This window comes from Magnolia sinica, chromosome 4 (genome assembly GCF_029962835.1).
Source record: "Magnolia sinica isolate HGM2019 chromosome 4, MsV1, whole genome shotgun sequence".
In the NCBI taxonomy this organism is placed as follows: Eukaryota; Viridiplantae; Streptophyta; class Magnoliopsida; order Magnoliales; family Magnoliaceae; genus Magnolia; species Magnolia sinica.
The window spans coordinates 7,050,165-7,122,253 of NC_080576.1; the positions used below are offsets into that span (position 1 = coordinate 7,050,165).

The window sequence follows — 72,089 nt, forward strand, 5'->3', positions numbered from 1 at the left end:
CTGCGCAACAGCCGTCTCTCTGCAAGCGTGGCTTCGGCCAGGCTTGAGACTTCAGTCTTATGTGTCGAGCCAGGCAGCTGCCTAACTTAGCCTGGCTGATTGCCACCCTACTCCCGGATGTTACAGTGGAGCCGATAGAATGGGAGCATGGTACACTAAAATTCATCGAAGGAAATTAGAGAAATATATTGATGGACAGGATTGTCGAATTGGTCTATCATAGAATATGAGGCCATTTAAGAACCAGCTATATGGATGGTCCCGGTTTCACTTCATGACTCTGTTAGATTTGTATTGCGCTTTGTATTGTGGAGTTGACAGATTGTTTATGTATTAATAATAAAGATTTAATATCATAATGTAAAAGTGTGCCTAATTGGAAAGATATTCTCAATGCTTTAATGTCATCGACGAGAATCTTGATCTTACATATCACACACCCTTTTGGAGAACCTCTCAATGGAGTTAAATTTTTTTTTTATATATATTGGTGGATGGATTAAAACATCTATTTATAGAAAAGGAGGGATATATGCTTACCAATCATACTTCTTCCATATAAGGTCTCATAGGTTTTCATATTTAACTTGATGACCGTGTGTAAGGACTATGGTTCAAGTGTCCTGCCTCAAACCTATTTATAATGATTATAATTGTAATGAGGTCACTGGATTGTTCAATCTGAAAAATCCAACGATCTAAACTAAACAGATGATCATATATGGCTCACCTGATGGAATCGTATTTCAATTCTTTAGCACTATTATATTTATATTACCCTCCTCTGTGTACACCCCGGACCCTTCTCTCACCACGTGTGTTGCATTGCATGTGTCATGGCTTTCTCTACCTAAACACGGGATGTTAATTCTGGGGCCCACCGTTTGTTAACCAAAACCATTGGTATGCTGATTTCCACGGTGGTTGGAGCATGTTCCAGAATCACCTAGATTGGAAGATCCCAATGTGGGCCCCCATCATACTTCTAATCTCAACCGTCCATCTCCACCGGCCACATCGAAAGTTTAAAATCATCACATAAAGGGAAGAATGTGACACGAAGTGGTCTGTATCACATAAAAATAGGCTCTGCTGAAAAAATATGGCTTCGTCGAATTACAAAACGCGTTTACAACTCGTATATTAGCTCAGCACCATTAAGAGCAGTGGAGACTGACGTCTAAAAATCCTGACCTAACTGTGGGAATGGAGCATAAACCACAAAATAAAACTAATAATCTCATTCTGCCCTTCGAACTTGCCCCCACTAACTATTTTACTTTTACCTTCCATTTTATAGCTATCAATTGGATGGATAGGATGACTTGATCAGTGTTATTTTATAAATATGCTCCATCCAGAATGTGACCGTGAATATGGATGGTCTGGATATCTGGAAAACGTCCCAAATGCCAGGAAGATGGCTCACCACCATTTAAAAAATGGTGGTGAACTATCACAAGAGCGTGGCCGAGCCAACGAGCCATGGTCATTGTCCAAGGCCCGGGCATCAGCATCAGCGTCGCAGCAGCAGTCTGTCAGTCGGGTCCGTCCCAACATATATAATGAGCATCGATTCCAGAATTCGAACCGCCTTTCAGACCTTCTCCAAAACCCTCCAAAAACCCTACTCACTCTCTCTCTCTCTAGTTTCTATAAACGCTCTTCCAAGCTGGAGAAGACACTCAAATCCTTCAAGCTGGGGAAGATCAATGTGTCCAACCCCAAGCTCTGGATTGTCGTGGGCATCGGTGTCGCGGGGGTTATTATTCTCACGGAGAGGAGGAGAAGGAGACGAGGGAAATCGGAAGTGATTAGAGAAGATTTTGGCGCTTTCATTGAACGGTTAGAGCTGCTTCCGGCCCTGCAACCGCCACCACCTGCGGCCCGGCATCCTCTCGCCGGTCTTACCTTTGCTGTCAAAGACATGTAAGCTCCTTTTCTATTTTATTTCGATTCAGGTCTGTACCCTTCTTTTCTTTCTGATTGTGTGCCTTTTGGTTTTGTAGTTTTGATATAAAGGAGTATGTGACTGGGTTCGGGAATCCAGATTGGAAGCGGACGCACGACCCCGCGAATCGGACAGCTGTGGCGGTGACATGCCTTTTGAAGCATGGCGCAGCTTGTGTTGGGAAGACTGTCATGGATGAGCTGGCATTCGGGTTGGTAATTTGATCGTTCTCTCTCTGTTTTTTTTTTTTTTTTGCTCCCATTTTGGTTGTATCTTGATGGGTTTGGTATTGGATGGGCATGAAAATGTTTTAGTATCTGATTAGGGTTCTGTTTCTTGATTTTGCTGTCCAGCTTAAATGGGGAGGATTTTTGGTAAATTATCTTGTCTTAGGATCTCTTTCAAGGGCCATAACTTTAGTTAGACCAAAGGGTGTCTTTTCTTACTACCTCCACCCATGTTCTTTTGGGCCTCCCCTTGCACTTTTACAGCCTTCAACTTGTACCAACTCACTCCTCCTAACCACTGTAGTTCTTGGAAAAGTAGTCATTTTTGGAAATTTCTAGGTCAACCAACAATCTTAACTAATTCCTCATGTCCGCTCATATTGTTACTAAATTGCACTCCATATACTCTGTTGTAGTTTGACTAATTTTAAATCCTTCAAATTCTAAAGCACTCCAAAAATCGAGCTCTGTGTTTATGCTCTTCCTCGTCTTGTCAATTAAAACTATGTCATTTGCAAACAACATGCACCATGGGGATCTTTTTCTGCAAGTGCCTTGTTAGCTCATCCATAACCAATGCGAGAAGGTATGGGCTCAATGCTGACCCTTGGTGCAAGCGTATAGTAATTGTGAACTCACTTGTCTCTCCACTTTGGTGCTCATATTTGTTACTGCTCTCTCACACATATCCTTAATCATGTCAATAGATCCTCTTGAAACTTCTTTCTTTCCCAACAACCAACAGATTAACTTTCCAAGGACCCTATCATAAGCTTTCTCCAAGTCAATAAGGACCAAGTGGATATCCTTTCTCCTCTCCCTATATTTCTCCATCAATTGTCTAAGTAGGAAAATATCTTAATTGGTAGATGTCGCTGGCATGAAACTAAACTAATTTATGATATATTCGTCTAAAGTTTGTCTTTGGTCAATCACTCTCTTTGAAATTTTCATAGTATGGTTCATGAGTTTAGTCCCACGATAGTTAGTGCAGGTTTATATGTCTCCTTTATTCTTATAAATAGGTGCCATGGTGCTTTTCCTTCATTTGTTTGGCATTTTATTCAATCTTACAATCTTGTTGAACAACCCTATCAATCAAAATAACCTAGTATCTCCCATACACTTCCAAACCTCTATTGGTATGCCATCTAGTCCGAGGGCATGTTATATTCGTAATACATTTTCTAAAATTCTTTGCTTGGCTATATTCTTGAAACGGGAAAACTCTTATTAGCTTGTAATTATTTAGAAATTAAACAGGCTTTACTTTTTTGAACTTGTGGGAAATGACTCTTGTACAGTTAACATGTTCTATAATCGATGGCGGGCTGTCCCTTTTTTTTTTTTTGGTAGAATTCTTTCCATTCATGTATCTGACCACAGATAGTGTCAATTATAGTGGTTTCCTTTTGTGGGATGAAATTCTAATTAGTTCAGTTGTGATTGTTCTTGCAGCATCACAGGAGAGAACATGCATTATGGAACCCCTACCAACCCGGAAGTGCCATATCAGATCCCCGGAGGGTCATCAAGTGGTTCTGCCGTGGCTGTTGCCGCTGAACTTGTTGACTTTACTCTTGGTATATATTGAATTTTGGTTGGCATGCTCAAGTTTGGAAACGTAATCACATCAGAACATGCGTATTTCGTCTAGTTTAAAAGAACATTTAGTTTGATCATTGATGATATAGCTGGAACTGATTTTCCTAAATGTTAAGTATCTAAACCATTGATTTATAGTTAATGTGTAATTTAAAACAGACAACTGGACTTTCACTAGAATCATTTGTGAGACAGTTTGTGTTGGTTCTATGGAGGTTTTCCTACATTTAAATATTTAGTGGACCGGGTAAAAGTATGTTGCTTGCTAATATATGTGTATTGGGGCTTTGAAACTCTTGGAGGAGGAGGTCAATCTATCTTGCCTGTCATATCCATATCATGCTGAATAAGTTGGTGGGTTCTTGAACTTTGGAATGGCATCTGCTGGAGTTCACTTCTCAAGATTTTGTCCATCTCTAGTTCTTACTGTTGGGAACTTGAACACTTCAAATATTCTATTTCAACTTCGGAGAATTAGTTTCAAGGGGATGTCACATGTTCACACCATAATGTTTTAAAGCAATATCATCATTTAGTCCAAGAGTTTGTCAAATAAACTTCATTTGTATGTTGGATATTGCTTGTTGATCTATAGGTCTTAATGCATGGGCATTTTCACACCGAGCTCGAGTGGGGTGGTCTGTGGGATGCAGGGGCACACTCGGGGTGGGCGGCCCGTGTGAGGCGGGTGGCTCATGTGAAGTGGGGCCCATAAGGGGGGTTCAGCCGATGTCCTAACCCATGTGATGTGGGGCTGGCGCTATGAGATAAAAGGGATTGATTCGCCATGCTCTATCAATTCGAGCTTTTAGAGCAAGTGGTTTATCTTGCATCAGGTCTGTTCTATTCCTTAAAGTTAAGCGAGGTGATGGATTACCACTGTAACCCAAGTCTAGGTGTTGATGCTTTGTAAAGTCTGGGTGATTTTTTCATAAGTGTATTTTTAAAATAGTTCCTTAGTTAAAAGTTGGCTCATTTAGAATGTGATGAGGACATCACTTCATGTACACCTTTACGTACGTATCAGAGCAGGTGGGCCGCACTGATTTCTCAGTGGCTAGGCGAGTACCCATGATCATGTTGAAGACCTCATATGCATGTATGAGCATTTGAAATACCCCAAATTGGGAAGATGCACATGAGTTGTTTTAGGGAGCGATTTGGACCGTCGGATTCGAGAAACGTGACGATCGGGCCATTGGATCACATGGATTATATGATTGGACCATTGATTGCGGATCATTTTCATCATCATTGGACATTATTATCTTTTAGGATTTAATTTATGATTGATTTATACTTTGGACACCTTAAAAGTGATTTTATTTGGATTTTCATTAAATTAGGGTTATTTTGGTCAAAATTCACTAAACAGGGTTTAAATTGTAAATTTGAAAAGTCTTGAAGCTTTAAAAGAGGGGGGCGTGTGACTCTTCATTGCTTGGTTTTTGCGAAAAAAGAAAAAGAGAAAACTCTTTGTTTTCTTCTCCAATCTTCATGTGATATGAGGGTGCCTTCCATGTGAATTGGAAGGAAGATCGGTGTGGAGCTTATCTTCATTAATGGAAGTGCGAGGCTTCCTTTTATCTCCCACACTCATCTCTTTATCAACAATCAATGTATTCTTTCAAGTTTTTCGTTCATTCTTTCCCCTTTATCCAAATCCATCAATATCCTCCTGATTTTCACCCCTTATACATTTATCGACGAGCCAAACCCTAGAAACCCAAAACCCCACCACGTGTGCCCATATGGCCACACACGTGAACCCATAGAGTTGGCCGTATAGGCCCACCCTTACTCCTTTGGCTTTCCCCTACCCATACTACAAAACCCTAGCTTCTCTTGTCCTTACCTTAACCCTAAACCTATAAATCCCAAATCTCTCTATTTCCCCAAATTACCAAATCCTCATTCTTCACAATCTTCAATTAAACCCAAATCCCTATATTCCCTCAATCTAAAACCCTAACTCCTTTACAAGGTGTTCCAAAACGGTAACAATGGTCGTAATGGCCATCACCATTACCGTTATGATACAGGCCGTAACAGCCGTTACGGTCCCCGTATCGGCTATTACGATCGTTTTTTATTTTTTGAAAAAAACTGTTACTGGACCGTTATAGCTCGTTTTTCTGTAACGGTCGTTTCGACCCTGTAACGCGTAACGATTATGACCATTACCATTACGTTACGGCCGTTATTTAACCGATTTTGAATAACTTGTTCCTTTATCCTAGTACCTAAACCCTTTAACTCCTTCATCCAATTTATCCCATTAAACATAATTCCAAGTTTTCCCCAATTTCCCTAAACCCTAATATCACCCTAGGTAGTATTAGACATTCTCCTTTAAAATAGGCTTAACCTTATGCTATTTGGATGTCTTTACATCCATTAGATCCTAGTTTCACTTATTTAATGATCTTGTAGGACGATGCTCGGTAACCTAGGTTTGAATTATGCATGATCTCCTCTTGGGATTTTGGTATTTGTGATGATGGTACCAAGTTTTGTGATTTTTATTAATTAATTTAATTTTGTTGGTTGATTTCACACAATATTTGAGTTCATGCTTCGGTCCTACATCAGAATGTTTGCTATTCTATGTGTAGTTATTTTTGTGGTGGCTGTTATTGATGAAGAATTGCTATGATTTGAAGTTAACTCCCATGGCTCATTATTAATTGCATTTGCGTAAGAGAGAGATTAGGTTTGGCACTTCTGTTTCTTCTTTAAAATATCTATCCATGGATACCGTTAACCATCCTGGTGTTATGTTGGTTTAATGGCTGTCCTTTACCACTGTCACTTCTTTTATTTCACATGGACGAGCTTGGAAAACTTGTGAGTCCTTTTTCCGTTGACCCATAAGTAGAGATCTTCGCACTTCCCTATCTTGATGGCATTTCACTTGCAATGTTCTCATTGTTACCTCTCCTTTATCGTTGTCTTCTATTTCAATATATGCCTGTTGAAGTAGGCTTTTGATATGCTTGCTGATCAGTTCAATGCTCTCTAATTGTGTAGGTACTGATACGGTTGGATGTGTAAGAATCCCTGCATCCTTTTGTGGTATCCTTGGATTCCGGCCTTCTCATGGTATTGTATCTACTATTGGAGTCTTGGCAAACTCGCAAAGTTTAGACACTGTTGGTATGGAAACTTCACTGCTTTAATCTTACTGCACCATTTGAATCCAAAATATTAGATGATTACATAAATTCTTTGCCTTTACATGGGCTTGGCGTGCAAAATATCTTGTTTCTATTTGATCCGACTTTTCTTGTTATGGTCTTTTGTTTTATTTATTTATTTAAGTTGGCCTAGTTTCATGTTCAAGCTGATGAAATATGTCATGCCCTATTAGGAAGATTTCAATTTGGATAATTAAGAATTCCAATTACTAATATGTGACTACTGATGTATCTTGAATCGGTAAGGCCTCTTGCCTATTCTATTTGCTTTCATTATTTGCTAGAATCAGTTTATGTTTTTTGGAGGAATATGTATGATGGGCCTATTGTATGCCAGGTGTTTGTGGTAGGTTCTTGATGTGGTCTTTTTTATGTCTCCATTGTAGCTAGGGCAACTTGATCCTGCTCCCTTAGTATGGGTACTGATAAAGAGGCTTTTGACGCGGCCAGTTTTCCACATAGAGCTGTCAATAGGCCGGGCCTGGTATCAGTTTTGGCCAGGATTTTGAACTATTTGGGCTGGCCTATTCAAATATTTGCTTTTGCTTGCCCTGGCCCAGCCTATTGCCAGCCCTATTTCCCTGACAGAATGCTTTCTAAGGTCTCATTGCAGTGCTTGGTGCATCATAGTAGAATATTGTGTTCCTTTTGGACCAAATATGTTTCTCATCTGGTCTATTTTGTGGAACATTCTCCAGAGCCCACTGCTGCAATTGGACTGTTGTAGTATAATTTATCTCGGTGTCTCTTGATACTGTTTCCGAGACAAATATTGATCTCCTTATCCATCAAAGTTGATATCCTTATTTGGTTTGGTTGGTCTTGTGGATAAGAACCTCTTTTGCAACCTTCCAAACTCGAACCAAAGGCCCTCATCTCTATGCCCCCTTTTGCAGTTTTTGTGCACGTGGAATGATTAGAAATTAACATGTAAAGAAAGGCCCAAAACAGGTCGAACGACTACAAACCAGGCCCATATTTCCACTGTTTAGGTATGAAAATCCACAGTGACAGGGGTGCATTTAGGGCCATGTCTACGGGATATACCTGTTGGAGCCGCAGCCAGCGTTGCATGTTGCTAGGTTAGAAGGTGCAGATCCTTCTCTACCAAATAAACCTAGTGAAAGTTTGCAGCCCCCATCCATCAGGAAGCTGCCTCAGCTTCTGCCATGGTAAGAGGCTCCGGTGCCTCCTTCAATCTAAAAGGCAGGCATGAGCCCATCTTTCTGAAGCCTTTGCCGAAAAGGCGACTGACACCCTTCTAGTATGACCTTCCTCAATCCAACTAAAACTGCAGTTGCAGCCGCATGGCAACTAAGTGGCTCTAAACAAGACCCTGCTATTTGGACTGCCAGACCCAAGGTATCCCGTATCGGTATCGGTTGGCGTAACGGTGCCCTCCGATATTGATATGGATACGGGGTGTAACAGCCCGTAACGGTTCAGTTTTATTTTATTTATGCCAAAAAAAATGAAAAAATATGGATTAAATCCGGAATATTCTAGGCATTCCAAATATTCATTCATTTATAAATTGGAACATGCTTATGGTGGTGTAACGAGCCACTCTTTGGTGGGAAGTTGTATCGGACTGTCTGATTAATTTTTGAACCAGGTAACCTGAATTTGACTACAAAATTCATATATTTAATTTTCTAAATATTTAATTTATATACTTAACAATTTGATATCATTTCTCCCAAAAGTTCTTTAAAAAAATGAAATTAAATTCAGGTAGATGGCGTTGCCAATTTGGGGTTGACTTGGAGGACCAATCTATGCCCCAAATTAGCCTCAAATTCATGCAATTTATTGCCATTATCCCACTTATGAATTGGTGGACATTTATTGGATAATGAATCATGAAAAAAATCAAAAGGCCCTATTTTAAAAAATAAAAGTCCATAAATTAACAATTAAAATTATTCAAACAATTTGATTTTGGCATTGTGAGTTAGCAATTGCAGTCCATAATTTAATTGGTAAATTTTAAGTTAATATATGTCTCATGTACAATTTTTTAAGGGCCCGAATTAGGCGGGACTCGGATTTTGAAGTGTAGCACACAAGTCAAAGTTTTTTGGGCCCCACCCGTGATGAATGTGTTACATCCACACCGCCCATCCATTTTGCCAAATAATTTTAGGGCATGAGCCCAAAAATGAGGCACATCCAAAGCTCAGGTGGACTGCACCATAAGAAACAACAATAATTAAAAGTTCACCATTAAAAATTTATTGGGGGCTACAAAAGTTTTAGATCAAGTTGACATGTGTTATATCTAAACCGTCCATTCATTTGACGAGCTCTTCTTAAGGCTTGAGCAGATTGGATGGAAAATAAACGTTACGATGGGCCCTACGAATTGTTTAACGGTGAAAATCATGATCTCCGCTGCTATTTTTGGTGTGGTCCAGAAGATCTTTGGATATAATTCATTTTTTTGGTGGTGCTCTAAAATGATCTCTGAAAATAGATGAACAGTGTAGATATAATAAATACATCACTGTGGAGCCCACGTAACTGTGATCTCCTTTGAACCGTTCGTACAACTCGTAGCTCGAGGAGTGTCAGCACTCGTCTTAGCATGACACGTACCTCCAGCAACTAGCTGGTGCGCGGTACACCTGCGAATAAAAAAAAAGAAGGGAGAAAGGGAAACCGAAAAGAAAAAAGAGGGAAAGAAGAGAGAGAGAGAGAGAGAGAGAGCAGCAGGCTACCGTGGCTGCAAGCTGCAGCCGCAGCTTCCCGAGAAGAAGAAGAAGAAGAAGAAGAAGAAGAAAAAGAAGAAAAGAAAGAAAAAAAAAGGAAAAAGGCTCAAAACTCAAGTTAAGAAAATGAGCCTAAACCTAAGGCCGGCCGAAACTTGTTGAATCGGGGCATCACCTGTTATGCCCCCATATCGCGTAACGGACCCCACCGTTACCCTTACGTATTGGCCGTTACGGCCGATATGTAACCGATATGGGACACCTTGGCCAAACCAGATCAGGCTATAGTTGCACGAATTCTTCACCTAACTGCCACTTCTGCTTTGTATCATGCTTGAATTTCTGTGCTCATGCTCTGCTTCTGAGCTATTTATACTTTTGTCAACCCACTCGCACCCGAATCTACTGCTATCTCCCTTCATGCTTTATGCAACTCTGCGCACAACTTCCTTGCTTTCCTTTAGGAGGGTGTACCTGTAGTGGGCAGATGGTTGCTTGGCATGTCTGGAGTGGTCCCTTTAATCCTTTCCTCTCGCTTTGATGCATAACTGAAGACACTCTCATGTGCTTCTTTCATTGGAGCTGCAACCCATGATCATAGAGTGTTTTTGAAAGGGAAAAATCCTCTCTGGTAACATGTTGAATTTTTCTTTGGAAACATCCGATAAAATTGGAGATTTGCATAGCCCCCTGCATAAGGATGACATACACAAATTGAGATGTAGGCAAGTTTCCCCTGAGAAGGATTTCCTTGTTGACTTGTTGCTAGTCAAAGGTTGCCATGTTAGCACAATGGTAGGGGTGTCCATGGACTGGGCTGCCCAACCCAACACAAGAGACTTGGCCTTGAAGGGCCATGACTTGGGCCACTAAACTTGGCCTGAGGATTGGGCTAGGATTTGACATCTAGGCCCTCATGTTCAGGCCAGGCCATGGCTAATGATGAATTGCCCAGTTTGTTTCTTGAGTGCATGCTATATTGTACATAGGTATTAGTAGCATAGCTTTAGAATTCGTATACTGGTGCATGTAATGATATGAAGAACTTTGACATTGGTAGTGAGATGGTGAACAATATTATTGATGCATTTATTTAATTCCACGCATACAGTGGATAGTTGGGTGAGGCATACTCTTGGCTGATGAATAATCTTATTTGACATAGGTGTGCCATAGAAAAACTTTGATTCTCTGGAAGAGCATTCTGGTTCATAAACGCGCACTCACCAATTGTGCACCAATTATTCACGTAGCATGCATATAACTTATCTTTAACTTATAGAGCCGGCCTTGGCCCGGCCCGACCCGACCCGACCCGACCCGACCCAACCCAACCCAGCCCAGCCCTAGCCTTACCCGGTCCTCTTGGGCAAGGCCTCCTCTTTAGCCCATTAGGGCTTTAGGGTCAGCCTAGGGTGAACCTCGACCTGGTCCTTTGCCATCCCTACATGATGGGTTCGGCACATTGCGGTCATTCAATTGCAGTCCCATGTTGGCAGACTCCTGGTTCAACAAAAGTTCTACCACCTCTGGTCCCCTTAGAACTCAATAAATGCTCTCACGGTGTTTCTTTAAACAACACTTCTCTTTCAAAGAACGCCCGCGCACACAGAGTCCTGCAACCAAGTTCTATCTTTCGGCAACGCTCCTCTTTCTTTTCTTTTGGTTGCTTCTTAGCAACACTCCCTATGTGGAGCTAGGATATCCTCATGGATCCGATTCTTGATTTCTTTTGCTGAGGAGAAGGGATGTTTCATCCCCATGACAACAAGAGGATGCAATGTTGTCCTATGTCAAGGTGAAGCTCTTGGTAACTACCGAACAATAGGTTCCCCTTTCTTTCATACTCGGTAGCTTGTGTGGTTGCACTTCATGAATTTACTCTATTGTTGCATGAAGCATGAAGAGATTTGCCAACAACTGTGGGTGTGGGGGTAGGGAAGTGTCTATTTCAAAATGTTCGCGAGTATAAATGGCTAGGAAATGGGAGCAGGTGAGTGAGTTTGAAGCTGATTCAAGTGGGAGCAGCAAGTAGTTAGATGGGTCCTGCAACTAAGCATTTCTAACTGTCATTGTGCTTTCCACTGTGGTTGGCTAAACTGCCACTGTGCCTTCCACCGTGGCTGGCCGACGACCCTGCCACCTTGCATATTGATCTATCAAGGTATGGTCCATGCATCCATTGCCGTTGAGCATCATTTTGCTCGTCATTGTGGTCCTCCTTAGACTTTGTCAAGTTGCTTCATGCTACCCAAGCATGCCCCCATAAGAGTGCATTGCATGCACTGTACTCTTCGAACGCTCTAGTTTTCTTCCTTGACTTGGACTCCATCAAAGTGTCATCCTAATCCAATTGAGCACAATGATGCTCTCTCTTGCGCCTTGACTGAAGGCTTTGGCAGAGTGAACCCATGCACTCTCCTTCTTTTAGCACACTTGACAATCTCAGGGTGTCCCCCACGACATTCCACCTTTGAGCACCCTTATGCACTTCTTTGAGCCTGCTCTAGACACCGGGAAAAGTACAGGTCATGCACTCGCTAATAGAACACCAGAGGTCCTAATTTGGATTCTGTCAGATGCACTTGCTAATTTGGAAAAGTATAGGTCATACACTCGCTAATTCACATCATAATAAGATGTTCTGATGTTGCAACTTCAGACCCTAATTGCGTGGAATTCATAAAAACTTCCTATATTTGAGGGGATGCTTCACATCTCTCTAAGAATATTATTATTATTTTTTATTTTTTAAAAGCTATAGTGGTATTCATGGCAAGTACTCCGGACAATAGACATTTTTGGCATAGATTTTATAAGATTATATATATATATATATAGTGGGCCCGCTAGCGGTTATCAAGGATAATGGGGGACCGGAACAGGTGAGCACGACGCTGAAGAGGATAGAGGAAAGGTCAGGCAGTGGTAAGAGGTGGGGGAGAGGTAAAAAGAAGAAGGTTACTATGGCCCAAGGCATGAGAAGGGTGAAGAAAGTGGCGCATGAGATAACTAGAATGGTGGGAGTGACCTTTGGGGATAATCCTGAAGATTACGTTGCATTGTTCGAGCGGGTGGAAGATCGTGGGCGACAAAATCAGTTGCAAATGCAGTCCATTATGGAACTAAAGAGTTTGGAAGTGGGAAAGGAGCGCAATGAGGATCTCCTGCAGTAGGATTTTTGGTTCAGGGAAGCTGGGGTTTTGATGTTTTTTTATGAAGATAGTGAGCTGGAACGTGCGTGGTCTAGGGTGCCCTAAAAAAAGGCTACAAGTCAAGGATCTTTGAAAAAATATAAGGTGCAAATTCTCTTTTCAAGAGAAGTTATAGGGGGTTGACAGAAAGTTGGTGGACTCGTTGTGGGTTGGACACAATAAGGCACGGGAAGTGATAGATGCAGTTGGATCGTCAGGGGGTATGTTGGTGGTCTGGAATTCTCAGAGATGGTGTGTCGAGGACTGTTTCAAGGGGCAATTCTCATTATCGGTGTTGTGCAGAGATATCCCATCAGGACATAAATGGTATCTGACGTCGGTCTATGGCCCGAATAAACCCAATCTTAGACAGACGTTCTAGGAGAGAGCTTGACGACTGTGGTAGGAAGTGGGCATACTGTCGAACAATTTCAAGTGTAGGACTGTGAAGTAATATATTCTCGATAAGACTGGGGTCGATCTACACGGATGTACATGGTTGAGAACACAATTAGAACTAAGCTATTTCTAAAATTGAGAATCCAATGAATAATTAGGGGTAAAAACAGTAATTAAAAAGCACTAAGGATCCAGGGATCCACTTCTAGCAATCACAATGTCTAATCCATTGATTCAACTTATATTACTCAACTAGAATTGAATTCCAATCCATTCTAATTGGAAGATCAAATAATTAAATCAATCACAAACATCCAGCAATATATGAACTTAATTGCACGATTTTCTCATAAAGCACTCGGTCATCAATTGCAGGGAATTCAATCATCTATTGTGCCCAATGTCTATAATAGATAAATGAATTTTTCATATTAATTCCTTCTCTAATCAAGCTAAGCAATTGTTAAATCAAAGCATCCATGGTAACTTAAGTTTACAACGAATACAGTAATAAACAACTCGAAGACTTTAAAGTAAAATCCAATCCAAATTCAATTAATAATCATCATTCAAATCCTATGTATGAATCAAACGAATTAGAACGTTGTAATTAACTACAAACTTCACCCCTTATTAACCTTAGCTAAGAGATTAGCTAGACATAGCTAACTCTAGAATAAAAGAAAAATAGAAACTACTAGAACCCATAAGAAAATTGAAGCGGAAGGGCGTTGTTAGCGCTCCATCCTAGCCTCTTTTCTCTCTCCAAACCCTAGAGAATGCCTAAGAACGTCCAAAACAATCCTTATATAGATAGGAGGCTTGCACTTTCGCATCGACTTGGAAATTTCACATAACTTACATAGTCACTGCCTCTGTCGATAGGATCGAGACCTATCGAAGACTTGTTGATATGATCGAAGATGCACTCGATGCGATCAAAGAATGTCCAAAAATTGTCTAACAACGATCTTTCAAAATTCATGAGTTTATCGACGGGATCAAAGTGTCTTCGATGGGTTGAAAAATCAGTTCAACAACCAACCTGGAAAATTCAAAATTTCTCGACATTTGACTCAATGGCTTCAAGTCCTATCGATGACATGTTGATGGGATCGAAAACCTATCGATGGAATCGATAAGTGATGTTTTTTTCTTCAATCTTCAATGTACTTTAAATCTTCCATTTTCTTCCTTTTGTACTTGGCTTTCTTGATCCTTTGGCACTTCAAATCTTCATCTTTAATCCTCAACTCTTCAATTGTATTCTTTCGGACCTTAATTCCTCATTTGAAGCACATTTATATTTAGATCCAAAATCACCTCGTGTGTAGAAAACATATCTAATTAGATCAAATTAATAATTCAATACACGAAAAACTAATGCATATGAGATGATAAATATGCAATATTTGAGCCTCAACACGTACCCGTGGTGTGTGGGTAGTGATTTTAATGTGGTTAGATTCCCATATGGAAAATCAAACGGGGGCAGGATAAACCGAAGTATGCGTGATTTCTCAAATTGGATATCAAAGAATGAGTTAATTGATTTTCCGTTGGGTGTAGTTAGGTTCACGTGGTCCAATGGGTAGGCCAATGCAATTCAATCAAAGCTAGATAAAGGTTTCTTCTGTAGCAGAATTGCTTGACAAGTTTCCTATGCTAATTCAAAGGGGTTTGCCAAGATCGTTATTTGATCATTGTCCAATTCTATTGGAGATGTATGAGGACTAGGGCCCAAGGTTGTTTAGATTTTAATTTTCGTGGCTAGAAGTGGAAGGCTTTCTGCAATTAATTAAAGAGCAGTGGGCGTCTTTCCTGGACCATGGGGGAGTAGATTTCAATATATTTCAGAAGCTAGAACTTTTAAAAGGGAAGATTAATGTGTGGGAAAAAGAAGTCCAGAGTTTTTGACGATATCTGATCATTGTCCAATTCTACTGGAGTTGTACGAGGATTGGGGCCCACAGTCGTTTAGATTTGAATTTTTGTGGGTAGAAGTGGAAGGCTTTTCGAAATTAATTAAAGAGTGGTGGGCGTCTTTCCCGGACTGTGGGGGAGCAGGTTTCAATATACTTCAGAAGCTGAAACTTTTAAACGGGAATATTAATGTGTGGAAAAAAGAAGTCCTGAGTGTTTGAGAAAAGGAATCGTTAGCCATTTTGAATACAATTCGGAATCTAGACTTAAACGAAGAGAACATGGAGCTATCAGAGGAAGATAGCTTGGAGAGAAGTTCATTCGGCGAAGTATTACGCCAGGTTGAGAGAGGATGAGATCAAATGGAGGCAATGGTCGAGGGCTTTATCACTGAAAATAAGGTGACAAAAACACTAAGTTCTTCCACAACATGGCTAGTGCAAGACCTAGAGTGAATAGAATCACGTCAAATGTCGTGGAAGGAAAAAGTATAGAAGGGAAGGCCAATGTGTGCGCATCAATAGTGAACTTCTACAAGAAGCTTTTAAAAACGGAAGGTTGGAACCGGCCAAAGCTTTGATGATTTACAGTTTGATTCAATTCCTTCTGAGTCGACGGCAAGTTTTAGAAAAAGCCTTTTTGGAGGTAGAAATCTTCAATGCTATCTTAGAGTTAGGGGGTGAGAAAGCGCCCGATCCGGATGGGTTCCTAATACTGTTTTATCAGAAGTTTTGGGAATCTGTAAAAAAGGATATCATTGGTTTCATTAACGAATTTTATGTTTCAGGTTCTCTTTTTTTGGAGCTTAGTATTACGTTTATAGCAATGATCCTGAAGGAGGGAGTGGAAAGCTTATTGGACTACAGGTCGGTTAGTCTTCTTGATGGCCTGTATAAAATCTTGGCCAAGATTTTGGCAACAAGACTCAAAGAAGTACTAGGGGAGTTTTATCAAAGTCCCAAGGGGCATTTGTAGTGGGTAGGCAAATTGTGGATAGTGTGTTGGTGGCTTATGAAAGTATAAATGCTTGCCATAGGAGAAAGGAGAGGGTTGGTTGGCAAGCTGGATATTCAAAAGGCATACGATCATGTCAATTGGGATTTTCTTGATTATATGCTAGGCCATTTGGGTCGTGGAGAGAGATGGTGAGCTTGGGTTTGTGCATGTGGCTTCGGCGAAGTTTTCAATCTTGGTGAACGGCTTGCTGAATGGTTATTTCTCCTCCTCTAGAGGACTGTGACAAGGTGATCCATTATCTCTTTGTCGTTGTCATGGAAGCTTTGAGCAGAATTATTGATAAAGGGGCGAAGGAAAAATCTAATAAGGGGTTTCACTATCGATAATTCTGATTTTCAGCTGTCTCATCTACAGTATGCAGATGACGTGCTTTTGCTTTGTAAGGCCGATGAAGACTTGGTGGAGAATTTGCGATTGATCATTGTATCTTTGAAGTGGTGTTGGGGCTCAGAATTAATATTGCAAAGAGCGAACTTTTGGGCATCAGTTTATCTAAGAATGAAGTTGCTTTGTTTGCAAGTTTGTTTGGATGCAGAGTAGGATCGTTTCCGACCACTTATATCTTTGTGTATAGGTAAGCCCCCAAGGAGTGTATGGGACAAGGTGATCAAGCGGTTTGTTAAGAAACTTTCGCAATGGCAGGCGAGGTCCCTATCTTTAGAGGGCAAGCTCACACTAATAAAGGCAACGACATCATACTTACCGGTCTACTTCATGTCTTTGTTTAATGTCTGAAATTAGTGCTAGATATGATTGGAGAAAATAAGGAGAGGCTTTTTATGGGAAGTAAGCGGAAGACAAACACAAGTTTCATCTTATGAAGTGGGAGGAAGTTTGCAAACCATGAGAGCAGGGTGGTGTAGGCTTGAGAAGCTTGGTGAGAATCAATAATGCTTTGATAGGAAAATGGGCGTGGAGGTTCGGGGGAGAAGATGATTCCTTTTGGAAGGAAGTGGTGGGTAGGAAGTATGGGGTGGATGAAGGGGGCTAGTGGACTCAACATTCATCGCTTTGTAGGTCTTCCTTGGTTTGGAAAGCGGTATCTCAAATAAGGAATAAGGTGTGGGAAGGGGTGGGTTTCTCATTAGGAAATGGGCTGAAAATCAAGTTTTGGGAAGACATTTGGGTGGGGGATACAAAAATTGGGGGAGGTTTTTCCTAGGCTGGCATCGGGGGAGGAGTTGGTAGTGGCTAGGTGTTTGTCAATAGAAGGGGATGTCTGTATTTGGACTCCACCCTATAGAAGGAATCTTATGAAGGGATAGGGAGATAAGCTCGTCTGCCTTAGTGTGGAGTTATGGAGCGTCTTCTAAGGTGGCGACTTTTGCTTGGTTAGTAGGGTGTAGTAAGGTTCCGACGGTAGATAATCTTAGAAAAAGAAATATGATTCTCCTGAATGTTTGCGTGATGTGCTTTCGAGATGAGGAATCCGTGGACCATCTCTTCATTCATTGAGGATTTGCGAGGCAAGTGTGGCATATGTTCTTTAATCTCTTTGGAACAATGTGGGTTTCACCAAATTCAATTGGCCCATTCCTTGTCATGTGGCATGAAGGTGTGAGTGGGAAGGTGGGACAGAAAGTGTGGCGGCTTGTGCTATTGGCAAGGCTTTGGTTCTTATGGTTGGAAAGGAATAACATAACTTCCAGAAATTGATTGGGTCGCCCTCAGGATGCGTTCAATGCGATGAAATGACATGTAATAGAAGGGGCAGTGGTTGCAAAGGTCGTGCTTAAGTTTCCAGCCATTTTGGCGGAGCTATAAAAGCTCTTGGGGGTTGTATAGTCGTCTGCTTTGTATATTCTGGCTTTGGCCTCTTCTTTTAATAAAATTTGTTTCTATCACTCAGTGTGTGTTTGTGTGTAATTTCTAGGAAGTTATTGCAAGTATATCTACCTATGCATTTCTTTCTTTACCGTGTAAGAATAAATCACTATATGACATTCTTGGGTAGTTGAAATGTTCCTTAAGAATTGAGTTCCTGACTATTTTATATTGTATAGAAATAAATAACTGCATTGCTTCCTCTCTGTCCTCCTTTTAGAGTTTTTATCAGCTTTTGGGAACTGCTATGGTACTTTCTTTTTTTTTTTTTTTCCGTTTCTCCATGACATTTCCAGATTCCTCTTGCATCTCATGATTTGAGCAACCTTTCAGGATGGTTTGCACGAGATCCATCTATTTTACACCGTGTTGGACACGTACTGTTACAAGCGCCCCTCGTGGAGCGGAGAAGAGCAAGACGCTTTATCTTTGCTGATGATTGCTTTCAGCTCTCTAAGGTTCCTACACAGATGTCAATGCATGTTGTTAGCAGAACAACTGAAAACTTATCTGGCTGTAAGTGCACAAGCCGTGGATGTCATTGTATGCCTTTGTTTCTTGAGATGAAACTGTCAGTGTTTCTATTATGAGATTATTAGGATCTGTTTGCTTTGTTAATATGAATCTTTTTTTTTTTTTTGGTTTCTCACAAAATCACCTTTTTAACCATTAAGTGTGTTGGTTAGCCACCAAAAATAAGTGATTAATAAAAAACACTTCTTAAGATGCATGCTTTTTTCCAAAGTTCCCAGCCCCTGTTTCCTTGAGGCATTTCTGTTTCTATGGACTCACGAAAATCACCCACTCTCGTATAATCTAAAATCACTCTCCTCGTTCGAATGTTTGCTGTATTCGACATGAGTTTAGAGCTGTACGCATCGTTGCATCCACATGGGGGCACATGTGCAAATGTAAACATGTGCGTGAGATCTGAGCTTTAGGTTGGAAATAATGCTTAGATCTTCTGCCCACAAAATCAGAAAATTTCACTATTTGGGTGGGCCATAATGCACAAAAGTAAATTGACGGTTAGAAATTTTCCCTAGCCATTCATTTGTTTCATGTGTGGCCCAACTATGGTGCGAAGGGCCTGGTTTTTATGCCAGAAGATATAAATAGTGTTGGTCAGCTGATAGAAAGCTCATATCACACACGTGTCACATTGTGTTAGATGCCACCCCATGTGGATGTGTATGTATCCCACGTGTGTGGAATTAAAAAATCTCCCTTTAAATATAGGTGAAAGATTCGATGCTATATATATATATATATATATATATATATATATATATATATATATATAACATGCACTAGAAATTGCATAAGTGGAGTAAATGTAACTCAAATTAAATTGACCGAATTATGGATCCTAGTTTAGGTGTATAATGAGCCAAAATTACATTTTTGGTTTTCTTACAATCGGATTTGTGGACAGTTATTGGATTAAAAATGAAAACATGCAAAATTCAACAAACTAGCTTCCACAAATCAGTGGTTTGGAAATGTTCAAGCAAGCTGGTTTTGTGAATGTAAGGTAATGACAATGAGTTCCACAATTTAGTTGGTTCAATTTAAGTTAATTTATGCAGAGTGTTGAATTTCGATTTGCCTGTGTATCAAGCATCATACGCAGCTGGATTATTAAATAACTCTCGATACATTTGTAAGTATGGAATCAATGGGTGTTGTTGGATTCCATCCAATGACTGAGATATAGAGCCCACAGTCTTGAGAGGGAGAGATACGAGGATCAAGTTCCTATTAAGGGGAGCCCATGCAACCATCTGTGCAGCCCACTGCGATGTCCCTGTGACATCCACTCCGACCATCAGTTTGGCCAACACATGTTAGGACATGAGCCCAAAAATGAGGCAAATCCAAAATTCAAGTGGACCACAGCATAGGAAAGAATGGTGATAGAAATGCCCGTGGCGTGGTCCACTTGAGGATCCTAACTTTTTCCAGTGGTGTGGCCCACTTGAGTTTTGGATCTGCATGATTTTTAGGCTCATAATCTAGCATGACTTGGCCCAACTGATTGATGGAGTGTATGTACACATATCTATAGTTTGACTTGTCAATCAATACGGTAGAGGGTTTTTGTCAGGGTTTCCATTGTGTGGGGCTCATCCTTCTCAAAACACTTTGATTGGATGTTTCTAACCATTCAATAATGGCTGTGGAAATTAATGATCCGCATTGACAAATATTAGAAAAGGTCTAATCATTGATATGGACTGTCCATCATATAGGTCCCACACTTTATGGCCCATCCATTCTCAAATTACTTTGATTGGGTGATCCTAATCACATGATCAATGTCTATGAAAAGGAATTTTCCATGTTGATTATGCTAAAAAAGGTTTGATCATTGATATGGCTCCACTCTTGATGGCCCATCCCACCCAAATCACTTTGATTGAATGATCCTAGCCATCCAATAAATGGATGAGAATGGATGATCCATATTGATTATGCTAGAAACGGTTGATTGTTGATATGGATCATCCATCATGTGGGGTCCACCCTTCATGGCCCATCCATCTCAAATCACATACACGACAGACCCACTTTACCTTGTTGGCACACACTAATCACATTTATAGAAGCCCAAATACATCTTAGGGCCCACTAGTCGTATGTGCTACATAACTAACAAATTGTTTTATTTTTATTTTACACAGCAGAAGCAATTTCCTCCAAGAAATTGTTTTTCTTATGTATGTTTACAGTTTACCAAATATGCAGTTTTTCACATAAGCAATTCTCAAGAAACAATTCTCTTATTGAGGATCAATTTTGCACTTGCTAGAAGCAATGCCAAACGGGGCCCTAGTGGTTTATCTTTCCAACTAATAGTGTGGCTCTGATCAAGCTCATGATGTAATTGAAATGTTGTCATGTAACAAAGGCCCTGTTTGAGATGTCCAAAAATGAGTTCATCTCATTTTAGTTAACAGTAAATATGTATTACAGATCTTGATCTCTAATACATAGTTACTGTTAACATGAACTCATTTTTGTATTAGAGAGATTGATCTCTTATACATAATTACTGTTAATTGTAGTGAGGTAAACTCAGTTTTAGGCATCTACCAAACAGGGCCTAAATATATTGATATGATGATCCCATTGGGTTTTATTGTTGTTTCTGTTGGTTGTTCAGACCAGCCGCCAAAGCATATGAATATTGGCCAGTATATTGCTTCGACTGTACCAAGTTTGAAGGGTTTTCGTGAAGCATCCACAAACATGAAGCAAGGAATATCTACTTTGAAGGCTCTTTCCCATGTGATGCTATTGTTACAGAGGTATTAAAGGATGAACTTATGATAATTTATGCCAGTTCTCATCCTCAATGAATTATCTTTGTGCATTATTATACTCTTCAGTTTTGTCGGTCTTCTTCTGATTAGCGATTTGTTTTGCCATCCTTTCGTAAAATTTGTGGGTACTGCTGGATGGCTTGCATATGGTAGCTTATCTCATGACCTTGCTTTGCATTGTAAATAGTGCATCAAATTCATTCTGAGCAATTTCTATAATATCCCTTTTTTTTTTTTTTTTTTCCCCTTTTCAGATATGAGTTCAAATCAAATCATGAAGAATGGGTTAAAACAGAGAAGCCCAAGTTAGGACCTGATATCTCTGCTCGTGTTCTTGCAGCTGTAAACACGACCCATGAGAATATTAAATTATTCTACAAAGCAAGGACTGAAATACGAGGCGCTCTGAACAGTCTCTTGAAGGTATTCGCATTCTGTACTTCCATAATATTTTATTGGAATTATAAATATTAGAAGTGGTTGATGTGGATTTCCGCTGCTAAATGCTGATACCATACTTACGAAACACAATCTCAGTACATGCGGCACATATGCAAGATCCAGACCATTCATCTGCTACTGTAGTTTTAGCCTTCACCAAAAAGACATGAATCAGATTATTTGAGCTGTCCAGTAAAGGATTTCGCTCACTGAATGCTGACCATTGGTTGGTCCTCCTACGTCCTAACATCTCATTCGTAATCCTAAATTTTTTTTCCAATCAGCGACAAGGACTGTCCCCTTGGCTTATTTTTTGGGTATGCCTCATCTATTGTAGGGCCAATAAATGAATGGTATGTGTATTCTACATGTGTAACTCATTTATAGAGTTTTGAGTTCATTGCCCGGCTTTCTTAATAACATCGATAAAAAAGAAAAAAAGAAGAAAAGAGGAGGAAGAAGAAGAGCACAAGTTCTTGATAACTAACTTATATATTGGAGTTAGTATCACATGCATTCTCAATTATCAATCAAATTTAAAACATGCTAACCCTTGCATATGAATTATATTTGTATTTTAAGCTGCATATTCAATTGCACAATTTCATTTCTATTTTTAATTGTATGTATTTTTTGCATTTACTAGTGCATATTTTACTTTATATACTATGACTATTTATTTAATTTTATTTGAGGGTACACATTTAGTGTCAATATCTCATCATCATAGCCATGTCCCAACTCTTTGTTGCTGGCTTTACGAATCCTGTTTAACAAGTCATTCCTACCTAAGGCCCTATCCTCGGCATGTGAACATGAATTTAATCCTTCTACCGCCTTGATCCAATTGCTTTTGGGTGCCCCTCTAATCTTCTTTTCTGTGTGTTTCAATATAGCTAATATACACGTAATTTTATTGTACTTTTTAATGGTAAAAATATATAATATGCAAATATGAATGTCAAACCTTCTTGAATAACAATTTCTATACAGATTAACGTTTATTTGTTGCATAAAATTGTATATCTTTAGGAAATGATAACATCCTGATCTCCAATGGGACGTTTCCTACATTAGCAATGCTTTTAATTGACATGTGAGACAGCCAATCGTTGTTCCAGTTTGTCCATCTGTTTGGTGCCACCATTGGAGAGCCACGGTACAAAAAATCATACTGATTGTATGATCCTAACCCTTTGAATGTTGGTCATTTTTTATGACCAAAAAATGACCATCGGATTTTTACAAGCTGTAGATTGGATCATCCGCCTGAAGTGCTTCGTCAAAGTCCTAAGCAATCCACTGTGAGGCCTATTGACTAGATGTCTCAAGAAGATAATTGGACCTATTCTTTTTTTGCAGTCAATCTTGACTTTACACATTTCATGTTATTGATTGGAATGGTGTGATTTTTGCATCATGGCTTGCAAATAGTGAGATGAATGGAATTTGCAATCTGGATCAATAATTGGCCATTCCATGTGTTATTTATACGGTGTATAGTGATCCTTATGCATTAATTTACATTTTCATTTGCTACCATATGTTTCACATTCACCGTGTGATGTAAATTCACTTTTATAGTTTTAATCCCACCTTGATGATGGATGGAGAAGTTCTGCTCCATGCACTTCTTTGCTGACCCATCGAGGGACCACCCATATGCCTGTATGTCAGTTTTCGTACACACTGTAGTTTTAATCCATTTTTATTTTTATTTTTTTAGTATTATCACCTAGTATAGACATCCCATCTTGAAAGCTGTCTGGATTGGAGAAATCCTTCTAGTTTCCATTAATTCTCTTCTACCCATTTCATTCTTATAGAGGCTCCTCCAAGTGAGAGGTGAGAGATCTTGATCTTGAATTCTCATACCTTAAGCATAGAAATTTCCCTCTAGGAAATCTAAAGCCATCTCTCTTGATGCAAAACACACACACACACACACACAATTTTTTAAAAATGGAAAAACTATGAAGCCTTGCTCTAGGATTTGAGAAGAAGGAAATTTAATTGCTTTGTGTCTCAGGAGTACAGCTCAACTTCCTGCGAGAACTAGCTTCAACAACCCATAGGAGAGAAAATTAGCTTAAATTCCGGTTTCATCCCACTTCATAGTGCACTCGAAAGACCCTTGTCAAAGCAAGAGCCTCCAAAGAAGATCAAAGACAACTGAAGATGGATTTTTTGGCGTTAATCCGCCACATCCACGATTGATCATCATGCCTTGTTTTTCTCATAAACTCTTCCCCCTTTTAAATATTTAAGCAATTAATGTTTCACCATGCAGGAATCTTGTTTTAGGAATTTCACTTTCAAGCACCAAGTAGGGACTTTGCTTTTTTGCATGGGTTGGAAGGTGCCTAATACCTTCCTTCCCCATCACTGCAGCTCTTATGTGGCTCTTTCTTGTTTTTTTTCCCAGTGTAGATAGTACAGTAATTTACTTAGTATGCAGATCACTGCTATTTTCCTTCTCAGTAGGGGATCCCAGCAAAATAAGGATTAGGCCCAGTCCTGATTTTGGTGGGCCCCATGCCCTTCACGACAGATTTGCATCACGAGGCTGGCACTTTCTTCCTTTTAATCACAACTTGGACATTAAAAAGAAGAAGAAAGCAAACAACTTGAGAAGTGTTACTAAGTGGAAGAAAGTACTACTGCGACATGACCTGACATGGAGAGCATGAGGCATGCCAAATTCAGGATTGCTTATTCCCCTATTGAAATGAGGCCTCAGTTCCACTGGTTGGTTTCTTTTGTCCATAAGCTAATTAGAATGGCACCTGATCAATGTATTTTCTTGTTGGATTTGCACATTTTTGTCCAAGTTCTTCACTGGACGAGAGATGCCTCATTGTATCGGTCCACCTTTCTTTTGGGCTGTATGATGTGTAAACTAGTCAGATGTCACGACATCCTTACATGCAGTATGCACCATCTTCTCTTCATTTTTCCTTCAATGTTTTTTTAAGTAGTGAAACTATTCCAAACCTCTCGGCCATATCACATTGTGCTTTTATCAGTCAACTTACAATGCATTAAGGTGAAGTTCCATTTTCCTTTTTTGTTTGACATCTATTGATTTGCTTGTGGTAGACAGGTGTTTTCTTTGGGCATATTTTTCACTGTTGTTCTCTTTTCCTCGTCAGGATGATGGAATATTAGTGATTCCAACAGCTCCTGATGCTCCATTAAAGCCTAATTCAAAGAAAAGTCTGTCCACTGAGTTCCAGGACAAAGCTCTTGCATTATTGAGTATTGCAGGGATGTCTGGCTGTTGTCAGGTATCTAAATCAAGCACAGCACAATTTTTTCAAATATGAAATGCATGCTGGTGGAAGACTTTCTTCTTCTTATTCTGATTTTTTATATCGTTAAAGTGGTTTCATTTCTTCCAGTTCATATCTATGGCTTATGACGTACTGTTAGCTCTTGTTGCCAGGTTTCCATTCCACTAGGAAAGCATGATGGCTGTCCCATCTCTGTTTCATTTATAGCATCACATGGGGCGGATAAGTTTCTTCTAGATACTGTTTTGGATATGTATTCATGCCTTCAGGAGCAAGTCAGCATTGCCTCAAATTCACTGCCATTACCTGATACCAATGGTGATATAGATGCTTCCGAACTCTTGAAAGAAAAGGTTTATTATTCTCTCCAACATCTTTAGTATGGACTGATGAATAAGTAAGAATCTAGTTCATCATGAATTCTTTTGCAAGCTTCAATTATCTTGTAATGGTTCACCAGATGCAGAATTCATTATGTTCTTTTCCCCAATTTGATTGTGGCAGTTAGATGAATTTGGTATAGTATGGTGTGTTAACATTCAGTGTGGTAATTGGTGAACAATGGAGAATCAACTTAATTTTGGGAAGATGAATGGATTGTTTCCTGCCCACTGGCCCTTGGTCATGGAGAGACATTTCAGTCAGAGACTGGAAATTTCGGATGGAAGGTTGTCATGGAACATCTGGCTTAGGAGGAATTTGAAGGAATTGGATGAGAGAACCTGGAAGAGGGATCCTTCCGGCAAGTGCACATCTAAATCCTTCATCATCTGAATGTCCCATGATGCCAAGACCCACTTCGCCACCCGGCTTTGGAATCTCTCATACCTCCTCGAGTTTCAGCCTTCCTGTGGCTCAAGATTAAAAAGAAAATCCTAATGATTGATAAACTCCAATGTCATGGAATGATGATCCCCAACAGATGCGTGATGGGCATATCTAATGAAGAAAACAGCCCCCACCTTCTCCAGTGCCTGGTGGCCTCTTTCATCTGGAGCCTTTTCCTCTCCGAATTTCATTCCTCAAGGTTATAAGCTCCCACCTAGAGGAGGAATCCATATGTTGGAACAGCTGCTATACTCAAGGGACAGGAAGAATTCTATGGGGATTGGTGCCATTCGAGATTTGTTGGGATATCTAGAAAGAGAAACTCTAGAATCCTCAAGGGGGTGATGTCATCAACAACCACGCTGGATGCTGGTCAAGAAGATCAAAGAATCAATAATTGAATGGGCGTCATTCTCTCCCAACATTTGTCTCCTATGCCTGAAAAATTAGGAAACGGTGGAGCACATTTTTATCCATTGCACTGTCCCAAAGGGGGTTTGGGATGGTGTTTTTCCAGTCTTTAATGTGCCTTGGGTCATGCTGAAGCCTATGGAGCTGTTCCTTCTCTGGCACGAAGGGGGCCCTCGTTCCAAAGATAAGTCGAAGTCGCAGCTTGCCTTGCTTTCAGTTCTTTGGTCTATTTGGCTGGAAAGGAATAGTAGGTGTTTCAGGAATAGCAGTCAATCCTTGGACATTATTATTAGGAAGGCTTTATTGTTAATCCAAGATTGGGATCCCTGACCCTCCTGCTGTTGGGTCTGTTAGGTTTCTGGGCCTCTTTTGTCTTTCTTTCTGTTGTTGTATCTGCCTTTTGTCTCTTTAATAAATTATCATGTCTCAAATAAAAAAGAAGCAGAAGCCAAAAATCGGTCACGGATATAAGTCTTGAGTGGTCCTCTATTTTGGCGAATATCACTGTGTAGCTCTCCAATGTTCAACATCTCATTTAACATTTTGTCTTGCTTTGCTTTGATTCTCTTCAGTACATATTTTGTCTCTTGGAAGTGTTTCTTGCCATCTCTTGTATCCCTGAACTCCGGTTCTTTTTTCGGTAGAACTTGTTGCATCACCCTTGGCTGGTTCGCTTTGGGAGATTGTCCATGGGAGGTGGCTTAACCTTATAGAAGAGGCGAGGGACCTTTGTGAAGCTATAGTTGTTGGGTGATCGCACACGGCTATTGACACCAATGGCGTAGCAGTTAGATTGGCCAAAGAGGTGGTTGGGAGAGGGGCGGTTAACATAAATATATGAAGAGGGTTTGAGGGGTCAGTTATATATGCTGCAATTAGCAGGGAGGTCATTTCAGTGGCCGATGATGATGCATTGAGTTGTATTTTATTTCTTGTTTTGTTTCTTTTTGGTTCATTTATTAAACTATCCATTCATAAAAGAAAAAGAAAAACTTCTTGTTGCCTGTTCAAAAAAAAAAAAAGAGAGAGTGAAACTTTAGGTTTCTCTTGCACTTTAAGTGAACACATGAAATTTTGAATATATATGAAGCCATGTCATCATTTTTGTTCGAAAATGTGACCACATGTGACCATATTCCGTCAAATTTTTTTTTGGTTGGAATGGTTGTTTAAATTGAGCTTCCAAATAATGCTTGATGTGTTTTTAAATACTAAATACACTTAGGGGCCTGTTCGGATTATCAATTGTGTAATGATTACAAATTCCTTTATCTATGTCCTGACAACATTTGCATTTGACCGCTGATCCCCTTGTTTGGTTTATCAGTAGTAAAATTATAATGATGGCATTTTTCCATTACTTTAATGTCAAATAATCACATTCATACACTGTTGGTGCTATTTGGATTCAAGAGTTCCACGATAATGCCATGAAAAAGTGCAATGATCACAAATTTCTTTATTTACTCCTGAAAACATCTACTTTTGACCAACGATTCCCGTGTTTGTTTTGGCAATTGGTGGTGGTAAAATTGTAATGATGACACTTTTCTTTTACATTACTGTGGTAATTGGTAATCCCAACAAGCCCTTGATGACAGTGTTGTTTCTTGGGAGGTACTAAATAAACTTAGGGCCTGTTTGTTTCGCCAATTACCTCAATAATGTAAAGAAAAAGTGTGATAGTTACGATTTTACCACTGGTAAACGAAACATGGGAATCGTCGGTCAAATGCATGTATTTAGGAGACGAGTAAAAGAATTTGTAATCATGGTACTTTTTTTTTTTTTTTTTTTCGCATTATCGTGTAAATTTGAATCAAAATAGCGACAATAGTGTATGGATGTGATCATTTGACATTAAAGTAATATAAAAATGCCATCATTATGATTTTTTACCGCCAATTAACCAAACACGGGAATCGAAGTCAAATGTAGATTTTGTCAGGAGACAGGTAAGTGATTTGTAATCATTGCACTTATTTTTTTTACATTACCATGGTAATCGGTGAAACAAACTAGACTGTAATGGTGTTTCATCAAAGTGATTGTCAAGAGTGATAGTGGTAGGTGGCTCCCTCAACCCAAAGCCGTTTTTAGAGCATGCTATATAATCGACCAAACAGTCGAAATTTTGTAAAATTAGGAGACAACGAAACAAAAATTTATTACAGTTTTTTTTTTCCTGAAGGTAATCAAAATACAGGATCATGCAACTACAAGAGGGATGGATTCTCCCATGACAAGAACGGAAAGGGAGGATCCCTTTTTTTTAGCAAGATCATCTCTGCTATTACATCATCATCTCTCTAATAGGGGAGTTGGAGAAAAGGAAATTGAGATGGTCTCCTTCAACTCTCCAATCTCCTTCATTCATCACGAGAATCCCCACAGATGCGGCCGTGAAGATGCTGCCCAAGAGATCACATTAACCCAACTCCCTCCTAATACATGGGGGAGTTGGAGAGTCTTGGAAATCAGCTTGATACCCTGCCATAGAGCATGGACTTAGGCTTCATTTGAACGCTAGACTTGAGCCATATATTTTTAAATTTGAAAGGTCTTGGCTCCCTGTAGATGTCACCAGTTTGTAGGAGAATTGCTGCACAATCAGAAGGCAGCTTAGGCAGAGTGCGTTGCCTTGTATAGGCAGCTTGGACACAGTGCATTGACCATATTTCATCCATTTCAAGCTAGCCAATTGTGGAATAACCTTTTTGGTATAAGTTGGGTTCAAAATGTCGCTTTGGGGAAGCTATGGGCCTTCTGCTATTAGGAGTGCCATAACTTGGAAAATGCTTCCTTACATTACAGTGTGGGGTTTGTGGAAAGAAAGAAATAGCAGGATTTTTTTATTTATCATCTCTTTGCTTTCAGGAAAGTAGTCGAAAGAACAATCATCTCCCCTGTTCTTATTTGGGCATTTATTGGATTGGAGATCAAAGGTCTATCTAGGATTGTGCTTCTTCGTGATTGGCAAGTTGCAGTGAAGGGACTTCGAAGGCCAAGGTAGCTTCTTGGTATCCTCCCTAGCCAGATATTTGGTAGGTTAATTTTGATGGTTGTTCATATGGCAACCCGGAGTCCCTTCGGGGTTGGAGATGTTGTGAGTACATGTGCTGCAGGCCATGTGCTATTTGTGAATATCTAGCACTCTGAGGTTCAGAACGGTTGGAAAAAATGGCTGATTAGTGAGAGTCAGCCCAGCACGTCTTCTTCCTTGGAAGGTTTATTCATTGGCAAAGGTACAAGATTCCTAGTGGGGGTGTTTCAGACTTGTGGAATAGGGAGTATGCTTGTAGATGAGGGTGGATTAGTGCAGTGGGCCTTCTCAGGCCCTGTCAAAGCTGAATCAAATAAGAAGGGCATATACTTAGGAATCAGGGAGTTGGTACGATCCATGCACAACCATTTTTAGTCAGATGTCCATTGTGATAGAAGTCCCACACAAGGAGGTGTGTTATTGGATGCTAGGGATTAAAGATCATCCTTGGAATGTAGATTTTATAGTTAAAGAGATTAGGGTCCGGGCCTGGGGTATAAACATTTCGTTTATCCCCAGTATAGGGTTGCTCAATCCTCTTGTTATTGTTCTTGCTCATCCAGGGGCCCAGCACTAATTTAGTACATTTCTGCTAATCTTTCGGAAAAAGAAAAAACAAAAAAAAAAAAAGAAAAAGAAATGACGAGGGAGACACTGTTTTGTCATTGTTTGGTCCACTTGGTACAGTGGGTTCCATTGAAGCAGCGGATCTTGCTCTTCATGAGGGTTTGGGAATTTTTGAAGGGCCTTACTGATTGAGGTTGCCTCTAGTAATGTTATCAATTGGATCTTCTCTTTGGAGGTGGGGCCATAGGGATATGCTTTTTTTTCTTCTGAGTGTAGAGCTTTTGCTCTTCACTTAAATGTAATTGCATCCATTGTCCTGAGGGCAGTGGACTGGATTGCCGATGCCCTTTCAAAGGAGGGAGTGATGAGAGAGTCACTTGTAATCAGCACTTTCTTCCCCTCTTTTAATTTGTAGTTTGCTCTTTTTCAACAAACTTCAGTTATCATTCAGAAAAAAGAAAAAGACTGATAATGGCTTGTATTGTATCATAAAAGTTCATGAACACGTGTTTGAAAACTGGCCTCCCAGTTCTGAAATTGGATATTTCTTTTAAACACACACACACATGTATCTCAAAGAATAGTAACCAAAAGGACATCTATTATCTTAAGTCTTTCCGATGTGTTATCTTCAATTAAACAATTATGGTCATACTGTAAATCCCTTACCCTCTCGTACTCATCGTTATTCTCAGGTCTTGAAAAAGAGCAATGCAAAAGAAATTCCATTTTGCTGATTGGCTACGACTTCTGGCTAATTAATGAACATGGATGCATTTGAAGTTTGAAAAACTTCATCTGATTCAAACTGAGTATCTAGCTTTTTCGTTAACATCTTTGAGTAATTGTTCTCAATTCCTCTGCAGGGCAATGCCGCCTTTAAGGGAAAGCAGTGGAATAAGGCTGTAAACTTCTACACTGAAGCCATCAAGTTGAATAGCACAAGTGCGACTTATTATTGCAATAGGGCAGCTGCTTATTTAGAGCTAGGATGGTATTTTACGTCTTGGTGTTTTGTCAATCAATTCATTTTGCTAGATCTCATAATATTTGATAGTTCCTTTGCTGATAGTTTTCAATCTATGTGCAGCTTTCAGCAGGCTGAAGCAGACTGCAATCAGGCAATTTCACTGGATAAGAAGGTGAAACAAGCTTATAAAGTTAACATGTTTAGACAATGCATTATTAATCGTCCAAAATTGTGGCATCTTGCAAGTCATGCATGTACAGACTGCATTTTCAATCGACCATCCCCCCCCCCCCCAGATAAATAAATAAAAAATGGTGATGAAGAATTTATAAAAGGAAAAAAGAGATATACAAGAAGCCAAAGAGCCAAGAACATCAAAGATGACAATGGATTATTAAAGGACTGACCTTTGGTGAGGCTGGAATCTCCTGGTGCTTCAACTTTTGTGTCTTTCTTGCTAATTGCTATGGGCTCAGAAAGACCTGAACTAATGCGTGTCTTTCCTTGCCTCTTTAGTATGGTCACTACTGATTGTATCCTCCAATGAACTCGAAGGTTCTGTCATGCTTTTTGCTGATTGGTATTGGTAATGCTAATCTCTATAATGGAAAATTCATGCTTTAAAGGTATTGGATGCTTTTTCTTTTCAACAAAGATGTTCGAAGTTGTATAGGTCATTCATTTTGTTATGTTTTTCCTTCGTTCTTGTTTCGATAAAAATTTCCTGGCTCAATAGGTCATTCATTTTGTTATGTTTTTTTTTCTTCGTTCTTGTTTTTGATAAAAAGTTCCTGGCAGTATAGGTGTTCATAACTGTGGGATGTTTTACCCATGCAAGCTCATGGTTGCGGAATTGTCTAGGGTTTTAATCATGTTGCGGCAACTTGTGGTTGACGAGTTTAGAATTAGTTTCTTGTAGGGATAATCATGCTCTCTTGAAATGTACCACAATTTTGTAGCTGTTCAATACATGTAATTAGAACAATCAGTTTATAATTGATTCATTATATTTATAAGAACTGAACATTACTCTAAAATTGATTTCCATGCTTCATGGGATAGAATGTTGGGAAAAAGAAACATGTTCATAGGATGAGTGTAGCTGAAATGAGGATGTTGAGATGGATGAGTGGCAAGACAAGGATAGAATTAGAAATGAATGCATTTGAGGGAATTTAGGAGTAGCACCAATAGGTAATAAGATGAAGGAAAGTAGACTAAGATGGTTTTGGTCATGTGCAACGGAGACTAAGAATTGCACTGGTTAGGAGGAGTTGGTACAAGCTGAAGGCTCTAAAAGGGCAAGGTGAAGGCCCAAAAGGACGTGGATGAAGGTAATAAGAAAAGACTTGATGGTCAAACTGAAGTTATGGCCTTCAATGGAGTGGAATGGCAGAAAAGGATTCATGTAGCCGACCGACCAAATTAGTTGGGATAAGGCTTAGATGATGATGACTGTAAGAATTGAAATTTTTTTTTCCCATCAGTTTATGCCTAATGTTTTGTTGCTTTTGGGTCATATGGGGAAATTGAGGCTCTTGAGTTTTCTCTGCTTGAATCTTGAAGGCCACTTCTTGAATCACAATCCCGACATTCGTAAGTGTGATTCCGACCTCCAGTGCAAGGACACCCCATAACACCCCTTCTGATTTGAGAACAAATAACCCCTAGAGCTATTCATTCCAGCAGGATTCGAGGTTTTTGTGTCTCCCAGCAGCGGATTACATATTTATTTGGTTGGGTGACATGAAATTTGAATTCAAGAGAAATGAAGATTGAGAAAACGAGGTTTGGAAAATTAGTTCCAGATCAGGCTGACATAGTGGATCTGTATCAGGCAATCCTGTTGCACGATATGGGGGTGAAACAGGTCCCCTAAAAAATTGGTGGATGTATCTGTCCGTTTCAGCTGATATGTGCCAATATGCCTATGCAAGGCCATTTTCAAATTTTTTTTTTCCTTCACTTTTTTGGAACATTTTTCTTGTATTTTCTTCATTTCAAGGTATAGGAAGCCTGTGAACTCATTTTCAACTAAATCTAAGCCTATTTCGGAGATCAAAACACAAGATTTGAGGGTGATTTGATGAATCAATGCGGAGAGGGACTAATTTGATTGTCATGTTTTTAACAACAATATATCAATTAGAATTGAGCATATTAAATAGATTGTGATTTTTACACAACAAAATGATTCTTGAACCCCCTTCACTCTCATGTCACGAAGAGGTACTGCAGAAGAAAAAACTGCAAAATCCTGTCCAATTTTTTGTATAGCATATCCTGTTGTGATCGTGGATTAAGTTGGGACTGGGACAACAAAAGTATATTACTTACAACCGTACATTGTTCATCATGTTGCTCTCATGATATTTGTGATTGTTATTGTGGATATTTTAGTTCCGGATAATCTGCGGTGATTCTTGTGATGTTCGCTTAGAATATGCAATAAGACACGTTACATTAAGAATTGACAATTAACCACAGAATTTCTAATTCCTATAAGCTTTAACACCAAATTCAGTGGTCAATGACTCAAATCTGAGCTTTCAACAGGTCATGCTGATTGACTACATTCTTACTAAGAAATGTTCAGCAACGCTATTAAATACGTATCTCAAAAACACAAGGACAAAAGTTAAAATTCTTCTGTTCTCTATTTTGTTTGACCTGATTTTTTTTCTGCATAAAAAATTTGCGCCAATGTGGATCCAATATGGGCGATATTGTCTGACCGTCAGAATCGTACAGGTTTTGGGCCAAGGCATTATGCCCACCAAAACTGATTTTCATAACCTTGGTAGAGACCACTTGCACTCGGGGTTTTGAAAGATTGTTTTTGGATGATCCTGTTCTGAGTCTTTTCCTAGACTTGCAAGAAAAGAAATGCTTATTACATTTCTCTTCAAAACACTTATGGCTCCATTTACATATCGGGCATTATATGGTCCCATTTGCACTATTGTAAAGCACATCTTTTCAAATCTTCTGAATGCCATTGAACAAGCTTATTCCAACCACATGCATCATGCATGTAATGGGACTCTCGAACGTTTCTGATAATTCTTGTGTACCTTTATCATTAATCATTTTATCAGTTATGCCAATGAGGAAAACATAATTTTATCATTTATTTATTATTATTATTTCCATATACAGAATGTGAAAGCATATTTAAGACGAGGAACAGCCCGGGAGATGCTATTTTGCTATAAAGAAGCTACTCAAGGTGAGAAAACCTTTTCAATATTATCTGATTTCATTCTTTTGGATAACATATTGCTAGTCTTGTAATATGGTGATCACATTCCTTTTCGCATCAAAGTTATGTTTCAGTCCTTGGAGCAACTGGCTGATATAATGGATTGAATCTTAATTAGTGCATAACAAAACCCTTATATTTTGAAATATCAGTTAGATTTTTCTAGCTCCCAAGGATATTGGATGGTTTATGTAGAAGTTCCTTTTCGATTTCACCCAAAGACAATCTTGTTTCTAGCTCTCTGCAGGTTTAAATGAACCTTGCATACTCCAGCCTGATGTCTTAAATAGTTGATAAGGTTGTTTTATTTTCTCTCCCTTTTTTTTTTTTTTGTTTCCTTTTCTTCTGAGCTAGCGGATGTTAACATTTTATTAATCAACATAAAGGCGATGTCAATAAAGGGAGAAAGAAACACAATTTTTAGATAGTCCTACACTTTTTAATCATTAGAAGTTGCACCTAAGATGGCCAGTTTATCGTTGTAGCACTTACTTTCATATGAATATGAGAGATCTTGTAATTCTTCATGCTCTCCTGCTATCTGTTGCTGCATGCTCGCCCTGGACCAAGTAGTGTTTGCTTCCCTATGAATATGATAACCGCTCATGCGTGCATGTGGATGTGAGTGTTCACATGTGCTTGGGTCCATGGTAATAGTGCTCCATCTTTGTTGTCACTGTGCCTCTGAAACAAGTCCTCTGGGCATCACACCTGCATGCATGAATTCTTTGGTGTTTGTATGAAATTGTGTTTCAGCCGGTGAGTTTTAAGTTGATCAAATTTCTATGTTGAGCTTCTCATGTGATCGACTTCAATATGTCGGGAATAGTTGGCCCCCCAATCATTATTTTTTAGGTAGTTCAGCTTCATCCTCCAATCATTAGAGATATGAACCATGTTTCTTCTTTATTTTTAAATAAAGAGAACTAAGTTTTACTTAGCATGGACACTTTTGGCATTATAGGCTTTCATCTCCCAAATTAGTGGAGTACGTCACCATGGCTAAATTAAGTCATGGCCCATTTGTTCATGTTGCAACATTCATTGAAGCAGTCATTTTATGGCACTAGAATGTTTCTATGTAGTCATGATACAGACAGGCATCTAAAACAAGTCAAAACATTAGAAAAAACGCCCACCTGTTAGTTGTGCTATGGTTAAAATCCATAAATGGTATTTTAGTCTTCTTCAACCTTGACAAGTGTTGGGATGATTTCAGCACTGATCTTGTAATCACGACACTCGATTGATTATAGCAAGGCATGATACTTGTGAATACCAGATCGATATTGGTCTCCTCTCATCGGTAGATTTTAACTCCTCTATCTCACAGATTTCAAGCATGCTCTAGTTCTGGAACCACAAAACAAGGCTGCACTCCTTGCAGAGAAGAGACTAAAGAAACTGACGGGCTGATATTCTGGAAGTGAGATATTCAATCCCATTATTTTCATACAGGTGACAGATAAAGTCTGACAGATTTTGGTGAGTGATGCATTCTTTTGCCGACCCCATGGTGAAAGTCGGTATTGCTGAGCTCTTGTCAATGCGCGCCCTATATAACCTAACGGTTTTGGTCTATATAACACTGTAATAAGCATGTAAGAGGGAATGACGTGGTTTGGAATTTTTATTTCTCAAATTAGTAAAAGGGCTTCGGGAAGTGTGCTCAACCTTATGGTGTTACTGATATTTGTAGGTTTTACTTCTACTTGTAAAGAGAGACTTTTGATTATTATATATCCTCTACATCAACACCATTTCATTCTCAATTTAGACCTGGTCAAATGCTCTTTAAATCTATTTGGATTTTTTTATTTTTAAATAATTTAACTTCAGTCCTAGTTGTGAGATGATTGATCAAGTGGATACCCGGGGCGATCTTTCGATGGGATATGAGAATTGGGAATGGGCCCACCCTAGGTGGGGCACTAATCCAATTGTGGTGTCTTTGGACGAGTTAGAGCAACTCTGCTAATCATTCATTACTCGTGGAATAAATCTTAATAGACTGCTAATTAATATAATATTTTGCTGCAGTCAACTTTCGGATTTCTTCATGCCTGTCTCTTCTCTTCTACTTTTGTTTATTTATTTTTTATTGCATTCCTTTGAAGAAAAGAACATAACGTGCGCAAGTAGTATTTGCATCTCTAGTTTTGACTGCTATATTTGATAATAATATTTTAAATTCACAAGGAATTAGTGTCCGCTGTGAAGAATATAAATTCACAAGGAATTAGTATCCGCTGTGAAGAATTATATGATATTCCTGTAACATGATAAAGAAGGAACTAATGATGTTATTGCATGGGTTGCTTTGTTGAGAATTTTAACGGCTCAGATCAGTATTTGGTAATCTTAATACAACCTACGGGCTCATCAGATCTCTTTGGTTGTACTGTCCTAATCATTTAGCTGGTGGGCCATTTTTTTACCAGTCATTTAATTTCCACGAGTATGGCCAGATTAGATGGACGGCATATAGATATAGATAATCGCAGTTTCGGTTCCATCTACATCTTCAAGACATGGATGTTTCCCAAGTGTACAGGAATGAACTGGATACTTTCTAAAGCGAGTGAGATCTTCCAACCTTGCTAATCATGTGTGGAAAAGGGCACTAGGTATGATACATGATGGGATAGATGTACGATTATGTGGGTTCGTTCCAATATGTATAAATGAGTATGGGGCGAGCTCCAGTCCTATCCAATGTGGGCGGCAGTGGTGGTTCACGGAATCCAACCCGTCCATCAGATTGCATACCTCTAAAAGACCCAAAACTCTGGTGGCCATGGCATATGGAAAATGTTGAGAGGGAAAGCCAAGTGTTGATTAGATTGCAGGGGCGGGGGCCTATAACTCAGTGTGCCCCTGTGAAATTCAAGGATGGGAGTTCCCTCCAGCTTGTTCCCTTTCCTGACGCCCACTTCAGTTTTGGATCGAGTTGAGTATTGGGCCATAGGGGTTGGTTGAGATGATGCATTGATGGACGGATTGGATGGTGCCAATACATCACACGGGCCCAGAGTTCTACTGGCACCACTGGAGCACACGCCCTTCGTGGATGTAGTTTTAGGTACTATGCTAAAATTTAATTTATTTGTGAAATATGAATCCGACATGAATATATAATACATCAGTGATACTTGGAGATATTATCGGATATCAGCGATACTTTCAGAATAATTTCTTATAAAAGTTCATTGGTATCCACGATACCATCCATAATATCTCCCATGCTAAGAAAGTATTTGTAAATAGACCAAAATTATCAGAAATTTGAAAAAAGTTTTCAAAACTAAAAAATCTTTATTTTTTAGATTTTTTAAAGAATTTTTTTCCTTAAGTGATCTCTATCACTCTTGTTTTTATTGAATAAAAATTTGAATAGAGAAAAATCTCGACTTGAAATGAAGACAATTAATTCAAGGGTGATGAAAAATACATAAAAACTTCATTTTTTTTTTCAAATATTAACGTGGATTGCAATGGAAATCCATGTATATGCATAATTCTCACGTGTTGACATGGATTTGTGGTGAAAATTAGCATTTAAGTGAAAATTGAGAAAATACTATTTTTTCTATATATTGGGAAATGTGTTCTTAATTGTTCGTTAATGTGAAATTTTTATATATTAAATGAGTATTGGTCAATTTATTGATTGACAACAAATTTTCTATAATTATTTTATATTAATTTTTTTAACAACACATGGTTGGGCTCCCTTTAAAATGAAAACTTATTATGCATAGTTTATATATATATATATATATCATATTTTGATTTCTACATGTGTGAACACGTCTTTAACATTTCCTGAAGTTTTATTGAAAAATTTCATTTTTTTTTCCTAACATTTCCCTGATATTTTCTTCGCAAAAATCGGTGATAATAGTGGTACCAATACATATTTCCATATACCCAATCATTGATGCACTACGAACATTGCATTCTAAACATCAATTTACACACAAGTTGATAGTAGAGTATAGAATAAAATTTCCAGGGCAGTAAAGAGTAGCATTATGGATTGCAAATGACTCGCATGATTATGGAAAGGAAAAAATAAGGGGGTTGGTCCTAGTTCTGTAAAATCAAGTAACAAAATTTTCCATTATCCATACTTGCAAAACAGCCAACTTTCTGTACTTGCATTTGCATGCCTACTCGTGGCTCAGTGGTAGACACTATGAGTTTCAACTAGGAGATCATGGGTTTGAGTACCCATGTTGTGTGTGTGTGTGTGTGTGTGAAATTCAAGCACCTTCCTTTGTATCCATGTTTGTTTGAGGGACCCAAATTGCAATGAAATTACTTTCATGTTGAACTTGAAGAATGTGACTGCTTAGGCCACTTCTTATGAATGCTAGGATGCATCTGGTCATTTCCACTTGATCCAATTGCATTTTCGCAAGTCAATTCAGTTGTACATCCAAACACACCTAGAAGCTTACCTAGCAACCATTGTATGGATTCTTTTGAGCAATTATTATTTCCTCAAGGACTGAGTTTTCAGTTTGGGTTAATGGGGCCCATGGTTGAGTGATTCAGAGCATTGGTCTGCTGGGCTCCAAAGCTGATGGACCATGCCATAAAAATCTCCTCGATGGTATAATTCTGACATTTCAATTTGTAATCTCCAAACAGAAGGTTAAGAAGACGAACGCAATAAATGCCTACATTCAACTGAAGAAACACTCAAGATCGATGACTAGCATCCCATCTGGTCTATCAATGTAACATGTCAACGGTCTGGATCACTGAACCACAGGACCACTCATCCAAACTGAAAACCCAAGTACTGTGCAATACTTGCCTCAAAGATCATGTAATGGTAATCTTTGAGTTATCCATTGCTTCTCAAGTCGTGAAGATCAAGACGGATCAAGCGTCGATGATCTCAGTGACAAGGGTTGGGAACGTGGAATTTGTATTATAACAAACAAATCCAAATACAAGCCGCTTTCATCAAACCCACTATAAGAGTACTCTAACGTGACCCATCAAGGCTTTTGCTTTCAACAACCTTAGTATTACCAACAAATGATACATACCTTTCCCTTTCTCTAGATTTAAACTTGGGCCAGATTGTCTAGATTTCTTCAGCTACCTTCCGCCAGACAATTCGACAGCCTCCGGGTTGTACATTGAATCCTCACCCCAATGGAATCTCTGCTGTATCCGCTCGTAATCCTGCCTACGTGTGACTTCAACCTGCTGCCACTCCCGCCACCGCTCGGCTAGCCCCTCCCCTTCTAGCATCCGGACTACCTCTGACATCGTCGGACGGTCCTCAGGTGATGCTTGGGTGCAAAGCAAAGCAACCCGGATCATCATCTCTGCCTCATGACTGTCATAGTTCTGTTTTAGGTTTCCATCTACAATAGAATTCAATTGTTTCTCCCTCTCCATCTTCTTCACCTTCACAAGCAGAAACAGATAGTGTTATTGATCCACCAATACATATAGACAATAGAAGGGGATCTAAACCTGACAAATATAGAAATAGTTACACAAATGAGATCGTTTTTCCCATGTAAGTTTGTGAAATGGATGGGATTGAACTAAGGTGTTGGAAAACACACACACACACACACACACACATATATATATTATAATATAATATAATATAAAATTGTGTGTATGTTATCCACGTACTCCTGTGCAGCACCATGTTTTCTCTCTGGTTAATATACACGTGTGTTATTCTTTTGGGCTAACACTTGTTTGCCTAAACCATTTTCTCCTTTTGTTTCTTACTCTTCCCCTTAAGTCTCTCCACTTTCGACTTAAAAGTTCCAAGTGTGGCAGAAAAGGCAATGAAATTTTAAAATGAGCAATAGAATCTGGCGTCATGTGAGCATATCAAACATTCAACACCGAATCTTCAGCATATGAAATAGCAAACAATAAATAAACCTTGCTCATGTCGTCATCCTCATTGCCATCAACAACAACCAAGCCTTTTTACTTCTCATTACCTCAATCCAATTCCTTTTAGGTCACAATCTCATCCTCTTTCTGAGCCCTCAACTCCAGTCAATGTTCCCTTATGGAATTCATCTCCAGTCTTAGTTGCATGTGACTGAAACATCTCATTCCTGTTCTTTCTAAAGTCCTATCATTCCTAGTATTCACAAATATCTATTTCAACACCCTCATCTCTATGACACCCTGATCACTTCTCCTGTTGCTCTCTCATTACCATGGGATGTATTGAATCATTTGCCAGTTGCCACCCAGAGTCATATCGCCCTTGTATCGGGCAACCATATCATTCATGGGTAAATATGTACTGGTATCAGACAATACGTCAATACTTACTCAATGCTTGATGCGCTGCACAATATACTGCATCTGGTCGTATAGTTGTCTTGTAGATTTTTTTCTTGAAGTTTCAAAGGCATGCGTCACACAACACTCCAAAGGCAAACCACCACTTCATCCACCCAGTTCTAATTATGCTGGAAACATTCTCGTTAGTTCCCCACGCTTTTGAACAGAGACAAGCAAACAATATAAATTTCTTTGAAGAATCTCTTGGCCATCATTTTTTAATTAAAGTCTAACATCTGTAACCATTCTTACTCAAATATTTCGTCTTATTCTACTAATCTTTAGGCCTCCAGACTCTAGAGCCTTCCTCCAGACCTCCAATTTAGCATCTGCCCCCTGCCTAGTCCTCCACGACCAAAACCATACCATCTACAGACAACATACACCAAGAGACTGATGGGAAATCAGCTCTTCCTCATGAGGTTGGCTGAAGACAAATAGGTGGATCTGAATGACTGGCCCAATCATAGACAAGGCACCTGTTTAGGTTACACACCCAGATTTTGGGTCATGGTCATCTCATAGACAGCTCAATACCAGTTATACATATGGTATGAATCTCTAAATCCTTGCCATCCATTTTTCTCATTAACTTGGTGATATAAATACAGCTTGTGTAGGTTCAAACCCGAATATACAAGCAAAGTTTTGGTTTTACTAGGAACCTTCTCAGTTTTGTTCATCCTCTTCCCAATGAAGTAGGTTTATCAGAAACGAGATTGGAATATTTACATGATCATCAATATTTCAACAATTTTTCAGCATTAAATGTACACCAAGTCCAAGTAAGACAGATGCTAGAGGATTTTTTTATGTACGGATACTAGAGAATTGCAAGGGCCATGTCAGCAACCATACAGCCTGCTGGCAGACAGGCATATTTTGGGTCCATGCTTCGGTGATCCAGACAGTTGATCTGATTGGCCCCACCATGGATGGGAATGCACCAAAAATCTCCCAGGTTCGAACATCCTAACCCTTAGATCAATTGCCTACGAACTGACTATTAAGAGAAAAAAATATGGTAACTGTCTGTATTCAACTGAAAATGGTCCAACTACAAAGGATTGTGATATTTCTAATATGGGAGACTTTGAGATATCGTAGGCGCCAAGTGGCCCAGGCAGCTAAGGTTGCAAGGCATATACTGTCTGAGTCGCCAAACCATTGCCCCCATATAAATGGAATCCTGCAGGCCAGCAAACTGTAAGCATGCTAACATGAAGGACCATTTAACAAGGCAGAGAGAGTGTGGCAGAAGGATACAAACAGTGAGGATCTTCCATTTCCAATAACAATCTGCAAAGAAGATCAATATTCTCAAAATACCCCAGTAAAATTAGCGGAAAACATTTTAGAATGATCACAAAATTAGAGGACGTGTATATTGCTAAAAAATAAGTCACATGCTATTGACTATATTCCAAGTTTCAAAAAATGAGAGAGAGAATTTGCAGAAATTAAGCACTCTTACATGATCAAGCAACAATACATCTTCTTCATCTGAAAAGTCTATTGCACGCCGTCCTGTCACAAGTTCTAGAAGCATAATCCCATAACCAAAAACGTCAGTCCTCTCTGATGACCTCCCGGTGGATAAATATTCAGGCGCTATATGACCCATAGTACCACGAACTTGGGTGGTGACATTAGTCTTTCTGACATCCACCAATTTTGCAAGACCAAAGTCCCCAACAACTGCTTCGAAATCTTCATCCAGTAAAATATTAGCAGCTTTAACATCGCGATGGATAATCTTTGGATTGCAGTGTTCATGAAGGTACTCTAATCCACGAGATGTGCCTAATGCCACTCGCTTTCGAGTAGGCCAATCTAATGCTGGCTCTCCAGGTTTAACATCTGCATAGTGTCAACAACAAGCATATGCTATCAGAAACACACAAGGAATTGAGCACTACATTTCGTTTTCTGAAAAGTTACATTGAGGCAACATGGCAGCGCTGCCAATCGGCTGTGCTGTCTTATCAGGCTTCTGGATCTAGCCTACCACAGGCTGGCTCGGGCCTCAATTTTAGGCCAGTGAGCCTGATTTGCAGGCCTGATAAATAAGGGGCTGGGTTCAGGTCATGTTTTGATCATTTTTCCCATTGAGTCTCAGCCCAAGACTGCTGCAGGCCCTTTAAGGCTATCACTAGCTGGGCTTGCAATTTCTTCAAGCCCACGGGCACAGGCTGCACCTGGGTCTAACAAATAAGCTAACTGAGCAAATGTTGGCCCTGCCCCAATGATAGCCTTAAAAGACATCTTACGAGTCGAGAAAACACTATTATACACAGTATCCAAAACTCTTAGGGCCATCCTCTAAAATATTCAGGAGAGCACTAGGGAACTCATGTTAGAGAGAGAGGAGGGTTAATAAACATCAATACAATTACATTTTATTGGTACACAACAAGCAAGCAAGACTCCAAAAATCAGTTTAAAGGATAAAATCAATGTGGAAGACAAAATTCCCCATTAGACTTGTAAATGCATGTTTGACAGTGCGAAGAGTGGAGCAGGAGTTAAGGTGAGTGAGCATATGATATAACCATGAGAGCATGTCAGCAGGAAGTAAATTGCAGATTATTGAAGGCTATATTTCACCTATTATGACAATTACACAAACCTTTCAATTAATTACAGAAACCACTAGTACCTCGTAAGCGAGAGGCAACGCTTAGGTTTTGCATAAAAGGATAAACAAGAAGCCGTTCTGATGGTGTTGTACAAAACCCTATCAGCCTTAAAAGGTTTTTGTGAACCGCTACGCTTATCATCTCAACTTCACGTAGAAAAGCTGCCTCTCCACCAGGAGTTTGATAATTGGTCAACCGTTTCACTGCTATTTCTGTACCATCTGCAAGGACACCTTTATATACCTTCCCAAAGCCTCCCTGTCCAAGAACGTTTTCCTCACTGAAGTTATCAGTAGATACTTGCAGTTCTCGCCACGAAAATCTTTTCAATTGCCCAAATTCAATTATATGATCATCTTCCCCTGAGCACCAAACATTTTACAACTTGATCAGAACTACCACAAAACACTTGTGAATGCTAGAATCATTTGAAAGAGCATTGATGACATTTTAATGTTAAAAGAGATTAAAGTGGGGAAATGTCTTGAAATTTCAACACGAGTTTATTCAAATAAACTACATTTATATGTAAAAATGGTTGCTCTTTGAGACATTGTTGAACACAATTTCCTTCTAATATAGCCAGATGTTTACAAAACAGTCAAGTTGGCATATCCTCAACCAAGGATACACACATTATGCTTTGGTTTTTAGTTTGGCAAAGTGGGGCCCATGGTTCAATGCTCCTGATCATTGGTGTGTTGGGCAACAGTACAGATGGACTATGCCCTGAAAATCACTGAGTTCAGAAGATCCTTGCTGCCAATATGTGGGCAATCTTTTCACTTGAACGCGGACCAGTGGTGTATTTTTCTTTTTTAACTGTCAATGTGCAGGCCACAATTGAATGGTTTGGATTTTCCAGCTGAGGAGATATTTGGGACATGGTCCATCCACTTAGGACCCACCAGAGCAATGGTCTTGATCATCGAACCATTGGTCATGCTTGTTTTGTGCATATCCACTGGTCCAGAATCCGATTATGCCTTCCAGGCAGTAGAATTTACTAGAACGGTAATCCGAATTCAAAAATTACTTGCTAAAAGTACCCCTAACTAAAACTAATCAACTTAAGTGTATTTGTCCATTATCATGTGGAAGACCAAAATTGATACATGGAGCTGACTGGAATCTCTACCAAAGCAATATCATGGTGATTGTATTCTCTTCCACTGCCAAGCTTCAAATAATGCAAATGACATGTAAAAATAGTTTCAAATGAAAATATACAACATGATATAAAAGTGTACAGCAAACTCATTGATTGTAATCAACCTATGTACTAGACTATTAGACAGCGCTTGATTGTTATCAACCTATGTAATAGACGCCTGTGGTAGTTCTGTGCTCTCATTGCCAATCCCAAACCCGGATGGAGAAGGGTCGCATCAAGTTGGCAGCCGGCATCAAGCTTATGCCATAACTTCTATCATGAATCCGAAACATGTGACATTCCAAACTCATGCTAGGGCATTCCCCATAAGCGACGCACTGCATTGGAACCTGGTTGTAGTGAGAAATGGACAAGAGTTGGCTAGAGCATCCTCTAGAAGACACACGCCGCAACAACGTCTAGTGGTTGTGAGAACTAAAGGTTTGGCCCTTGATAGAGTGGAATGGTGAAAGAGGATTCATGTAGCTGACCCTAATAAATTGGGATAAGGCTTAGATGATGATGATTTAAATGTGTATAGCAGCCAGCATGTCCGGAGATGAGACTGAAGAAAAATAGCAACACTTTACAATAATTGGGAGATGGGGTGCACTCCAGTGGCACTTGTACTACCATAAGCAACTGTGACACAGGCAGAAGTGGGGTCCACATGATGTATTCAAGACATCCAATCCGTCCATCAGATGCATTGCCTTACATTACACGAAGGGCCCAAATAGAAACTCAGCTGGGCCACAGAACAGGAGGGAACGCTCACCCTTGATTTGCGTGGGGGGGCCCTAATGTTGTTTATACAGAATCCAGGCTGTCCAGACCCTTAATCTTTCATGCAACTCAGGTGGGCTCTAGTTAGAATCAAGGTTGGATGTCTCATCCCACCTTGTTCCCTATGCTATGGCCCACAAGAGTTTTGGATCGCGGTGATTTCCAGGCCCCAGGTGTAACCTTAGAATGCATCCTATGGATGGTTGGATGTTATACATACAGCACGTGGGCCCCACATCTTTCCCGTACAACCGTAAGCTTACAGTGGTACCAGTACCATTGGATCACACCTCTTGGCAGATATATCAACATCCAGAATATTCTTGAAAATTGAAATTAGCATTTGAATTGATGCTAGGAAGGTGATTTATTTGGAAATTGAAATTAGAATTTGAACTGATATTAGGAAGACAATTTATCTGTTGAAAAGGTGTGCATACCTGCAACATCCTCAAAAACATCACACCGGTGGCCTTTAGGCCTACGTTTCCACAGCATAAACACGACAGTGCTGCACAGGAAGAGTGCTGTTGCGCCTCCAATACCTCCAAATATAATTCCAATCTTTGATTTATTTCCACCTGTCAAGATAAGAGTAAAAAACATTACGCCAACCACGAGGAACAACAGAAATTTCCTAAAGACTCCAATATTTTTCCAATATTATCTCCAAAAGCATGTTTTTGGACTCTGACAGACATATGAATGATTTTGAAACTACCTTGATGAGAAGCATCAGATGCACAAGGGTGTGGAAAATTAGTCCCGCAATTCAAATTATTTCCTGTAAAACTTCATTAATTAACCCAAATTAAATCAACAGAATAACCAAACTTTGGCATGATTAATAAACAATGAAAAATAATATTTGCTGTGCTATCACCAGCTGTGGTGCTATGTGCTATACCATAAAGAAAATCAACCATACTTGTATTTGGAGATTTTTTGAAAGAAACGATCAGGTATCTGACCACTGAGATTATTGGAAGCCAGCTGACTGCAAAGATAATTCAAATGAGATGTTGTCAAGTGCTTTAGAAAATCATTCATGCTTAAGGTAGGTAACTCTAACTGGAGATGAATAGAAAATTCTGTAGCAATCTAACAGATTGCACTAGCAGTTCACTAAATACACCCCATATTTTAACACAGTTACTGCATGATACATAAATGCACAACGTACAGGCTGATCAAGTTTGGAAGATTCAAAACAGAGTCCGGAATAGTTCCATTGAGATTATTATGACTCAAAATCCTGCACATCCGAACACAAAAATAGTAATTTCTCTAAGAAAATCCTATGACAGCTTCAAAAGCAAAGTTAAGTATGGTTCAGATGATTTAAACATTACAAATAATACCAACTTACAAGAATTTAAGATTTGTAAGATCGCCAAGGGAAGGTGGTATCTCTCCACTTAAACGGTTAGATTCCAAATCCAAGGTTGTAAGGCTTGTCAAGTTCCCGAAATCTTTTGGTATCCTGCCTGTTATGTTGTTATCTTTCAACCCCCTGCATGATGAATTCATCCAATAAATCTCAATTGACAATACTGAAGGGTCCAGTGCTAAATGCTAATATCTGAGTAATCAAGCCCTGAATATCTGTAGACATGGACACATGTATGACATTTGGACGATTTATCTATTGGGTGAGTCCTACTGTAGATGGACCATGATCCAACAAACACAATGTTTAGATGATATGTATGCCAATCGGAAGACTTAGCATGTTGAATTTTGACCATTTGTTCGACCTTTTTCCCCACCTCTCAATTCCAATCCTCCAAAAACTTTTGAATGAGTCATAACTTGCAAGGACAACCTGACTGGTGTGGTTTTCAGCACCCCCAATCCACTGTACCACCCAGACGAATGGTCTGGATCTTGGAGATTTGTGCCATATTTATGGATATTGAGTGTTTGATATCTGAGATATTTGCATTAGCACTGGATACTTAGCCATGAAGTTTACCTCATGGAAGAATAATTAGAAAAAAAAAAAAAAAAAACTAAGCATAGAAACCACTTGCTTCAACACTTGCTTCAATTTGTGTCAACAAACAAAAACAGAATTTCTGACCCTAAAGATTAAGAAAAGGAAATTGTTCGTATGCCACACAGATAAGAAAGGTAAGAATTTTTCACCCTGGGGATCAAAGTTCTAAGAAACCGTGATACTCAGATACTTGAAAGTAGGTAAGCATTTGGACTGTATTCATATCTGATATGCATAGCATATCCAGGTATCATAGTTTAGGACACAAAGTTCCATAAACATTTCAAACCAACAAATGTAATCCCGAGTTCCAATTTAATTCTACCCAATCTCCCATACATACAGCTCAGTGAGAGTCTTCAAAACTACAATACTGGGTGACAAGGTTCCGGTGAATCCCTTGGAAGGCAATGATCTGCAAGCAAGTGTAAACTAAAATTTCATAAACATCATGAACGTAAATATCATGATTTATTATGCAAATCTAGATAAAAGAGTTATGCCACAGAAAAACTTACACTGCAATGACCTGAGAATGATCGTTGCATTTAACAGAGACCCAAGTGCATGGATCAACTTGATTTTGAAGCCAATTTGGGAGTTGACTATCAGAGGCATTTAACGAAGTCTGGAACTGTTTCAACGCCGTTCCTGAAAACATTCAGAATTACTCAACCAGTGTTCCGATGAAAGATAACGACAAAACAATGACAGCATACAAGGAAATGCGGACAGAAAATGTGAAAGGAATCAAGATATTCATGATTGAAAAAACAGACACCATTTCAAAGTTCCGTTTGAATGTTTTGAAGATTTGTGTTTCCTGATAAAATGGAGCTGAACAGACAAACTGCAGAAGGATGGTAATAACATCTCTCTCTTGCTAATCTTTGGAAGTGGTTTTGGTCAAATATCAGTTAGCACTAATAAGGAGCCAGAGCTTGATGTAAAGCAGGCCACGGATGCATTCTTAGTACAACTGGACCAAAAGATGCCCAAACGAAAGTGAAAGTAGTCTATTAGAATCGGGCCCAGTCCTACATAGGGCATGACATAACTGGGCCCCAAGTGTGTCTAGTTCAAAATTGCAATTTTAGGGGGAAAAAAAAACTATTTCTAGAAATTTCCGTTTTCATTGTATCTCCTTATTCTTGCAATTTCAGGATTTCCGTCTTCTTTAGAAGTTGCTTGTAATAATGCCGAGAATGCTCAGGAAAGGTTTATTTTGACATTTCTACTCTTGGCCAATTTAGCCTACAAGAGAGATTTTGCTATTTCGGGTAATTTCTAAATGAATTAGGGTTTTGGTTTTCTTTTGAAGTAATGTAATCAGTGTTCTCAGAATTATTATTCAATAAAATTAACCTGACTTTTCTCTTTTATTTCTTGTGGACTTGTGGATTCAAGGTTTGATTAATTGGGGAAGACGATGATCTTCTTCTTTTTCGTTACACACGCTTCCCTTCCCTGTGTCAGAGCTTCATCTAGGAGAAACCCTCCTAAGAATTCCGTTTTGGAGAGTGACTAGCCCGGGGGCTGAAACTATTGCGACTTGTTCTGTTCAGCTAAAAACAACAAGTTGGACAGCGACTTCTCTGGAACATACACAGTTAGTTCTCCCATGAAACCGAGTCAACTCAGACAAGTGAACTGAGTCTTTGGTATCTGCAAGTTGAAAACCTTGCATCTGAGAATTCAGAAATGCTACAGCGCCTAGTGTCATCCAATCTACAAGTCTGTCCTAGTTTCCTCCTACTCTGACATGGTCTTCTCTTTCTCCCCTCAGATTCTGTTGAATCTGCTCTGACTCCAATCATCCATTATACACTGTAATTATTGTGGCCCTTAGCCCCTCCATGGTACATTCATACTATTTGTATCGCAAGATCTAAACAACAAAGACAACATTGGCTGTATTTTAGATAATTCAAACAAAATGCAACTCTATTACAAAAATATCAGTCTTATCTCCATCAAAGACCATATTTGATGAAACCATTTTCAGGTACAATGGTATTTACTAAAAAAAATACTAACAGAAAATGCAGCCAAAAATAAATATATTTAAATTGCTTGAAAACCCCCAGTAACATGAAACAAAGGCATAAACAAATATGCACAATAATAACATGCTGCATTCCAAAGCCCTTCTATCAAACACCCAAGCCATCCATTGAGTAGGCCCACTGTGCAGATGCCCTGACCCAAAAATCAGGCTGGTCGATTCATCAGGCAGGCCTCTCATACGAGCAAAATGGATGGTTAAAAGTTGGCTGGCCGAGTTTATAAGCTGTCCATTAGTTCCGTGCACGTCCACCTGATGAATGGACCAGCCTGGTTTCTGGGCCAGGCCATAGACACAATGGGGGCCATTTATAGACATCTCCGATGTTTGACAAGCATCCCGACCTAATGCCTGGTTTATATGCTGGCATGGGATTAGCAGATCTAGCAACTAAAATGTCAAACAAATGAGACAATCTACGTACCTTGATAATCAGATGACCCGAAAGAATTCAAAGAAGCCAACACGAAAAACGCATAAACCAACTCCATCCTTCCTTGAGTTAGTCTCATTGGCTAACTCAACAGATCACGCACACTCCAACAGATCTTTGAATAGACTCTATTCCCTGCGAAGATGTGCCACATTTTCTGCTAAAGATATGAGATATCATAACTAGAAACATGTACATTCAGCAAAAAAACAAAATTCACTTAAATTAGATATTTCAAATTTGCAATAATGTTTGGATACATGTATTTCAAGGGAAAAGAAAAGAAAAGGTACCTATTTAACGTGGATTCCATTCTTAAGGTTTGTATTTGGATAGCAAGTGAAAATCTCATATTTGTGAGACAACGGTCACCTACTTTATTCTATAAGAGAATCCAAATTATGGAAAAGTCAAATAATACTTGCTTTGTGGAAGCAACCCTTTTCTTTGCTATCAAAACATGTGAGACTGTCAATGAAAAACCTTTCCAATTTCCATTGATTTCAATGGAATTGGTGACATTGCAAAATGCCTAGAAACATGGATTCCATTTTTAGAGGTCTTGTTTAGATAACAAGTGGAAATCTCACATTTCTAAAACAATCTTCACCTACTTTCTTGTGCCAGAGAATCCAAACTATGAAAAAGTGTAATGATTGTTTTGTCAAATCTCATTTTTCTTGTCCAAGCATCTCAAACTATGGCATCAATTGAAACATTGATTTCCATAGAATGGATAAAGAAACTTGCAATTAGGATAAGTCCCAAAAGGTTATAATACATTAGAAAATGATCTTGGCCCACCTTTGTTGTGACTCAGAATGACTGGCACGTTGCTAGCCCATTTGGGCCCACATGTATAGATGGTCTTGCGATCAGAACCATCCAAGTTCTGATCTCTACAACAGACAGAAACATCCAGTCCTCAATTCAAAACATTTTTTTTTTACTCTACACCGGACAGAAACATCCAGTCCTCAATTCAAAACAATCACCAGAAAATTTAAAAAAACTGAAAAAAAAAAAACTAAAAAACTAAAAAAGAAAAAAGAAAAACACGGAGCAATGAGAAATTAGAATTCAGAGCAATGATTCAAGAAACTTCAAATCCATGGGAAAGAAAGTGGCGGGTAACTGAGAGAAACCAGTAAGGCGTAAAGTAGCAAACATACACATGCGTAAGATAGCATAAACACGTGAGAGGGTTTAGACCTGGGGTGGGCGGAGTCCGGAGCTGCCTACGACGGCTGCGGTGACTTACGAGTCAGACATGGAAGGCAACCGATGATCTATAAAAGATAATCCAGATTTTTGTAAGAATTTTTATATGATACTCGATCCCGTGTCTTTCTATGTTATACGCGGGTTTTCGATTCTTGGAAGTGGGGCTCATGATTCGTAATCCGGACCAATTGTCTGTCGCGGTATTGATACTACTCTATACTACCCCACCGGGACCTAGCAAGAAATGCACGGTCCAGTAAAGTGATCCGTGGGGTGCACTGTGATGTAAGTGTTTTATCCACACCGTCCATCTATTTTAAAAAATTATTTTAGGTAATGAACCTAAAAATGAGATAGATAAAATTCTCAAGTGGACCATAACCATAGGAAAGAGTGGAGATTGAATGGATACCATTGAAAACGTCTTAGGGACACGGAAATTTTAGATCGGGATGATATTTATTTTTTTCCCTTCATCTGGGTATATGTGACCTTCTGAACACGTTGGATGGAAAATAAACATTACTGTGGGCCTAGAAAGGTTTCAACGGTAGGGTCACTATTGCTGCTGCTCCCTGTATTGTGGTTCACTCGAGCCTTCGATCTTACTCCTTTTATATATCATGTGACAAAATGATCTTTCAAAATGAATGTATGGCTTGGATAAAACACATATATCAATGTGGGCCCCACAGAGCCCTGAGAGACTGTCCGCCTGTGGGTAGGTACTTAGTGGGCATAATCTCCAATCCGCGCCGGAAAAACTTCAAAAGCCCGGCCTATCTCAGACGGCGCACGGCCCTATCAATCAAATCTCACCGCATCATTTTAACGCCGAGGTCGTGGCAAGCTACTGATCACTCAATCCCCAAAGTTATCTTCCAAGATAAAATCTCAACGACTAGATTTTTGGATTATAGATAGACGGTCGAAAGGATAGACTTTCAGCTAACAAATTGGAGATTTTCGAGGCATGAACCATCAACAGTGAGAGTTAAAATACCAATGGTCCTGATTATCGAAACATGGGACCCACTTTTCAGTAATGGAAATAGATGTATACTGTGTAAATGACGCGATATACCATACAACTCTCCTTCCGGCCTCCGGGGAGCAGCCCGTCGCCCTCTCGTGTGACGGTGTGAGCAATGGATGGATGGAATACGTTCAGAGATCTGGGCTTCATCTGGAATGGCGCACCGCAGCAGACCATATGACAGAAAATCTTGCCACCCACTGGGCCCCACATACTGAGATATTCCAATGATTTGAACCGTTCATGTTCTCGTTATTATCATAGATAAATTATGACCCGATAATCACAGCTCAGGACGATCCTAACCTTCAATTTTTAAAGTTGAATGCGAGCCACCGAAAATCTTATTTTCATTGTGATAATTTCATCAACTGTTAGTGATGGTTACAATCAGCCGTTCAGCTTAAGATATTTACTTGGTCCCTACAACGTAGAGCCCATAGCATGGACGGTTCGGATCATCTGAACACTCAGCATGTGGGCCCCAGTGAGTGGTCAAAGACCCTAGATCTGAGTCGCAGAAAGAGCAAAACGAACTAATTAAAAGAATGAATAAAATAAATAAATACAGCTTTGACCTGCCGAATTAGCTGACGAGCGTTCATTTAGATCCGCTGCATGTCCGCTGTGTACCTTACCTTAAGAAACGGATCTCTGACATATTTCCTCTGAGTCGGGATCCCACGCCACAGTGATGTTTGTTTTTTTTAATCTATGCCGTCCATTCTATTTTTCCGGATCATCATATGAGCCAAAAACGAGGCAGATCAATAGCTTAAGTGGACCACACTAGGTAATAGTAGAGATTGAATGCCTGCCGTTGAAAACTTTTTCAGGGGCACGGAAGTTTTGGATCAGCTGATATTTGTGTTTTCCTTTGATCTAGGTTTGTATGACTTTGCGAACGTCCTGGATAGCAAATAAGCATCATGATGGGCCTCAGTAACGTTTCAAGGGCGTGGATTGGGTATTACCCTCGCGAGGACCTCGCTAGAGACGGAGGATCATGTCTTGGACTCTGTGGGGCCCACCGTGATGTGTATGTTTCATCCACACCCTCAATCTATTTTGACAGATCATTTTAGGTTATGTGCCAAAAAAGGAGTTAAATGGAAGGCTCAAGTGAACCACACCAAAGGAGGTAGTGGGGATTGAACTCCTACCTTTCAAAACTTTCAACGGCTAACGGTGACGTTCATTTGCCCTCCAAACTGTTCATAAGGTCACATAGACCTGTACGAAGGATAAAATATAAATATCAGCTTGATCTAAAACTTTTGTGACTCTTTGAAAGTTTTCAACGGTAGACTTTTAATCCTAACTGCTTCCTATGATGTGGTCGACTTGAGACTTCAATCGGCATAGTTTTTGGGATCAAACCTTAAAATGATCTTTCAAAATGGATGGACGGTATGAATAAAATATATACATCATGGTGGCCGCCAGAGAGCCCCTGATATCTAGGTCGGCTTCTTGATAGGTGTCATGGACCCTCTGTTTCTTGTGGACCGGTCTCCTCGGGTCCCACAGGAGCGGATTAGGTGAGACTTCGGATCGGGCTAACTGTGATGCATGTGCCTTGAATCTCACCGTCCAACCTAAAAATGAAGTAGATCAAAATTTTATGTGGATCATACCACTGGAAACCGTAGTGATTGAATCTCCGCCATTATAAAACTTCATGGGCCACTGGAACGTTCACGAAGATATGAGTGAAGAGACCACAAACATCAGCTTTATCCAGCTTTTGTGGCCCACGAGAAGTTTCTAATGATAGATTACCACGGTTTTTGTTGATGCACTTTTTCGATAGACCTTTGGTTAACTTTACATAACCTGTATTGATGAAAGGAATAGATAATACCCTCTGATGTATTAGTTAGGTTATTAGGTCTTTTATATGATAGGATTTAAAGGAAAAGAGTCATCAGTCAAGCAAGCGTCAGGATATGTATGTGTACCTTACATTCGAATCTGATTTGATCCCAAGCTGTCGGAGAGATTTTCGAATAGTTGGCTCGAGAAAGAATTAGATGATAGAAGTGTGAGATACAGTGGGTGCAAGTAATATTGAACTTTCCCTCGTATAGTCATTTGCCTTGTGTCAGAGGTTATGCCGGGCTCTCTGTGCCTTAGGAAGGTTTCAACGGTGGACATTATTATTAATACGGCTTCTCAGGGTGTGGTCCACTTAAGCTTTGGATATGGTTCAAGTGCAGACTCATAGCTTAAAATGATCTACGACAACGGATGGATGGCATGGATAAGATATATCCATGGTGGGCCCCACATGGTTTAGATAAGCGTACTGGGTTAACCAGTACCCAACCAATCTGCTTAGTAGAAATGTGGCCATGTAACACATGTCAGAGGAGCAACGTGGAATTTGCGTCCACTTGGTCAAAAGCTAACCGTAATGTTCTACAACACGTGCTTTCGTAGCGGCGTGGAACACACAAATCTCCGTGGGTCAGTATTGCATGTATAATCCACTAGCTAAAACCTTTATTTTTAAAGTATATGAGAACGATTAAAAAAAAGTTTTTTCCTACTGTACACCCCACGTTTAAGCCAGCAGCCTTACTACGCCCGTCCGAACTTTTGTACCAAACTACGCCCCTGGTGTACGGGCGATTTTTCACCGGATCAAAATACCTGTTCCTTCTGGAAGCGGACTGGCTGGTGTGCGAAGACGAGCGCTGACGCTCCTCGAACTCCGAGTTGTAGGAACGGTTCAAAAGATATCAAAGTTTAATGACCTAACAGTTATGTATTTATTATATCCCTAGCGTTCATCCATGTTTCGAAATCATTTTAGAGCATTATCTAAAAAAAGAATTATATCCAAAAATCAACTGGACCACACCACAAATAGCAGCAGGGATATTAATTTTCACCATTAAAATTTTTATAAAGCCCACCATAACATTTATTTTCCAATCAATCTATTCATGAGGTCACAAAGACCTGGATGAAGAGGAAAAACAAATTTCATATTGCTCGAAAACTTTTGTGGCCCCGAAAAGGATTTTAATGTTAGACATTCAATACCCTGCTGCTTTTTACAGTGTGGTCCACTTGATAGTTAGATCTGTCTTGTTTCTCGTCTCAAGCCTTAATACGAGCTCGCCAAATGGATGGACGGTTTGGATGTAATACATACCTCGTGATAAAACCTACAGAACTTGCTGACATCATACCAACCAATCCACTTCCTGCTTCACGGGGGGTGGTGCTCTGTCCAGCGGACAGTAGTGCCGCGGTCCGGTTATTGTGCCGCCGTTGTTTTTTGTTTTTTTTTGTTTTAACACGGAGAATTTTTACCCCCACATCTTTCTCCGATACATATGCATATAAAATTATTTTTCTCCATTTTTATTCATTTTTTTTCTTTATTCATTTAACAAGCATATCTCTCGAACCATAATGAGTTACTTGAGATAGTATACGTGATTTTGGGGTAGGAGAAGAAACCTGTTGTTTTCTAAGATTCCATCCGGTAGATGGTTGAAAATATATTTTATTTCTATGTTTACTATTTATAGTAAGTTTTAACTTAATTATAACTTTTCATCCTTTTAATTTTAGGGGTTGTGTCCAACATGAAAAGTTCTTAGAAAAATTAGAAGAATAAAGTGGTTAAGCCATATAGGATCTGGTGAATTTCATTTACTTCGCAGTCAATTTCAATCAGTTTGCGGTGAATTTCATTCACTTCGCGGTCAATTGTATTCACTTCGCTGTCAATTTCAATTAGTTCATGGTGAATTTGATTCACTTCATTCACTTCACAGTCAACTTTATTCAATTCATGGTGAATTTCATTAACTTCGCGGTTAATTTCAATCACTTCGCGGTCAATTTCATTCACTTCACGGTGAATTCCATTCAATTCATCTATTTCACTGTGAATTTTCTTCACTTCGTGATGAATTTCCTTCACTTCACAGTAAATTACATTCACTTTGTGGTCAAATTCCTTCACTTTGCGGTGAATTTACTTCACTTCGCGGTCAATTCCCTTCAATTCGCTGTGAATTTCCTTCACTTCGCAGTGAATTCCATTCAATTCATTTACTTCGCGGTGAATTTTCTTCACTTTGCGGTCAATTTCATTCACTTCACAGTAATTTCATTTATTTCGTGGTTAATTTCATTCACTTCACGGTCAATTTCATAAACTTCGTGGTCAATTTCAATCAGTTCATGATGAATTTCATTCACTTCGCGGTCAACTTCATTCACTTCGCGGTGAATTTCATCAACTTCATTCGCTTCGTGATAAATTTCATCAACTTCAAAAGAGATCGAAGTTACATGGCCCCTACAGTTATGTATTTATTATATTCACAACGTTCATACATATTTCGAGATCATTTCAGAGCATTATATATATTTATAAAAAAAAAATCATATCCAAAGATCAACTGGACCACACCACAAATAGTAGCAGGGAAATTGATTTTCACCATTAAAAATTTCGTAGGGCCCATTATAATGTTTATTTTCCTTCCAATCTATTAATAAGGTCACAAAGACCTGGTTGAAGAGGAAAAACAAATTTCATATTGATCCAAAACTTTTTTGACCTCTAAAAGGGTTTCAATGGTAGACGTTCAATCCCACACTGCTTTTTACAGTGTGGTCCACTTCATAGTTAGATTTGTCTTATTTATCGTCTCAAGCCTTAATACAAGCTCGCTAAATGGATGGATGGTTTGGATATAACACATACCTCATGATAAGAACCACAAAAGCAATGGGGAATTGCACAAGCCAAAAAAAAAAAAAAACTGGACAGTTGCAGCCGCAGTCTGTCTAGGTTTTTTTATATATAATTTTATTTTATTACAAGGAGAACTTTTTTTTATTCATTTCTATCTTTATTCATTTAACACGTATATCTCCTAAACTAGAATAAGTTACTTGATATAACATATATGATTTTGGGGTAGGAGAAGCTACTTTAGCCAACCAAACTGGTTATTTTCCAAGATTCCATCAGGTCGATGGTCGAAAATCCATTTCATTCACTTCGCGATCAATTTCAATCAGTTCGCGGTGAATTTCATTCACTTCATCAACTTCGTGGTGAATTTCATTCACTTTGCTGTCAATTTCATTCACTTCGCGGTGAATTTCATTCACTTTGCTGTCAATTTCATTCACTTCGTGGTGAATTTCATTCACTTCGCGGTCAATTTCCTTCACTTCGCGGTGAATTTCTTTCACTTCGTGGTCAATTCCATTCACTTCATTCACTTTGTGGTCAATTCCATTCACTTTGTGGTGAATTTTCTTCACTTCCTGGTCAATTCCATTCACTTCACAGTCAATTCCATTCACTTCACGGTCAATTTCCTTCACTTCGCGGTCAATTACATTCACTTCATTCACTTCGCAGTCAAATTCCTTCACTTCGCATTAAATTTACTTCACTTCGCGGTTAATTCCCTTCAATTCGCGGTGAATTTCCTTTACTTCGCGGTGAATTTACTTCACTTCGCGGTCAATTCCATCCACTTCGTGGTCAATTCCATTCACTTCATGGCAAATTTCATTCACTTCACGACGAATTTCATTCACTTCGCAGTCAATTCCATTCACTTCGCGGTCAATTTCCTTCACTTCGTGGTGAATTTCTTTCACTTCGCGGCCAATTCCATTCACTTCGTGGTGAATTTCATTCACTCCACGGTCAATTCCATTCATTTTGCGGTCAATTTCAATGGCTACAGTTATAATCCATAGCCATAGTGAACCCCAGCTTTCAGAAATAACATTTCTGATAAAGCAAGGGCATTTTGGTCTAGTAAATGTGCGTCTGTATAGCAGGGGAGTAGTCTTGGAAAGTAAGTTTGGAATGACTTAATAAGGTATTTGGCTTAAAAGTGAGGAGTACAGTAGGAAAAAACTCATTAAAAAATCCTGTAGCTTCGGTGGATCCCCCGGTCCACCGAGGTGGGTGGAACCTTGATTGTGGGGCCCACCGTGATGTATGTGACTGCATCCACACTGTCCATTCTTATTAAAAAGCTCATTTTAGAGCGTGATCTAAAAATTAAAATAGATTCAAATCTCAAATTTACCATAGTACAAGAAACAATGGTAATTGACTATTAAAAATCTATTGTGGGCCACAAAAGCTTTAGATCAAGATGATATTTGTGTGGTCTTTTTGTCTTAGGTCTTTATGACCTATCGACAAGTTGGATGGAAAATAAACATTCCCATAAAATCCATGATGTTTTTAATGGTGAGGATTCAATAATGATGGTTTCAAAATGGTTTGATGGTGTCTATTTAAGGCACATACATCATTGTGAGCCCAGAGTCCAGGTTCCCACCCACCTCTATTGAACCGTCAATCCATCGAAGTCACGCCCTAATAATGGGAACAAGAATATAAAAGTCACATGATGTGCCCTACACGTGGGTTACACCTTTAAAGATAAACACAATAGTGGCCCATTTTACTCCCTTTTTTGACACACTCCTTGGACCAATGAGATGTCGTCATGTGTCAATGCTACGCACTAAATGATGAATGAAATCCTACTCATGTATAAAAGTATTGTTTACACTTGATCTAGTGCATCCAGATCAAATGATTTACGAGATGCCATGTGGCAATCATGCCATATGTGTTGTATATGACTTCGATATGAGTTAGAGACATGGACATAACAGATCATTAAATTTTAGAGTTTTATCAAAAGTATTTTCTATCTCATTAAAGCAAGTCTCTCTCTTAGAACTGAATGCAAAGATCTTATCAAAGTATATCTCTGTCTATCATTAATTGCTAGAATCCTGCGAAAAAGCACTCTTTATGGATGCGAAAGTCAAGTCAAGTGACATGAGGACCACACCAATTTTTTAACGTGGGAGTCCAGAGACATGGGACTTCAACAGACACACGATCTAAAGAAGCGAGAGTATATATCTTATAAACGTGGTTGCATGGATAGGCTACTTTGACGTGAAAGAATCCAGGAGATTTTCACAGCTGAGCGTCTAAATCATTCACAATGTTGAAGAGTATGCAAGGCCACCGCCTCCCAGAAAACTATATATACAACACTCCACGAAGAGCTACAGGCTTTATGTTAAACATAATCAAACCTAACTTTATTTATCCGTCCACCATAGACATGTATCTTTTTACTTTATTTTAGTTTAGTCCCTCATTGCTACTCATAACATGGGAGCCTAATTTTTAATCCTTAATTTATATCTCCACCCTTCATCTATGGCATCCCTTGGGTCATAAGGGAGATTGCTCGATTTCGAACGGATTGCAGCGAGTCTTTCCTGTTGTGTACTAGGTGATTCTAACAACCATTTCACCATAAAGTTTGGTCCACACCAGATGACGAATAGATAGTCGATTCACGACTATCTTACCACGTGCTTGGTTCCCATCAAAACCACAAACAAGTTATCACCTTACTCGCCATCTTGCCACAAAGCTAAGTTTAGATTGAGCATCGAACAAATTATCGAAGATTCACCCTCTATTAGTCATTTCGCCATGATTCCAATCGAGCAACCAACAAAAGACCATTTAAAACATCACAACTATCCTACTACGAAGCTCAGTCTACGACTGGGCAACAAATAGATCATTGTCCATCAAGCCAATCGTGAGTGTCAATATTGTAAATAGAATTAATAGAAGAATACTTTTAGTTTTTATCTTCTTTCTCCATAAATTTTTTACTGTTGAACCATGGTGGCTATCACACTGAAAGAACAAGTTCTTAAGAAACAAGGCAAAAAGAATCCATCGTTAAGGAGTAACCCCTACCCTTTTACAAATTGCCTAATCGATCACAACTGGTGGTTAAAAGAATAGTTAGATCATGTTTTTAGTCCCTAATCAGTTAAACTCAATGTGAGGGCACCAACATTCAATCAAACATTGAGTCAAGAACGACTTTGGCACACTCACATTTCTTAACCACACACGAAATTTAAATAAAGGCTATCGATCACATGTGTGGCCTTGTGTTTGATTGAATTCAACCAGCAAGCCCCCAAAAAAACCTATGGTTAGTGTTGTGTCAATTCAATCAAACACGAGGCCACATGTGTGAGTGATGGCCTGGATTAGTTATTCGTGTGAGGGTAAGATGTGTGGGCATGCCATAATTTACTCGACTCAAAGGTTTGATTGAATCGTCGGTGTCCCTCGCATCGAGATGGACATATTAGCGACTGGATTAGGATCTAATTATCCTCTCAACCATCAGTTTGCGCTCTATTCAGGCAATTTGTGAAAGGATAGGGATTAGCCCCTCTGAACGAGTTCTTTTTCAATAGACGCGCATCTACGGACTTAAGGACTTGTGTCTTTCAGTGTGATTTACTACCGTAGTTTAAAGTAAAATAGAGAAAGAAGATATAAGTCGAAAGTATTCTTCCGTTAATGATTTTTACAATAATATCACTCACAATCGGCTCGAGGAACGACAATCCGTTCGTTACCTAATCAGGATTGAGTTTCGTAGTGGGACGATTGTGATGTGCGTGATGGTTGTCTGTTCGTTACTCGAATGGAAATCAGGCCTCGTGGCAAGATGATCGATTGAGGGTGGATCTTCGACAATTCATTCGTTGTTCAGTCAGAACCGAAGTCCATGGCCAAATGAGTGGTGAGGTGACAACATGTTCGTAGTTTTAGTAGGAATCAAGCACATGGCAAAATGGTCGTGAATCGATTATCTATTTACCATTTGGTGCGGATTAGATTTTGTAGCGAGATGGTCAACACAATCACTTAACATGTAGTAGGAAAAAGCCTCGCAACCTTTCATTTGAAAATGAACAATCTTTTCCTTGCAATCTAGCGAGATGCCGTGTATGAAAGATTGAGAGATAAACTACGAACTAAAACTAACTAGGGGCCCATGTTATAGGTAGCGATAGGGCTAAACTAAAATAAATAAAGCAAAAGATAAATATCTATGGTGGATGGATAAATAAAGTTGTCTTGATTCTAATGGCATGAGTCCTATAACTCTTTGTTGATAGTTGCTTTTATAGGCTTCTAAGATGCGGTGGTCTTACATAGTCTCCACTATCGTGAAGGATGTGGATGTTTGGTTGTGCAAATGTCATTGATTCTCCTATATAAGTGTAACTTAATGCATGCAACAACGCATACATGACTCTCGCAAACGTAGGACGGAATCCTCGCATCTCTAAAGTCCTGTATTGGAAAGTTACTAGAGTCTTTACATTACTTGGCTTTGTCACCTGTGTAGTATTATTTTCCCTTGGCATTTGTCACCCATGTAAGGCTATTTTTGGTAAAGTTTTAACATTTAATACCAAATGAGATCTCAATTTATGAGATTAATTACGACATTTAATACTAAGAATAAGAGTCCTACTTTAATGAGACCGTTGCTTTTCAGGGGTATGTTTTTATAGACATCTAATATTTAATATTCTCTCTCTCTCACACACACACACACACACACACACACACACACACATATATATATATATATATATATATATATATATATATAACTCCTCGTCTTAAAATTGATCTAATATTTAATATTATCTCTCACGGGATTTTCGATGCGTTTTCTAAGCTCATTTCATCGCGATATGCTAGATCACTTTTAAATATATCATGTGCAAACAATGGTACGTGACAAGAGTAGAATTTTGCCCATCATTTAGCTAAATAATGACGTGGATACATGAAAGCATCTCATTATCCCACATAAGTGTGTCATAATCGGGTATAAACAGTTAGCATCCCATCCTCGTTCCATATGAATGTATGGTCCATTTAAGTTGTTGTTCCATATGATACGTGGCTCATCTAAGTTGTGATGTAGTTAATCCTTTTACATAGCATCTAACATGGAGGATAAAATCTGATAGACGGAGTGGATTTTACATATACAACATGATGGGCCCCACAGATATGGGCGTTTTACGCGCTCAAGAAACAGGTCCCACAGCCCACAGGATTCGGGCTTCCTGTTCGGTAAAAGCCGCCACCCGTGCGACACGCACATAAAGCTCCACAAGTTACTGTTCCGTAGATTTGTAAGGCGTATTTGCAACTCGCAGGAAACTTGGCAAGATCGCCCACGTGCGCGAGATTCATCGGGTGGATCTCACTGCCAGCATGCCATGTGCCAAATCAGAGTAGTCCACCAGGTGGGCCACGTCTGTGAGATAATGCACAGTTGGATAAAAATTGATCGATGGTTTATAATCAACTGCATGCACGCGTGGCCCACCTGATGAGTTGATCTCTCTATATATATATTATTTTTTTATTTTTTTTACAAGCATCATCCAGATGGCCCCATCTAATGAGTAGCCTGGATGCAGTAGCATTCAAAACTCAGGTGGGCCCCACCAAGTGCTTTTATATGTTTTAACAGTGTCTTCACATGATTTTAGATGGTATGGCCCACATGAGTTCCATATACGGTTGATTTTGGAATATCTTATAATTTAGATGGTACCCATCAAATGCACGATGTTGATGGTCGACATGCATCACGGTGGGGCCCACACAGCTCGACCTCACGGGAGCTAATCGTGAGGTCCAGCGCATGGTACCTTTTCCCTATATATATATATATATATTTATTTATTTATTTTTTATTTTTTTTACAAGCGATCATCCAGATGGCCCCATCTAATGAGTAGCCTGGATGCCGGACATGTATGCAACAAATCACCTCTCTAATCCCTACTCGATTCCTACTCGCGCGGGTCGTCTCAGCATTTATCAAAGGGACGCGGATTGCGTCCTATCCCCGCCCGGACGGCAATCCGTCCGGGTAGGGCTCTGTGGGGCCCACCGTGATGTAAATGTTTTATCCACGCCGTTAATCGTTTTTAGTATAGCATTTTAAGGTAGAAGTCAAAATATTAAGTAGGTTCACAGCTCCAGTGGATCACACCAAATGAAGCTACAGTGATAATGACACTCACCATTGAAACCTTTCATAAGGTCATATAGACGTGGATGAAGCGAAAAAACAAATATCAGCTCCCAAGAAATTTTTAATGGTGGACTTTCAATCCCAAATTTGTGGTCCACTTAAGAGTATTTCCTTCTATAGTTTTGGTTCACATCTTAAAATGATCTTCCAAAAACGATTAATGGCGTGGATAAAACATTTACATCACGGTGGGCCCCACATAGCCCTGCCTGGACGGATTACCGTCCGGGCGGGGGTAGGACGCAATCCGCGTCCCTATCAAAGAGGACTTGAGTCGTCTCCTGCTCCCATTCCCGGGAGAAGTGGGCCAGTGCGTTGCAAGAAAGCAACTTTCCGGAGGACCGTCTCTTTCGGACGCGGATTGGATCCTGTCCTGCCCCTGCCAAGACGGAAGCGGATTGCGTACTGAGGAACTCAGTACGGTAAGCGTACTGAGTAAACTCCGTAGACCCCTGTGTCATTCGTGCATTGTATCCCTCTGTTCATCTCTTATAACACATAATTTTAAGGCTTTATACCGAAAATGGATTATATCAATTTTTCAAATGGGCCATACCACCGGAAACTGTGTGAATTGAATTAAAAATTCTTGGGAACAACAGAGGTTTTAGATCAAGCTGATATTTGTGTTTTCCCTTCATTCATGTCCTTCCAATCTTATGAACAGGTTTGATGACAAATAAACATCACTGGAGGCCTTAGAAAATTTTCAACGGTTGAAATCAATACTACCCACTTTTTCCAGTGGTATCGCCCACTTGAGCTTTGTATATGCATAAATTTTGTTGAACCAATAAAATGATTTGAAAAAATGAATGGACCGCGTGGATAAACCACATGCATTCGTGGTGGGCCCAACTGAGTTTACTCAGTACGATAAGAGCGTACTGAGTAACTCAGTACTGCCAAGATGGATTCGGCCCGGGCAGGAGCTCTGTGGGGCCCACTGTGATGTATTTGTTTTATCCACGCTGTCTATCCATTTTTACGTATCATTTTAGGGCATGAGCCCAAAAAGGATGCGTACCCAAGGCTCAAGTGTATCACACCATAAGAAACGGTAGTGATAATGCCACCCACAGTTGAAAACTTGCTAGGGCCCACCCTGATGTTTATTTGCCATCCAACCTGTCAGTAAGGTCACATGGATTAAGATAAGGGAAAACACATATATCAACTTGGTCAAAACTTTTGCAGATCCTAGTGGGCATTCAATATACACCATGTGGTCCACTTGTACCTACCACCTGCCTCATTTTTGAGCTCATACCGTAGATGGTTTGAAAATTTGATAAATGGTGTAGATAAAATACATATGTGACATTAGGCCCAAAATATCCTTTCTCCAGAGGGCATCGTGGATAAAATTTGGGCTTCTTGCATTTCTATTTGAAATACATTGGAATTTTTTAATATATTCACACTATTAACTTTAAGTAGCCACAAGCATAAAAATAAATATCACAAATGAGTAAATTATTGAATTTTTCTAGCCATTTATTTAAATGACCAATGTTTTTACTGATGTGACAATTGAGTTGTTTTAGGTATCATTAGTGGCAGTTACACGCAAGACCTTCACTTCAAAAAGAGCCAAAACAGCATTTCAACCCAGTTATAAAGACATCATTAGGCTGATTTTGAAAAAAAAAAAAAAAGTACACCTAAATATACAACACCAAACAGTGAATTTAGGGCAAAATTTTCAAATCTTTTCAAATACAAGGTGCCAAACAGTCCCTCATTAGGCTGATATTTTGCATGAAGGGTGGAAATAAGGCTTCTCACCTGATGTACTGTAGGAGAGGTGATTTACTCATTGATTGCATCTTGTATTATGATCTGAACCGTTCATCTTCTGTTTTCTTTGTGACATGGACCATCATAGAAAAATATTTTGTTGAACGGATAACTGTATACGAAGATGAATTTAAAATATCGTAAGGTAATTCTCAATGGCTCATATTCATATACAAGAGTCCAAGGTCAGGATCATCAATGAAGAATGATCATAAGATCTTAGCTTCTAAATGATAGTAGAAAGAACATGAATGGTTCAGATCATCATCTAATATGCAAACCAGCCCCACCGTGACTGGGGAGCACCGTATGCTGTCAAAATGCGCTTCCCACAGGAACATGCGGGGTCAATATTTCTGAGATCCAAACCGTCCATCTTCTGCGCCGAACCGTGGATGGAGGGTTACGCAAAAGACTTTGAATTCAACTCTTTAATATAGTTGCCTGCGAATTGAAATTAAACAAAGAATATACAAACTATCCACACTCACTGGGGCCAACTATAGAAAAGCTAGGATATTTCAGTCTATGGATCCTTACCCTTGCTCCGGTGGCAGACTCTCAGGAGTTTCAACACCCAGTCAAGGGTTCGAGTATCCATTAGATGGTGAAATCCCAAGGAAAAACAAAAAAAAGGGAAAAAAAGAAAAAAGAAGACATTTCGGTCTATAAGACTTCTGTAGAAACCCATCCAAAGGAAGTCTCATAAAAATGGCTTGGATGGGAGGTTTTCTGGAACCTTCCAGATTGGAAGGTCCTAACCCTTCAAGTTGGTCCTCACCATCTGATAAGGATTTGGTAAACCTATCTCGAAGGTGGTCCTCAACAGACTAATGGTCTAGATTTCTGAACTATGGGCCCCACTTGTCTGAATTGAAGACTCGTGTGCACCGTTCAAAGATGCCAGCTACATATCACATAAATTCCACGCAAGTATTTAGCGCGTGGGCCTAGGAAGGTTTGCTAGAATACATCGCGACGTATTGCAATTGGATATGTCCGGACCTGAGCCTTTCGATCGTGGTCCTTTTAAGTGACCTGAACCGTTAATACGATGGGTCTCACCATGGATTGGGGACACCCAGAGAAAAAAATAATAATAATCTCAGATTGAAATATTTTTTCCGTTGATTATGCTTAGATTATGTAAACCGTCAAAACTTGAATGAAAAAATGTCTAGTATTTCAAGGGTTAGAATATCCAATTTAAGGGTTGTGATCTTTTTCCATTCCCATCAAAGGTGAGGCCCATCATATGAACGGTATCCATCACTGATATATCAGTGACATCAAATCCAAAGGCAAAGTCCTGATTGCTGAGGAATGCCAAGCGTCCTCGCTCGCGCAAGATACACAGAGGGCTATGTGTACACGAATGCTACAGATATGTGACATCCAAACCATTCATCGGGTTGAGAATGCCCTGACCAAGAATCGGATTAGTCCACTAAAAGGCCTACTTGCATGAGCAAAATGGAAGGTTAGGAATGATAACGAACGGTTTCTATTGAATTTACATATGCAGCCAACCTGATAATTTTAATCTTCTGATTTTTTTTAAAAAAAAATTATTTTTAAAGTATTCGACATGCTCGTTGTTCTCTATGTCTGATGAACGGCCTGGATCTTGCACATGTATTCAATCTTGGCACGTGTTCTGCAAAACCCCTTGCCCATCTCGAACGACATTCCTGTAGTAACATGCATTTGGTCGTACGTAGGGGTGCACATTTAACCGGTCGAACCGTGGAATCGGACCAGAACAGACCAAACAGTCCGATTTGGTCCGGTTCAAGAGTGCACCGGTTCCGATTCCGGTTCCAAAAATTAAAGAACCGGTGACATCGGTTCGGTTCTCGGTTTGGGGGTATGTAGAACCGAATCGAACCGTGAACCGATCCATAGAATCAAACCGTGGATCCGATCCGTAGAACCGAACCGTAGAACCGAACCAATGTATTTTTGCACACCTTATAATTATTTTCTCTAGAACAATTATTTTCGTAAATGTATTTTTGCACACCTTATACAATATCTAAACCATTCATCAAATGGACCACAACATGGATGGACATAGGCTTGCAATTGGGTTGGATTATAAAAAGCCCAGAATCGTGGAACCGATCCAGAACCGAACCGGTTGTAATGGTTCGGTTCCGGTTCGATTCTAGGGTGTCAACGGTCCGGTTCCGGTTCCGAATTTTCTAGAACCGTTAGGAACGGTTCGGTTCCAGTTTCACCCCAGAACCGGACCAAACCGAACCGTGTGCACCCCTAGTCGTACGTAGGAACATGCATTTTGTTCTTATTTCAAACGAGTACATCAAAGTAGATGGTATTTGAAAAATCATCAAGATGGTGGGTCCAGCTTCGATCTGTCATTTGCACAAACAATCTGTTCTCCACTCGAGGATGTACAGTACACTTGGATATTTTGGTTCGTACAAGTGTTGAAACTGAGATTTTTTTAGAAAATCAAAATATAAAAAAATTAGTGGATTATCCCTTTGCAAATAGGCTTTTTAAAAATTTCAAATAAAAAAGTACTGTGTATGCTTTTATGAGTTTCGTACAAGTGTTGAAACTTGTGATTTTTTGAGAAAATCAAAATATTAAAAAATTAATGGATTCTCCTTTTGCAAATCGGCTTTTTAAAAATTTCAAATAAAAAAATACAATGTATGCTTTTATCTCAACTCATAAATGAAAAAAGAAGAATTGATTCATCTATACATGGATATGTGTAGTATTTTTCCTTGAAGTTTCAGGTATTGAGATGTTAGAGTTGCATATTATATTATTGCATGCACGCTCGGGATTGGATGAGGGTGTTGGTAGTGTGGCTATAGTGGTACTAGTTGGCACACTTTGTAATCCGCACATATTGCAGAGAGGTTGCTCACTCACGAGTAGTCTAACGTGAATCTAGGTACGATGGGTTTAAAATGAACTAGTGTTTTATAAGCAATTGAGAACAATCAGATTATTAACCTGAAGTTGTTAGCTATTTTTTAAAATAGCTAGCAACTTTGAAAGCCAAAACAGTCTGAAAACAAATAGGCCAACTTCCTTGTGCTTATATAAACTAAACCATTTCAATGATTCAGCACGAGAAAAGGAAAATAATTAACTTTATTTTATTTTTTATTTTTGGGTATTTCCCACACATTTATCCAAAAACAAGTACGATCCTTGATCGGTGATCCACACCATTAGTATGTTTGGCCAGCACTGATGAATGTTTCGAATATCTCTTATACGGATCGATCTACCCTTTCAATTTGAGCCCAACAAGATCATGAATGCAACGAGAGTTCACATCCAAAGGCTAAGATCTGCAGCTAGGATCTTCCCATCTAAGGTATTCTGGGTGCATGGTCACAAGACCGGACAGATCATTGGCCTGGATTACTGATCATGGGCCCCACTTGCACTAGCTACAAACGCGAGTATTTCCTCTAATCCTATCCTTAGGAAAGCCGCACACGGGTTTTATATACGTCGCTTTCGATGGCTTCTCTCGTCTTCGAAGATACTAACGCAGCCTGCGACTGCATTGGAATCTTCCACGCGGTTTAGCTGCGACACCGATCCTGTGATGTGGGTAGGAAGTGGAAGCCTGACCGTGGGGCCCACCTCGATGTATTCTTTGTATATCTATGCCGTCTATCCGTTTTTCCAGCTTATTTTAGGGCATGGACTCAAAAATAAAGTAGATCCAAGTCACAGGTGGGCCACACCACAAGAAACAGTTGTGTGGTCAGATTAGGGGGAGCTCTTTTTACGCAGCACCAAGTTTTATATGTAAATTCAAAACGAATCTGGATATTTTGCCGGCCACAAACAGGAAAAATCCTGTTTGTTGGAATCTAATTGGGTCGCATGATGACAAACCGCAACATCAGTAAAAACGTGGACCAATCATGATGTAAGAAAATAAGATTTTCTTGATTAGGCAAGCAGAGGATCAGATTCAAATCCCAAGGAAGCGGATTAGGTGAGAACCGGGACCCATGGAGGTGGGTGGGACCCTAACTGTGGGGCACACAATGATGTATGTGTCTTAAATCCACGCCGTCCAACCATTTTGAAAATCTGGTTTTAGAGCATGACCCCAAAAATAAGCTCACTGAAATCTTAGATGGACCACACTACAAGAAACAGTTATGAGTGAATCCTCATCATTAAAAACTTAGCAAATTTCACAAGAATGTTTATTTGCCATCCAACCTACTGATGCAGTCACAGACACCAGTGAATGGACCACACAAATATCATCTTGATTCAAAGCTTTTGTAACTCATAAGAAATTTTAATAGTTAATCACCATCATTTCTTATAATATAGTATGGATGTAATGACACAGATGATGCACCACAGTGGCCCTACAGTCAGGGTCCACCCACCTTGGTGGATACGGGTACCGGTCTCACCTAATCTGCTCTCTAGGTAGGCACCGCCCTCACCCACCTTGATGCTTGTATTATGTATCTGCCTGCACCCTTTGTCTATTTTGCCTGATCATTTTTAGAGTTAAAAAATGAAGCTGATCAAAGCCTCAGGTGGACCATGATTCTAATGTGGTTATCGAATGTTCCCCTGTTATAAATTGTGTGGACCCATTTTAATATTTTGGTAAGGTTTATCTGCCATCCAACCTGTCCATGAGGTCACACAAACTTGGGTCCTTATTCTTGCCCGGGTGGCAGACTCTCAGGAGTCAACTCCCGGTCAAGGGTTCGAGTACCCATAAGTGATGAAATTCCACCCGCGTGAGTGTGTGTGTGTGTGTGTGTGTATATGTATATATATATATATATATATATATATATATATATATATATATATATATATATATATATAATGTTTGATCCAAAGCTTTTGTGTCCAAAATAACTTTTAATTGCTTTCAGAAAAAAGGAATTTTAATGCTCAATCACCTGGTATGGTCCACCTGATATTTGGATCTCACGAAAAATGATCTGTAAAAAGGGATGGACGGTGTGGATATAGAATACATACATCAAGGTGGATATGCAGTAAGTACCACACAATCTTGAGTGAGGATGGGCTGGATGTATCGGCTCCCGTAAAATCCACACCATCCGTCGGGTTCTATCCTCGATCTTAGTTCGTAAGACCAAAAGTCAGCTAGGTCCACAGCTCATGTGGGCCACACCACATGAAACAATGGGATGAGATGCCAACCAAAGGCTTTGTGTGGGTCCAGCATGGTGTGTATCTTTCATCAAACCCGTTAATCAGTTGAAACTCAACAACTTATGGTTTTTCTTCATGATACATCTAAACTGGGATCCATGTTATTTCACGTTGGTTTTTTTTTTTTTTTCCTAAGTAAATCTTCTAGTGCCTGTGTATCATTCATCACACTGACAGAGTATCAATTTTTCTCTAGGCAAAACCAGCGAAATACTCGTGCAGAGTGCGATGCATCAGATGCATGCAATCAAATGCGTGCACGTGGCATTGATGTGACTCCATAAGCATCCCAAATTGCGGGCCCCACTTCACATGGGTGGATTAATCAAAACTTGTACTAAAATAATGATTAACATACACTGGATGGGTGGAATCAATGGTCCAAACCAACAAAAAGATGTCCATTATTTGGGTGGATCATTAAATCAAACTGACTTTTGCGTTTTTGACTAATCTACATAGGGTCCCATGATTGAATGGTTCAGAGATGTCTTAAAACATTGTGGGCCAGGATGATTTTTGGTGGAGAGGAATCCCTAATTTTAGACTTTATAGGGTTTTGCCATCCGATTGGTTATCACTAAAGTTATGTTTGGATGTAACTTTTTGAATAGTTCCATTTAATTAAGGTTGTGAATAAGTCACCCGCCTCTCACAAGGTACACCCCTGGTGAGGAGTCTCGGACCCAAGACCTCTGATTTTGATACTAATTTGATGCGGAACAATTAATTACTTGCTCTAGAAGTTTGAACTATTAGAGTATGGTAAATCAATTCCCTTATTTCATAGCTCAGGCCTCACATCTCATGGGTTAGGACCTCAACTGAACCCCCTCGTGGGCCTCAAATCACATGGGTACCATCTCACATGAGCCACCCGCCTCACACGTGTAGGGCTTGCCTCTTACAAGAGACCCTCCTTACATGGGCCGCCCACCCCGAGTGTGTACCCGCATCCTACAGGTTACCCCACTCGAGCCCGTGTGAAAATGTCCCTGCGTTGCTATTTACAACTAGTCAATTAATATTTCTTAGATAATATATTAGCAGTGTATCAAATATGTAGTGCACTTATCAATTCTCTTAAGATGCCACAGTTACCGTGAGTAAACATATTAATGATGAAAAATGCATTTTTGCTTTGTTATATTACTAATACTTGTTTTTGCTTTGCTATTCTACCCAAGCTTAATGAGAGAGAGTTACGGGAAGTAAAATACAAATATGCTGATTTGGGCTGTTTGAGAATCTCTTCCCTTCTTCCACTCCGTCCTGCAAGTAACTAGGACTAAGGAAAATAGTCATGTGAGAAAATGGATATAAATAAATGCATGTAGCTATAGTGAAGTATAAGTAGACAACAATAATCAAAATACAAAAAAGAAAAAGAAAAAGAGACTTCAATTGTGATAAGAATTACTAGCTTTTGGTGACAATGGGGCAATCCAGCGCCCAACGACAATCAAGCTCTGTTCGACCTTAATGATCTATTTGACCACTTATCCATGGGCCCATGTAGTTAAGGATCACATGATTCCTTCAAAAGCAATTGGAAGTGAATTGAATACTATTAGCTCAAAACCAATAAAAACATAATGGAAATTGGTCTACATGGACTATGAGACATTCATGATACGACTGAATTGATGTGCAATTAAGATGAATGGACCATTCACTAATGTATCTATCATCAAGAGGAGACAAGATCATGGAACTGGATTTTCAAATACAGCCATTCAGAGAAAATATGGTACACTACTATTTTGTGTATTTTAGTTCACATTTGTACTACAAGAATAAATACCATGTATCTTATAATGTTTATGGAAGTTTGCAAACTCAATTATGGGTATGGGAGAACGTTTGGATGCATCATTGAATTGAATTGCAATAGGCAGAAATGCAATTGCTCCAAAGGGGACTTGGAAGCCAGCAGCAGACTGAGAGAGTTACTTGTCACAATGAATAGTAGTTTTTTTAATAGTTCTGTTCATTAAGGTCGTAAATAAGGTTGTAAGGATGGACTATTTTATTGTATGATATGGTCTTCTCTCTATTAAATACTTTCTGGACAAACATAAGTAGTACATATTAAGCATGTGCATTTTGAATTATCCTTATTTTCTTATTGACTGTGGCGTAAACGTCTTAACATTTTTAGGTCAACAATCAAAGGGGTCATGATCTTTGTAACTTGAGAGTTTTCAACACA

The 72,089-nt window shown here is 39.4% G+C and overlaps 2 protein-coding genes across 13 annotated transcripts; one reads left to right on the plus strand and one right to left on the minus strand.

The window, feature by feature from the left end:
• The first annotated feature begins 1,039 nt into the window (after positions 1 to 1,039).
• LOC131242293 (outer envelope protein 64, mitochondrial) lies at positions 1,040 to 35,961 on the plus strand. 2 transcript variants are annotated; one of them, XM_058240851.1, is made up of 13 exons: positions 1,284 to 1,929; positions 2,010 to 2,162; positions 3,637 to 3,761; positions 6,814 to 6,939; positions 18,382 to 18,564; positions 21,215 to 21,359; positions 21,629 to 21,797; positions 24,968 to 25,102; positions 25,261 to 25,461; positions 30,824 to 30,951; positions 31,048 to 31,099; positions 34,087 to 34,156; positions 35,523 to 35,961. In XM_058240851.1, exons 1-13 carry the CDS (start codon positions 1,349 to 1,351, stop codon positions 35,603 to 35,605), a joined length of 2,151 nt encoding a protein of 716 aa, XP_058096834.1. In that variant the 5' UTR covers positions 1,284 to 1,348; the 3' UTR covers positions 35,606 to 35,961. The 2 variants fall into 2 exon arrangements, with proteins under 2 accessions (XP_058096835.1, XP_058096834.1); XM_058240852.1 differs by lacking the exons at positions 31,048 to 31,099; positions 34,087 to 34,156; positions 35,523 to 35,961 and having other exon boundaries at positions 1,040 to 1,929; positions 25,261 to 25,505; positions 30,824 to 30,946.
• Positions 35,962 to 39,098: 3,137 nt separating this feature from the next.
• Positions 39,099 to 51,015, minus strand: LOC131242294 (LRR receptor kinase SERK2-like). Of its 11 annotated transcripts, none has more exons than XM_058240860.1 (13): positions 50,822 to 51,014; positions 50,414 to 50,508; positions 49,601 to 49,744; positions 47,630 to 47,762; positions 47,455 to 47,526; positions 46,482 to 46,625; positions 46,296 to 46,367; positions 46,041 to 46,109; positions 45,834 to 45,904; positions 45,553 to 45,693; positions 43,194 to 43,535; positions 42,009 to 42,394; positions 39,099 to 39,619 (listed from the first exon to the last, which is right to left on the minus strand). In XM_058240860.1, the coding sequence occupies exons 3-13, from the start codon at positions 49,686 to 49,688 to the stop codon at positions 39,305 to 39,307; spliced, it is 1,833 nt and encodes a 610-aa protein (XP_058096843.1). In that variant the 5' UTR covers positions 49,689 to 49,744; positions 50,414 to 50,508; positions 50,822 to 51,014; the 3' UTR covers positions 39,099 to 39,304. The 11 variants fall into 11 exon arrangements, with proteins under 11 accessions (XP_058096843.1, XP_058096839.1, XP_058096837.1 ...); XM_058240856.1 differs by having other exon boundaries at positions 49,601 to 49,766; XM_058240854.1 differs by having other exon boundaries at positions 49,601 to 49,791.
• Between the last annotated feature and the right edge of the window lie 21,074 nt (positions 51,016 to 72,089).

Coding starts and splice junctions, on each gene's coding strand:
- LOC131242294 (XM_058240853.1), bottom strand. Junction 47,527..47,629: donor CATTCTCAGGTCATTGCAGT/GTAAGTTTTTCT, acceptor ACTTGCTTGCAG/ATCATTGCCTTCCAAGGGAT. Junction 45,694..45,833: donor ATCTGATGCTTCTCATCAAG/GTAGTTTCAAAA, acceptor TTATCTTGACAG/GTGGAAATAAATCAAAGATT.
- LOC131242293 (XM_058240851.1), top strand. CDS start 1,349: ATGCTCCATCCAGAATGTGACCGTGAATATGGATGGTCTGGATATCTG. Junction 18,565..21,214: donor AACTGAAAACTTATCTGGCT/GTAAGTGCACAA, acceptor TTGGTTGTTCAG/ACCAGCCGCCAAAGCATATG. Junction 31,100..34,086: donor CAATTTCACTGGATAAGAAG/GTGAAACAAGCT, acceptor TTCCATATACAG/AATGTGAAAGCATATTTAAG.